We start from the raw sequence: 72089 nt of genomic DNA, 5'->3' as shown, positions 1-72089 counted from the left end.
TACATAATTTAATTAATATCATATATTAATAAGATAAACTTTTTCTCTTAAATTTTTTTAAATAATATAAATATATATTTACCTTCTTATCAATTCTACTAGTATCTGTGTTGCACGTTAATAACGGCACGTGATAATTTAAACATTTATTTATATGAAGGAACAATAAAATTTAGTTAATGAGAGAATTTTTATGTTTAATAATACAACAATCATCTAAATGACGAAAAATATTATTACATTAGCATAATAAATGAATTTAAAATAAAAGAACTTACACAAATGATCAGTGTTGTCATGTTAGTTAGAAAATTATGTATTATAGTTTACAAGTATTTAATGTGATGGTATCTTAACAAATACTTCTTTGTGGAAAAAAAATTCCGTGTATGTTTCCTCATAATGCTATGGTTGCTCTGCCTTAACCAGAACTCTAGTCGTCGATCTTGTATATCCCTCTTGAAAGGGCAACATACAATTGTTCGTGCAAGAAAATATATTGTGATATATATAGTCCAATATTTAGGATATTTGTCCTTGTGCTTTATGTATTATAATTGTAAAACATAAACATACCAAAAATTATTTTCACGCAAATTTAAAAGAATATTCCTTAGTTTCGAAAGACGAAAGTTGAATTTAGGGATAAGAATATACTTAAAAGCACATTACCAGTATCTTAATATTTGCATGTTTACACTATTGTCAAAACTCTATATACTATCTGTGTACTATTACATAAGCTATTCGGTGTATCTAAGTTTTTCAGTAGCATGATGTGCATATTTTTCTTCAAAGTTAACCTATATATATAATAGAAGATCAATTTGAACTTTGTCTATTATATATACTATAACACTAACATATGTAAGAAATAATAAATGTGACGACCCAGCCAGTCGTCTCATGAGTTACCGCTCCATTTCCCCATTTCAGCTTCTTTACGCTTCGTTATCCGTGTTTTATGTGATTGAGTTGATTAGTTCGAGTTCGGAGAGGATTTGGTAAGAAATGAGACACTTAGTCTCTTTTAAGAAGGCTTAAGTTGGAAAAATCAACCGGATGTTGACTTATGCGTTAGAAGGCTTGGGAATGAGTTCCGATGGTTCAGTTAGCTTCGGGAGGTGATTTGTGACTTAGGAGCGTGATCGGAATGGGTTTTGGAGTTGTAGAGAAGATTTAGGCTTGAACTGGCGAAATTGATATTTTGGCAAATTCCGGTTGATAGGCGAGATTTTGATATAGGGGTCGGAATGGAATTCCGAGAGTTGCGGTAGCTTCATTGTGTCATTTGGGATGTGTGTGCAAAATTTCAGGTCATTCGGACGAGATTTGATAGACCTTTTGATCGAAAGCATAATTTAAGAGTTCTTGAAGTTCTTAGGCCTGAATCCTATGTTAAATTGGTGATTTGATGTTGTTGTGAGCATTCCGAAGTTTTGAGCAAGTTTGAACGATGTCATGAGATGTGTTGGTACAATTGGTTTGAAGTTTCGGGAGTTCCGGGTAGGTTCCGGGATGTTTTAGTGCAAAAATCATAGATGTAGCAGGCCTACAGGGGTTGCAGGCCCCAGAACTCACCCATGCGGTCCGCACAAAAATGAGTGTGCCCGCGGTGAGTTCCGTGCGGACCGCACAAAGTCGGGCGCAACCGCGGTAGGTGTCATGCGGACTGCACAAAGTGGTGTGCGGCCGCGGTGGGGAATGATCCGCTGGTCCTACTTCGGAGGCTCATATCTTTTTATCCACAAGGAATTTTGAGTTGATTCAAAAATGAAAGTTGTAGCCCTTCATATATAGTTTCCAGAAAGATAAAGATATTGTAATATGGACATCTGTAGCAAAGGTTATGGCCAAAATACTAAAGCCTGTCACTGCAGAGGGAGGCCTGTGCGGCCGCGCGTTGCCTTTGCGCGGACCGCACTGACTTGCGCGGACCGCGTGCGTTTTGGTGCGGCCCGTGTGAGCTGAAACCTGAGGGGTACCTATAAATACGAGGTTTTGGGTTTTATTTAATATTTTTACCTAGAGATCTCGGATTTTGGTGATGTTTCGAAGGGTTTTCAAGAAATTCATCGGGGTAAGTGATTTTAACTCAGATTTGGCTAGAATACATGAACCTATCACTGAATTCATCATTTAATTCGTGATTTGAGATGAAATTTGGGAAGAAAATTGTGGAACCTTTCAAAAATATAAAATGATGATTTGAAGGACCAAATGGTATCGGAATTGGATAATTTTGGTATGGTTAGACTCGTGAGGGTATGAGGATTCTGAAAATGTAAATTTTACCCGATTCCGAGACGTGGGGCTAATTTAGAGATTTTTTATATTTTTCGAATGTTTTCGCTTGGGCTTTGTTACCTTAGCATATTGTGACGTATTCGTTCTGATTTTGGATAGATTCGACGCGCATGGAGGCCAATTCGAGGGGCAAAGGTGTTGCGAGCTAGAGAAATAGCCAGTTCGAGGTGAGTAATGGTTGTAAATAATGTCATGAGGGTTTGAACCCCCGGATTGTACATCGTAGTGCTATATTGAGGCTAGATACGCGCTGGATAAGGAGCGTGGGGTTTTTCACTACTGGGGATTTTGACTTGGTCCATCCGGATTGATGATTTTACCGAATATTTGACTGAAATTCATTTGTTACCATCATGATTTGGGCTGATTGCCATATTTGGGCTTCGTGCCAACTATTTGAACCCTTCGGGGATTTTTATCACTATTTCCTTACTGCTTGACTTATTATTTGAACTCAGTCCTGTTGATATCTACTGTTTTACAAACTCAGTCACTTTTACTCAGATTTGAAACTTAAATGATATTTCTACATCATGTTTTGGGCTGAGAACTACTGTTTTACTATTGCCCAAGGGGCTTATGATGATTTCTGGACTGAGTGAGGCCGAGGGCCATATGTGAGGATATGCTGAGTGATATGAGGCCGAGGGCCTGAGATACTATTTATGTCATGTGAGGATATGTTGAGTGATGATGCCACAAGGTGGCTTGATATAGCTCTTGGGCCGTAAAGGGCCCCTCCGGAGTCTGCACACCCACAGTGAGCGCGGGTACCCATGTAATTTGAAACAGTGGTAACAATGACAATGTATGATGCAATTTGGTCAGGTAACAATGGTGACCATTATGTTGAGTGATTGTGAGGTATCCCGAGAGGCTGATACTGTACTGAGAGTGAGCCCGAGGGGCTGTAACTATGCTGAGCGATTGATACTATTCCCGAGGGGCGAATTTCTACTTGTTAATTACCTGTGAAATTACCTGTTTTACTTGTTTTAAAAAGGAATATCATTTGATTTCTTCACTGATTTACTGCTTTAAGTGATTTTACTGCTTGATATGGAATTGCTTTGTGCCTTTACGTGTTTTCATACTTTCAGCCATTATTTGTAGTTATTACTCACTGAGTCGGAGTACTCACATTACTCCTTGCACCGTGTGTGCAGATTCAGGTATAGCAGAGTCCTCACCTAAGCGCTGATTCCTTCCAGGCTAGGCAGTGATTTGGAGTTACGAGGTAGCTGTTGACGTCTGCAGCCCCTTGTCTCTCTTACCCTCTATCATTTATGTTTCCTTCAGACTGTTGTATCGGATCCCGTACTTTGTAGACCTATAGCATATTCTGTAGTAGCTCATGACTTGTGACACCCCGGTTTGGGCTGTGTCGGGATGGTTCCTGCTGTTATTATCGTTAAATTCCGAAATTTATGAGCATTATATTATAGTTTACTATTGGTTATGATGAATAACTGTTTAAAAGAGGTGTTCCGTTTTGGACTGGCTGGCCTTGTCTTCATGAGAGGCGCCATATGAAAAACATTTTCTTGACAATAATTATTGGTATAATTTTCTGATGAGTCAAAATATGAAAAACATTTTTACAATCAACATTTTATTTAATTGATCAATATATTCATTTTGCTATCTAAGATATCTTTAATTTATATCATGTGACTTGCACAAATTGCGTTTTAATCCAATGATGGAAATATTTCTCTTATTAAATGCACTACCATTATCATTGGGATTGATAACAAAGTGTTCAGGAAGAATCAAGTCATCATTTATAAATAAAAAAGATCATCTTATATTGGATGCTCTTCTTCGTTCCAACACGAATCAAGAAGACACTAAATATTGGATCTGATCTTACTTTATATTTCTTATTAGTTGAATCTTTTTTATTTGAGGCCAGAAATATAACTTTGTCATTACCCATTATCCCCTCCGTTGGGGTATCGTAATGGCACATAGTCTTAAGGACTAGGTAAGCCTAACATTTACGGAAAAATACAACAACAACAACAACAACAACAGTTTACCCTTCTAATAATTTCTGAGATGAATTCTTTATACAATAAATATATTCCCAAAACATGGTCGTACAAGTCATAAGCTCTATAGAATTTTTCTATAACTTCTAAATACAACTGTTCGGAAATAAATAAAATAGTGTATGAACAAAATGGGACGGTGACTCCGAAACCCGCAAATGCTGGAGCAAGTTTTACCTTAAGTCTCCACAACAGCAATACGCGTTGCTAACTAACGATCAACTGGCTGCACAATACCTGGAATCTTGTGACGACCCGGCCAGTCGTCTCATGAGTTACCGCTCCGTTTTCCCTATTTCTGCTTCGTTATGCTTTGTTTATCCGTATTATGTAGTATCGGGTTGGTTGGATCGTGTTTGGAAAGAATTTGGTAAGGTTTGAGACACTTAGTCTCTTTAGAGTGAGTTTAAATTTGAAACGTCAACCGGATATTGACTTATGTGTTAGAGAACTCGGATGGTTCGGTTAGCTTCGGGAGGTGATTTGTGACTTAGGAGTGTGATTGGAATGAGTTTTGGAAGTTCGGAGTAGATTTAGGCTTGAATTGGCGAAGTTGATATTTTGGCGATCTCCGGTTGATAGGCGAGATTTTGATATAGGGGTCGGAATGGAATTCCGAGAGTTGCAATAGTTCCGTTGTATCATTTGAGATGTGTATGCAAAATTTCATATCATTCGGACGTGGTTTGGTTGGGTTTTTGATCAAAAGCGTAATTCGAAAGATTTTAGAAAATTTGGCTTGAATCCGATGTGTTTTGGTTGATTTGATGTTGTTTGAGGTGTTTTGAAGATTGGTAAAAGTTTGAATAAGGTATTAGGATATGTTTGTGCTTTTGGTTGAGGTCCTAGGGGCCTCAGAGTGATTTCGAATGGTTGACGAAAAGGTTTGAAACCTTGTTGCAGCTGCTGAACCTTGCTGCTTATGGTATTTCCGCACCTGCGGATTGGGGACCGTAGATGCGATGCCGCACGTGTGGGAGATAGACCGCATAAGCAGAAAAAGCTCTAGAGGAGCAGGAACTGTAGAAGCGGGTAATGGGACCGCATCTGCGAAACCGGAGATGCGGATAAGGGATTACAGAAGCGAGAATGCCTGGAAAGGCAGCGACCGCAGATGCGGTGGATGGACCGCACCTGCGAAGGCGCATATGTGGAAGATTGATCACAGAAGCAGTTTGGTCCATTAAGTGATTTCCGCAGAAGCGGAAGAAGAACCGCATATGCGGTACCGCAGAAACGGGTATTGTGCCACAAATGCGAAAATGACTGGGCAGAAGGTATAAGTTGTAGCCTTCACAAATTTTGAGCTATTTCACCATTTTTACCTCGGCTTGGGAGTTTTTTGGGCGATTTGAAAGAGGGATTTCAAGGGAACTTCATTGAGGTAAGGAATTTGGACTTAAAACTCGCTCCTATATTATTATTTCATGGATTAGAGCTAGAAATTTTGGGAATTAAGGGTGAAAATTGGGGAAACTAGGGCTTGGGAACTTAGGCCTTTAATTGAGAATTTGAAGGACCATTTGGGGTCAGATTTCTAAACTTTTGATATGTATGAACTCGTGGGAAGATAAGAAATCTATTGAGGTAAAAATTATTGAATTCCGAGACGCGGGCCAGGGGTCGGGTTTTGGTAATTTCAGGATTTGTGCCATTTATTGATTGTTTTCGCTTAGGTTTCGTTCCCTTGGCATATGTTGACGTCCTCATTCTGATTTTGGATAGATTCGACGTGAGTGGAGGCCGATTCAAGGGGCAAAGGCATCGCGAGCTAGAGATTTGACCAGTTTGAGGTGAGTAATGATTGTAAATAATGTTTTGAGGGTTTGAAACCTCGGATTGCACGTCGTCGTGCTATATTGAGGTGAGGCACACGCTTGATGACGAGTGTAGGGTCGTGCACTATTGGGGATTGTGACTTGGTCCATCCCGATTGATGATTTTACCGCATATTGACTGAAAATTATTTGCTATCATCATTATTTGGGCCGAATGCCATATTTGGACTTCGTGCAACTATTTGAACCCTTCGGGGATTTTTACTGATATTTTCTCATTGTTTTGACTCTATACTTGAACTCAGTCATGTTATTTTCCACTATTTTCATACTCAGCCTTGTTTACTCAGTTTTAATACTTAAATGATATTTTACATAAAGTTTGGGCTGAGAAACACTGTTTTACTATTGCTTGAGGGGCTAATGAGATTTTTGACTGAGTAAGGCCGAGGGCCTATGTTGTGAGGAAACATTTGATACTGATTATGAGGCCGAGGGCCAAAAATATGTACGCCACGAGGTAGCTTGGTTGATATGAGGTGAAGGGCCTAGTGATGATGCCACGAGGTGGCTTGATATTGTGCTTGGGCCGTAAGGGGCCCCTCCAGGAGTCTGTACGCCCCCAGTGAGCGCGGGTACCCATTGTGATGTGAGATTGAGCCCGAGGGGCAGATTTGTTGATACTATGCCTGAGGGGCAAACCTTTATGTAGTTACTTTTCATAATTGACTGTCAATTACCTGCTTAATCATTAAAAAAGGCTTTTCATGAAACTACATTTGAGATAAAGAATTTTACCTATCTTTCACTGATTTACTCATTTTACTTGGTTTTAGTGCTTCATTATAGAATGCTTTGTGCCTTACGTGATTTATTGCTTTCAGTCTTTATTTACATTTGTTACTCACTGAGTTGGAGTACTCACTTTACTCCCTGCACCCCTGTGTGCAGATTCAGGCGTTGCTGATCCTGCCAGTGCGAGTTGAGAGCTCCCGGTGGACACTCGGAGTTCACGAGGTGGCTGCTTGACGTCTGCAGATCCGTGTTTCTTCCTCTTTGTCATTCTATCTCTATATTAGACAGTTGTGTTGGGTTGTTCTTCCGCGTATTTATGATATTATCTGCTACTTTGGATTATTTATTCATGTTTCGACTATTTCTAAATACTTAACTGTTTATAAATTAGAAAATGGGAAGTATCGTATAGCCTTGTCTTCACGAGAGGCGCCATCAAAACCGGGTCCGGATTTAGGGTCGTGACAAATCTGCACAAAAATACGCAGAAGTGTAGTATGAGCACACCACGGCAGTACCCAGTAAGTATCAAGACTAACCTCGGTGAAGTAGTGACGAGAACTAGTCAAGACACCCACTGGTCTAAAAACTGAACAAGTATAAATAAAAGACAATAGAATATGATATTTACATAAGGGCTTCACAATATGGCTAACAACACAGTAAATTCAATAAGGAAAAGAATAACAAGTATCAGCGGGAAAACCGTAAAGATAACACAATAGAGTAAATGTAACACAAACTAAATCCGAAAATAACATATACAACAAGGACAAGTAATGACTCAGCAAATTCAACTACTTCTACATCAAGTTCTTAGTCGGCTCCACGAGGTACCGAACCTCGGACAAATCACAACTCACAAGTCTCAATATCTGAACCCTAATATTTGCATCTTGTGCTCTCATTTCGGCAAATAACTGCACGGATGACTCTCATGCCAATTGGAGTCATTCCCACATATAAGGCAAGTTCAACAAGGGTATCTATATTGTTGATACCTAATTTTTCCCTCCTCTCTCTCTCTTTCCCTCATATTTTAAATATATATATATTTTAAAATGCACTATATATACTTTTAAAATAGTGCATATGCATCATCATTTGATTTATAAGCATACACAAGTATTTTCATAATTTTCCATGATTCTTAAAGACTTTAAACAAATTTATTCCTATATATTAGTATATATAAACATCCAATAATCATCCTTCATATTATTTTTACGATGATTCAATTATCTAAATTTATTATTTATACCAACATAATGTTTAAACATTTTTTAATACATTTTTATAATTATATTTGCATTTTTAAGGCTAAGTTGCACATCTTTGCAATAATAGCCCATATTAACGTATAATTATTTATTTATGCAGAAAATAATTTCTTATATTAAAATGTTAAGTAATTATTTTAAATTATTTTATTGCACAAATTATATTTTTATTATTTATTAATTACTTTTATAAATTATTTATTTATTAAATATTGGGTATTTAAAAACTAGCCTAAATTCCTACCCAAATTCGGACCTAAAACTACCCAATACACCAGCCCAATACCCTTGGCCCAAAACCCATTAGCCCAGTCCCCAAATCTATTTTAATACCCGACCCAGGATCCCTTAAATCAGGATCGTTGATCTCTAAGATCAACGGTCCACGCTACACTTGCCCCTTTAAACCTAACCACACCCCTAACCCTAATCATTCTACACCCCCCGCCGCCCCAGAACTCTCTCATCTCTTATGAACCCTACCTGCCGTTCCTATCAAGCCCTCCCAAATCCGACCCCAAATCGGAATCCACCGTGGATTCCCTTACCTTATTTTACCTCTCCTCACAACTGGTTCGACTATGGTGTTACCTAGTTTGCTTGCCTAAACATGACAAGCAAATCTCCTAGAAATCGAATAAAATCTGGTTCAGTTCTTTGACCTTTTCCATCTGTGTTCATTCTTGTTCTTTTATGGTATGAATCTCGATGAATCTCTGTGTATCTTTGAGATTTTTTACTTACCCTAAAGCTAGGGTTTCCAGATTTTCTTTGATTCGAACCAAAGTTGGTTCAAGTCTTTTATTTCAAGTATTATTTTGTCTATATTCGCCTTATTTATGTGTAGATATGTTTATTTTACCGATTTTTACTTACCCTAATATAGGGTTTCAGATCAGTTTTAAATCAAACCAAATCTGACTCGATTCTTTGATTTTGAATAAATTTCTATCTATTCATCCTATTCTATGCAGCATGTGATTTTTAGCCTTTTCTTATTCCGTCAATTTGTGTATTATGCCTAAAATTAGGGTTCTGGAATTTTCCCTTTTCCTTACTGATTTTGATTGCTTTCCTTTCTAGTGTTTGACTGATGATTTTTCCATGTTTATGTGTTAATCCCTATCACTATATAAATTATTTTCCCATTCCCTTTATACAGACATGGAAAATCATTATAACCTTACTAGATCTAAAACTTTATTCTGTTGTTTCATTCTGTATTATGGTCTTGGCCAGCTGAAAGCCAAGGCCATTAAGTTCTGGGTTTTGCTTCTCATTGACGATTCAGAATACTGTTGGTTTTGTTCCTTTCTTGCATTTCTCGCTTAACTAATGAGTCACTTAACTTCTGCACTTTCATCCTTACATATCCCTGATTTGTACATGTTATTATTGCTGAATCCATGATCCAATATGCATATGAGTACGACCTTACTTGAACAGGATCTGTTCTATAGGCTCGTACCACTGTATCCTTGAGTTCTAAGGAGACAGGAAATCAAGTCTGGTTGATGAGACATGGCCACTACACCAGAGCGTGATTAACAGCTCCCACGGCCCTCGGGTCATGGTGTTGTAGATGATCGTTCTCAGCCCCTATAATAATAGGTATTGGGATGGTCTAATGGTTGTCTGACAGACTCTTTCAACCTTTAAAAAAATGCATACGAGTGATGTTTAGGCATTATCTTTGTTAGTTGTGTATCTCTTGGTCTCTTTAACACTTGTTTGCTCCCAATGCTGCATGTCCTGAAGTTATTTTAACTCTTTTAGGGCCTATTCAGTTAGTGTATTGACTCTTGAATGCCTATGAACATGTTTATTTACCCACCCTCTGAATCCCTGCATATTCTATGTTGAGACTTGCATTGTTAATCATTATGGCCCTCAACATGCTTATTTGATCCCATACCCCATTAGTATTTGCTTGTGATTTAAAATAGTTATCTCAGCATGTTTTGAATTATTACTTTAAGGTGTTAGGCTAAACCTTTGGCATAAATGAATCATATTCTGTTAATTAGACCTCCATAACAATGCTTAAATGCTTATTTGCTATTTGTGTACCTTTCATGCTATCTAGAATCTCTGTAAAATGCCCTAGCATATGTATCTGTGATCTTGCCCTATTGCTAACATGACGCACTCTCTTTTCTGTGATTATGTGGTTTAGCACAATGTTGCCTACATACTTAGCATAATTCCCAATCATGTTTCAACCTATCTAGTGATAATAACCAAAGTCAATCCTGCAAACATGTTCTTATCAACCTCTCTTTAGCATGGACTGTTTTTGTGTTAAGTGTTAAACATGTTTTACTAAGTTTACATTAATCTGGTTTTAAGTTCTATGATTTGTTCAACTATTTGACTAATATGTTCAATTTGGTTGTGTTTGTCCCTGTCCCTTAACTTTAGTCTTTTCTCTTTCACCACTCGCTTAAGTTCTTTGAATCATGTTCTTAGCCGGCTGAAAGCCAAGGCTATTTAGGTTCTATTCTTTGACCTCTCTAGTGTGAGCACTGCTCGTGGTCTATTTAAGGCCCTTGTGAACTCTGACACATTAGGACTTGGTCCCTAGTCCCTCCTTTGAATTATCTCTGTCAACCTCCCTAGTGTGAGTACTGTACTGGGTTCTTGAAGCCCTCGGGAACTCTAACACACTGGGGTCTTGATTCTATATGCTCAATTCTATTTTTAAGGCTACCGAGGGAATTATCCAATTCTCGATTGCTTTATGTCTATGAGTATGTAACGTTGGTGCTATGGTGAATTGTGAGAATGAAGGTCTGGCCTGTCCAGGTGTATTTGGGCCTGTTGTAGGCTCCCTATAGCTATATCTACTATGTAATTTACAACATTCATTCTGCATTTGTAATAATTATTGTAATAATATTTTGGGGGTGTTAGTGAAATTGGAAAAGAGATTTTTGTATACTCGCAACAAATTGGGTAGAAATCTTGCCTATAGGTTCAACAATGTGCTAGTGCATATTCAGTTATCGTATGTTAGAAACCATGCCTATAGGTATCCTATTATGTTCAGTCATTATATGTTAGCAATCCTGCATATAGGTTCAATACTTGGTTTAATTATGTTCTGCTTGTTAGAAACCATGCCTATAGGGAATTATATATTCAATGTGCGTGTAGTATTCTGTTTACATGCTGCCTTATTCACAAATTATAGAAATCATGTCTATAGGATCTAAAACCGGATCCAAATTGTAGAAAGCATGCATGTAGGTTTGAATCAGTTTAATTATCATCTTGCCCCTTTATTCAGGAATTGTTATACATTGTGTTATTGGCATCACTAGAAAAACCTGCCTATAGGATCAAATAAGTGATTTTGAATGTGCTTCTCTGACTACCATTATTTATTATCACGCAAAACACCTAGACATCATGCCTATAGGATTAATTCCCTTATATTTAAAATCAGTAGGCAAATTATGTAGGTTTTGGAGAGTATATTAAGAGAAAATAGTTTTTGCGTATGACTGTCTGCCCATTAATTCAGTATCACATAGACATCTTGCCTATAGGATTCTGCAATTAATAAAAATATGTCAATGTTAACCAGTTTGGCGTGCATTTGTTATCTAATTGCAGAGGTCAACTTGAGGCGTTACTTGATTATAAATGAAAGTCCAATGTGTTTTGTATGTCGCCAAGCTTTGACATTCTGAGCAGCCTAAGTTAAAGTATAGAACCACCTTAAGATAAAGGTCCAAATGCCTTTTGGACCATAGGCATGGGACAGGTAGTGCACGCATAGAATACGACTTAGAATTGACTAGTGCGCTTCAGGTAAACAACTTAAAGATAGTAATTGGGTAGCAGGAGATAATAGTATGTGCCCGCTAAATAATATGAGTAACGCCCCATCTCGAGGGAGTTACGAAGTATTATTTATGTTGCATGGGGTGATCCTTCAGGCTTAAAAACTTAGGACCCCCTCCCATATTGTCTTTCAATCGATTATTCAGGTTTAGCAATTCCTTGTTTCGTAGCTTCGACCACATAGACTAAATTCATATAATTCAGCTCGGCCGAGACTCACAGTTGTGGACCTCGAAGAGTGCCTAACACCTTATCTCCGAGGTAATTTCGAGCCCTTACCCGATCTTTGGTGATGCAAACTGGTTAGACAAAGTTATTTGCAAATAGGTGCCCTAATGCACCTTAATCCGTTAGGTGGCGACTCTCTCTTTTAAAACACCTTCCTTAAAAAAGTTGTCACGTGTCGAAACCTGATTTCGCGAGGAAAAGGGGCGCGACATATACTCAACAATAGCAAGGAGAAACCCTTAATCTGATAAGAGTGCTTAGCTACGTGTACGCTTGTGCAGGTGTCCTAACATAATTCAACCGGCTAATAGGCATAAGGAAAAGGAAGGGCAATACATACAATGTTTTTCTCACAAATTTTCACACGAATAAGCTCACACTGTAAGTTTATCATTACATAACATCAACAACAAGGAATTCCCCCGGGCCAACACAAGTATCACAAATTACCCCTGACACAGCCCACCTTGTCCCACCACGTGTGTAATAGTAAAGTGAATGTCCGTTGTCTCGCCACACGCGCACAATAATATTCCCACCTTGTCTCGCCATATGCACAACCCACATATACATACCCCGCCTTGTCACGCTGCATGTGCATTATTAGAAGAAAACATGGTGTAGACATGTGATTTTTGACCCTCCCCAAGATTTTTATATTTTAGCATGTAAATATTTAATTTAGGCCTAATATCGCTATTTCAACTAATTTTGACTCTTTTACTTTATTTTATTACAAGAAAATAAAAATTACAAAAAAATAGTTTCATTAATGTTTTGTAGTCATTTTTAATCTTGAAAAATACCAAAAATAGGTTTGTTTTAAATGGTTAGTGTTATTTTAATAGTTATCTTCTTAAGTAAGATGTAGTCATTTCTTGGTCGAGTTTTGAAAGAAGTAGCCAAACAATTGTAAAGTGAATCCGTGTAATTGTCGCAACTCAATTAATCGGAAAGCTCTAACTTAGGTTCCATTCTTCAATCCTCTACTCATTTTATTCTAGTTTAATGTTAATTATTGATTTGGTGATTTATTTATGTGATTTGTCTAGTTGGTGATTATGTTTGAAGTTGTTCATGTAGTTATCTGCTCGCATGCTACTCGAAATATTTGCAATTGAGCACGATTTTTATCAAAATAAAGTTGTGGGTTGCAGAAGTTCAAAAATTCTACATATTTAGCATGATGAGAATTTTCCATTGCTGTTGCTTTTTTGTAAAAGTTCTAATTATGTATTAAGTTCAATGTTGGTCGTTTGCTTCTTCATATCTTGTTTGGCAGAAGTTTGATCCAAAAATCCATGACTTGGCTTTCGCACTTGATTCCAAATTTAGGAAAATAATTCATAAATGTGCGTAGGTTGCTTAAGACGCGATTAATTAAATAAATTATCATATTTACGGGTACGATTCCCGTGACGTAGTTGTGACGCTTAATTCCTAAAATCCGGGTGTATATTTCATGTGACCCGATTCTCATTTTTAATAAGGTTAAATAGAATGTGTCGTGAACCACGGGTGCATTTCATGTAGCGGGGCTTACGATGTGTTTTAAATAACCTTGAAATTTTCTGAAATATTAAAAGTGGCTAAAAAGTTGAAAATGCACAATTTATTTAAAACGTGTAAAAGATCAGATAATTAGGCCAATAATAATAGTCGAACGATCGTGCTAAAACCACGAAACCCGGGAATGCCTAACACCGTTTCCCGGGTTAACAGGATTCCTTACCCGGATTTCTGTGTTCGCAGACCATAAATAAGAGTCAAACTTCCTCGATTCGGGATTTTTAACCGGTGACTTGGGACACCATAAATTATTCCAAGTGGCGACTCTGAATTTAATATAAATAATCTTGTTTCGATTGTCACTTAAATTGGAAAAAACTCCTTACACCCTTGCGGGGTAGAAAAAGGTAGTGTGACAACTCTGGCGACTCTACTGGGGATAAGAACCTAGAATCTTTGGTTCAGGGTTCAAGAATTCGAGCTTAGAATAATTGTTATACTTGGCTTTATTTATTATCTAGTTTTATTTACATGCTTGGGCCTCATGTGCTAAATGTTACTTTTTACCGCTTTGATATTGAACTGTATATAAATTGTTGTGAAACCCTCCTCTCTCTGAGTCTTCTAAATCATTTGGGAAGTGTGCACTTTGTGTGACTTCTTTTCTATTAGAGTCATATACAAATTTTAGAACGAGGTTCGGACAAGTTGCAAAGCCAGTGAAGCTTCTGTATTCCCGGTACGCTGCCCCCCCTCGGCTCGAGCTGTCCGCTCGGGTAAGCCAGGTCTAGAACAAATAAGCCCTGATTTTTAAATCGAGAATAACATAGCCTCATGCCGGATCCCTAGTTGGAACGTTTGTTGCATCACGTGCATTTGACTTAGGGGATTCAACACAGCGGTTGAGTCCATTTAGGACAGGTATACCCAAAATAACAGACCATCCTGATGCATTCTATCTGCTTATATGTTGCAATCTTCAAGGGTAAAAGGGTCATTTGGCGGACCAATGATAATTGAGGGCAAAAGAAAAAAAAGAAAAAGAGGGTGAAGTGTGAAAATAAAGCAAGTAGGGCCCAATTATGTTTTCTTTCACATTTTTGTTAAGAAAAGAAAAAAAAAATGAAAAATTAAAAAAAAGGATTTTGCACTTTTTCATCATTTTCTGAAAATCAAAAAATCCAAAAAAAAAAGGAAAGGAAAATCCAAAAAGAGTTTACATGTGTCATCATTATTCAAAAAAAGAGACAAAAATATGTTTTTCCTAAATTAGTTATTTTTTTAATTCTTGCCCGTATCCAATCTGCCCGAACTACGCGAACCTGATTCTCGTGTCTCGGGGCATGATACGTAGGCAACCCACAGTCCGATCTTCCTAGTGAGTTTATGTTCTTGGCTTCTCGGGGTCTTAGCCAATCTTGCATTTTAGCCACTTTTAGCCACATAGGTTAATTTTAGAAAAATAGCCACAACCATGTCTTGCATGTGTCTAGTAGGGAATGTTCTTGTCTCACATAGTGTTGGTTTCAGTTTTCTCATACATGTGTGGATCTACTTACTAGATTTTGAGCATGTCAGAGCCCCAGGACCATCCAGTCAGGATCGCTCATTTAGGAGTTGATTAGGGAGATTTATTTTTTATATTTATTTTTTATTTTTGATTCTGTTTTTCTTTTTATGTCGTCTTTTACCTTCTAGTTTTGTACAGTAATGTCAAGTCTTTTGTTATTGTATTTCCTATTTTGTATTTGAAAAAAGATGTGTCATAAATCTAACATCCAAAAAAAAAGAGAGATTTTGCATTTTTATATTTCTGTTAGATGTTTTCTTTAGAATACTAACTCTAGAAGTTCAAAAAATCTTTTGAGGTTTTCCTTAGGAAATTAATATCTAGAACTCAAAATAAAAAAGTGATGTTATATTTTCTTTTAGTAAATTAAGGCTAAAAAAATTTTTAAAAAAAAAGAAATTTTCTTTTAGTACCTTTTTAAAAGTTTTCTTTTAAAATATTAATTCCAAAAATTCAAATTTTTTTTTTTTGAGGTTCTCCTTTGGGAAATTGATGAAAAAATGACTTAAAAAAAATTTTCTTTTATTTTTACTAGAACTCTAGGACATTGTACATAGAAGAAAAGGAAAAACATACTTTATCTTTTATTTATATTTAAAGTTTCTTACTTAGGTAATCAAAAACTGAAATCTAAAAATATTTTTTATCTTATTTATTTCTCGTTTTGAAATCCTTCTTCAGGGATATTAAATGAAAATTAAAAATATTTTCTTTGGTTTTTTCTTTAGATTTCCTTCCTAACAAAACAATCAAAAATATTTTTTCTTTTCTAAGGTTTTTCCTTAATAATTTTCCATAGAGTATTTGTTTTAAAAAGAAAGAAAATAAATACATGCCCGTTAAGCTTGAGTTTAGAATAGGCTATAGAACATTAAGTTAAGGAAATTCAAAAAAAAGAATTTGCTTCTTTTATTTCCCTTTTCTCGTTAGAGTAATCATTAAGGTACAAAAAAGAAAAAGAAAAAAGGGAACGTTAGTTTATTTAGTCTATTCTCGATTTTTCAGAACTACGCAAAGATCTGATTCATGTGGCATCATGATACGCAGACAACCTACATAGGGTTCAATCAAATTATTTTTCTTTTTATTAAAAAAAAAGAAAAAAAGAAAAAAGGAAAAAGAGAGGTGAAATTAGGGGATGTTAGAAATGAGAAGAAAGAAAAGAGCGATAAACAAAAGAAAAGAGGAGAGAAGAAATAAAAAACCAAGTAGTGCTAGAAAAGAAAAGAAAAGAAAAGAGAAGATTCAAATGAACAAAATTGGGATGATGCCACGTGACCTTGTGACCCTCGAAGTCATTCTAGAACCGTTAATTGTTGCTAGGTGCATTGTACGCAATGTGATATTTTTAGCTATTAAATGCCCTAATGCTAACGTGATGACCTCATTTTATTCCTTTTTGTTATCTCCATTGAGAAGAAGGGTGGTTGGTTTGTGGTTTTTAAGTAATCCATCCATACAACACAAGGTCAAAGAGCAAGGTATCCATGGCTAGCAATGTCACGACCCTAAATCTGAACCCGGTCGTGATGGCGCCTCTCGTGAAGGCAAGGCTAACCAACTATTTCCAATTCGATGTTAAATAGTTAAACAACAAGAAAACAGTCTAAAACATGATTTAATAATACTAAGTAGCATATAATATCATAAATGTGCGGAAGGACAACCCAACACGGGGTGTCACTAGTCACGAGCATCTATGAATCCTACTACAAATCCGATAAGTCTATAAACTATTACAGTTGTCTGATCAGAAATAGAAATGATAAAGAGGGAGAAACACGGGTCTGCGGACGTCAAACAACTACCTTGTGAACTCCGAGTGTCCGCCGGGAGCTCTCAACTCGCACTGACAAGATTAGCAACGCCTGAATCTGCACACAGGGGTGCAAGGAGTAAAGTGAGTACTCCAACTCAGTGAGTAACAAATGTAAATAAAGGCTGAAAGCAAGAAATCACGTAAGGCACAAAGCATTCTATAATGAAGCAGTAAAACCATTTAAAATCAGTAAATTAGTGAAAGATAGGTAAAATCCTTTAACTCAAATGTAGTTTCACGAAAAGCCTTTTTCAATAAGTAAGCAGGTAATTGACAATCAATTATGAAAAGTAAACACATTAAGGCTCGCCCCTCGGGCACAGTATCAACAAATTCGCCCCTCGAGCAATATCTCAGAACACTACCAGCCCCTCGGGCAATCACATAGAACAATACCAGTCCCTCGGGCTCAATCTCACATCACAATGGGTACCCGCGCTCACTGGGGATGTACAGACTCCTGGAGGGGCCCCTTACGGCCCAAGCGCAATATCAAGCCACCTCGTGGCTTCATCACTAGGCCCTCGGCCTCATATCAATAAATCTACCTCATGGCGAACATATATCAGGCCCTCCGCCTCACAATTAGTATCAAATGTTTCCTCACAACATAAGCCCTCGGCCTTACCCGGTCAAAAATCCTTACATGTCACTCGGGCAGTAGTAAAACATGTTTCTTAGCCCAGAATATCATTTTAAAGATCATGTAAGTGTTAAAATGGAGTAAACATGGCTGAATACGAAAAATAGTAAAATATAACAGACTGAGTTCAAGTATAAAGTTAAACAGTGAGAAAATACCAGTAAAAATCCCCGAAGGGTTCAAATAATTGGCACAAGGCCCAAATATGGCATTCAACCCAAATCATGAAAATAACAAATAGATTCCAGTCAAATGCGCGGTAATATAGTCATTCAGGACGGACTAAATCACAATCCCCAACAGTGCACGACCCCACGCTCGTCACCAAGTGTGTGCCTCACCTCAATATAGCACTACGATGTGCAATCCGGGATTTCAAACCCTCAGAACATCATTTACAATCATTAATCACCTCGATCGGTCAAATCTCTAGCTCACGACGCCTTTGCCCCTCGAATCGGCCTCCACTCACGTCAAATATATCCAAAATTAGAACGAGGACGTCAAAATATGCTAAGGGAACAAAGCCCAAGTGAAAATAATCAAAATACGACACAAATCCCGAAACTACCAAAATTCGACCCTAGGCCCGCATCTCGGAATTCAATAATTTTTACATCAATAGATTCCTTATATCCCCACGATTTCATACATATCAAAAGTTCTAAAATCCGACCTCAAATAGTCCACCAAATCCTCAATCAAAGGCCTAAGTTCCCAAGCCCTAGTTTCCCCAATTTTCACCCTTAATTTCCATAATTTCTAGCTCTAATCCGTGAAATAATAGCATAGGAACGAGTTTTAAGTCCAAATTCCTTACCTCAATGAAGTTCCCTTGAAATCCTCACTCAAATCGTCCAAAAAACTCCAAAGCCGAGATAAAAATGGTGAAAATCGCGAATGCCACAATTTATACCTTCTGCCCAATTATTTTCGCATCTGCAGCCCTTTAACCGCTTCTGCGATACCGCATTTGCAGTTCATCATCCGCTTCTGCGGAAATCACTTATCCGGCTAAATATTGCATCTGCGATCGTACTTCTGCATCCGCGACATCGCAGATGCGGTCACCCTAGCCGCTTTTGCGATTGCTACTCATCAGACCATTTTCGCTTATGCGATCAATTCCTCCGCTTATGCGGCACCGCACCTGCAGTCCCCAATCCGCAGGTGCGGAAATACCAGAAGCAGAACTTCACCAACTGCAACAAAGTCCAAACTTATTCGCTAACCATCCGAAATCACCCCGAGGCCCCCGAGACCTCAACCAAAAGCACAACCATATCCTAATACCTTATTCAAACTTGTAAAAATCAAAAACACCTCAAACAACATCACATCAACCAAAACACATCGGATTCAAGCCAAATCTTTCTAAAATATTCCAAATTTTGTTTTTGATAAAAAACCCAACCAAACCACATCTGAATGACTTGAAATTTTATACACACATCCCAAATGACACAATGGAACTACTGTAACTCTCGAAAATTTATTCCGACCCCTATATCAAAATCTCGCCTATCAACCGGAAAATCGCCAAAATATCAACTTCGCCAATTTAAGCCTAAATCTACCACGAACCTCCAAAATTCATTCCGATCATGCTACTAAGTCACAAATCACCTCCCGAAGCTAACCGAACCATCAGAACTCACATCCGAGCCCTCTAACATATAAGTCAACATCCGATTGACTTTTCCAATTTAAACTCACTCTAAAGAGACTAAGTGTCTCAAACCTTACCAAATCCTTTCCGAATTCGATCCGACCAACCCGATAATTCATAATACGGATAAACAAAGCATAAAGAAGCAGAAATAGGGAAAATATAGCGGTAACTCATGAGAAGATTGGCCGGGTCGTCACAAGCAAAGACTTGGGCATAAGGGTTATTGATCCGTCTAAGGTAATTGTTGAATCAGAATCTGAGTTAAAAGAAGAGGTCTTAAGGTTGAAAGGACAGATGGCCGAAATATACCAAGCCTGGATTAGTGGGTGTCCTGCGCCATCAGTTCCCACTAACTACACTGAAAGCCTTGTCACCATTCCGCCACTGTCACAAGTCCAAGATATCTCCCCTCATTGTGAACTCTTGGGATGTGTCTGAACTCCACTGATCGAAATTGCTTGCTCAGATCGTGCAAACATTGTCGATATGGTATGAGCTTCAAGTCCCATGTTTCCCATTCAACCTGAATCTGATGCACCAGGAGGTTCGAGTCCCCCAAGACTAAGACGTCCTGGACATCCATGTCTGCCACTAATCGCAAACCCAAAATGCATGCCTCATACTCAGCCATGTTGTTGGTACAATAGAAACGCAATTGAGCTATAACAGGATAATGATGTCCTGTTTCAGAAATAAGCACTGCTCCTATTCCAACTCCCTTCGCATTTGTGGCTCCATCAAAGAAAAGCTTCCAACCTGGTTCCTCAAGTAAGTCCAACTCATCTATATTCATTATTTCCTCGTCAGGAAAATACGTCCTCAATGGCTCGTATTCTCCATCAATAGGATTCTCAGCCAAGTGATCGGCCAATGCTTGGGCTTTCATGGTCGTCCTTGTCACATAGACAATGTCAAACTCTAAGTAATATCTGCCATTTTGCCAATCTTCCTGTGGGCATAGGCTTCTGGAAAATATACTTTAATGAATCCAGGCGTGAAATAAGGTAAGTATTATGTGACGACAGATAATGCTTAAACTTCTGTGCTACCCAAGTTAGAGCACAATATGTCTTCTCAAGTTGAGTGTACTTATTCTCATAGACTGTAAACCTCTTGCTGAAATAATAGATGGCTTGCTCTTTTCTTCCTGTGATGTCGTGTTGACCCAACACGCAACCAAACGAATGCTCTAGGACCGTTAGATAAAGGATTAATGGCCTCCCCGACTCAGGTGGAACCAACACAGGTGGATTGGATAAATATCCTTTGATCTGGTCAAATGCCTCCTGACATTCTGCCGTCCATTCTATCACGGCATCATTCCTCAGCAATTGAAAGATGGGTTCACAAGTCGTTGTGAGCTGAGCGATGAATCTGCTGATATAGTTCAACCTTCCCAATAGACTCATTACTTCTGTTTTGTTCCTCGGTGGCGGCAATTCCTGGATGGATTTGATCTTTGACGGATCCAACTCAATGACTCGCCGACTGACGATGAATCCTAACAGCTTTCCAGATGGAACACCAAATGCACATTTGGCTGGGTTGAGCTTAATGTCGTACCTTCGAAGTCTTTGGAAAAACTTCCTAAGGTCTGCTACGTGGTCTTCCTGACGCTTGGATTTGATGATCACATCATCTACGTACACTTCGATCTCTTTGTGTATCATATCATGGAACACAGTAGTCATTGCTCTCATGTACGTTGCCCCAGCGTTCTTCAAATCGAATGGCATTACCCGATAGCAATAAGTCCCCCATGGCGTAATGAAAGCTGTTTTCTCTGCATCTTCTTCATCCATCAGAATCTGATGATAGCCGATGCATTGGCCACTTTAGCATCAATGTTGCACCACCCAGACAAAATTCATGTTGACCCGTTGCACATCCAGGTTCGTGATCAGCATGCCTATTGCAACATGATAGAGGAAGAAGTGGATGGCGAGCCATGGTTTTATGACGTCAAAGAGTACCTCAGGATGGGGATATACCCGGAGCAGGCCACCGGAGATAAAAAAAAGTCATTCAGCGATTATCAAATGGTTTCTTCCTTAGTGGGGGAGTGTTGTACAAAAGAACCCCAGATTGAGATTGCTGAGATGTATAGATGCCAGTCAAGCCATGACAGTTATGACACAGGTACATGCTGGAGTTTGTGGGCCACATATGAGCGGATATGTATTGGCGAAGAAGATTCTTCGAGCAGGATATTATTGGCTCACTATGGAGCATGATTGTATCAGTTTCGTACGAAAATGCCATCAGTGTCAGATACACGGCGATCTGATCATTCTCCACCAACGGAATTGCACACAATGTCAGCACCATGGCCATTTGTGGCGTGGGGCATGGATGTCATTGGGCCTATTGAGCCGGCAGCATCGAACGGTCACAGGTTTATTCTGGTGGCCATTGACTATTTTACTAAGTGGGTTGAAGCCAAAACTTTCAAGTCAGTAACCAAGAAGGCAGTGGTGAATTTTGTCCATTCCCATATCATCTGTAGATTTGGGATCCCGAAAGTGATAATCAAAGACAATGGTGTTAATCTTAACAGCAATTTGATGAGAGAAGTATGTGAACAGTTTAAGATTACACACCGTAATTCCACACCTTATCGTCCCAAGGCAAATGGAGCTGTTGAAGCGGCCAACAAGAACATCAAGAAGATACTGAGAAAGATGGTAGAAGGATCCAGGCAATGGCATGAAAAATTACCATTTGCATTGTTGGGTTATCGCACTATCATTCGGACCTCAGTAGGTGCAACCCCTTATTTGTTGGTATATGGAACTGAAGCAGTAATACCGGCGGAAGTGGAAATTCCATCCCTTCGGATTATCACCGAGGCTGAGATTGATGATGATGAGTGGGTTAAAACCCGTTTAGAACAGTTGAGCTTGATTGATGAAAAGAGATTGGTAGCTGTGTGTCATGGCCAGTTATATCAAAGGAGAATGGCAAGAGCCTACAACAAGAGGGTGCGCCCCAGAAAATTTGAAGTGGGGCAACAAGTGTTGAAACGAATCCTGCCACACCAAGCAGAAGCAAAAGGCAAGTTCGCCCCGAATTGGCAAGGACCATTCATTGTAACCAGAGTGTTGTCCAATGGCGCTATATGTTTAACAGATATCGAAGGGAAATGCGTCGACATGGATATCAATTCCGACGCAGTTTAAAGATATTATGTATGATCTCTTTTGATTGTAATTGTCATTTGTTTGTGGTTGGCATTTATCGGAGAATGAAATGACGGAGGCAATTCTTTCTTCTATCCAAACACCTTAACCTTTGCTTACCCTTTTGAGCCTTATTTATTCTTTCATATCCCTCTTTTGGAGTCAGTAATTAAAATAAAAGATAAAAAAGAGAGAAAAACAATAATAAAGACAAAAGAAAAATTACAAGAAAAACAAAGGATGTGGGAACTACGTTTGACCTGATTCCTCAAAGAAGGATACGTAGGCGCCTCACGGCTCGGTCATAGTGTAACCAAAAATAAAAATCCCCAAGCAAGAAGAACTGGGGCAGAAGTGGTGAAAAAAAAAGAGTTTGATTCCAAGAGTTATACTGTTTTGCCCCTCCAAATTATTTTAAAACTTTTTGATACCCCTTTTCCTTTTAGCCATAATAATAAAAAAAAAACCCATATTGTTGTCCAAAAAGACCTCCCGATCAGTATCCGAGAAGTGCAAAGTTCATGCACATGGAAGTCGGGAACAACACTCTGATCCCCAGCAGAGAAGAGGATCATAAACTAGAAATGAATTGATAGCCGAAAGAATCCCCCAACAAAGAGCGTCGTATCGACACGCTCCAATCCCCAGCTGAAAAATAAAACAAAATGAGAGAGTCTTATTGGTGAAAACTTTCACAGGCACCATGGGGCGACGAGAGTTGAGAGAAATGAGAGAGTCTTATTAGTGAAAACTCCTCGAAGGGCACTATGAGGCGACAAGGTGAGGTTGGCGGAAAAGGTCCACCTTTGGAAAAAGTTGAGTATTTATTTATCCCCAGCGAGATGAGCCCATCCGAAAGATTGATTGATACAAATAGATTGAGTTGATCGATCCGGAATGTACGACATGATCGTTGGGATTAGTTATATCATTCAGGTAAGTTCTTTTCTTTTCTTTTTCCCCAGCGTTTGTTCAGAAAGACTTCTTCTCTATCTTTAAAATTATCACTCTTTCATTTCTTAGTTTAAAAGATTTCATTTCCCCAGTAGTTTATTTTTGAAAAGGATTTTCAGAGTTTACTACCAATTACCAAAATGGTGCAAGGCGAAATGCGAAAAGGACAAGCCAAAGATAAGACGACAAAACGAAAGGAAGTTTGTCGCAAGACCAAATGATGAATGGGTCTAGATCCTAAGAGGCCCAAATTTCCAAGGGAAGTTATGGATAAAATTCCAAGATGATCCTCAGCAGATTTTCGAGATACAGGGACAACTCCGACAGATTTTCGACCAAGCTCCACAATGGTCGGACGACACGGAGCGGGGAAGGAAGAGGAATGACAACCATCCCCAGCAGAAATATCAGCCCCAGCAATCAATATTCTCCCTAGCAAGTTTTATAGCAATGAAAGGAAAAGAAAAAGGAAAAACCATCCTCAGCAGAAGTGGCACGACCACTCGCCCCCATTTTAAACTAATAAATTTTTCTTTGATTTGAAACAGGGAAAAGAAATATTATTGACCGCAGGAAGACAGGGTCACAGAGAAGATCATCAAACTGGGGCAGAAAATTTTCTCTCATTACGAAAATTTTCTTAAAATCAGATAGTCATTTAGGAAAGAGAAAATATAACACAAGTGTTGAAGGAAGAAAAAATCCCCAGCAGTATGCGAGAAGGGAGATACAAGTTTTAAGAGAAAAGCAATCTTGGAAGAAGCAAGATAATCAGTATCATCCCCACCATTGTTAAAAGGAGAAAGATAATTCCCCAGCAGTGTTATTCCCGGCAGGTTTCAGGGAGGTGAAAGCACCAGCTTTAAAGGAAATAGTCTTTAAGGAAGGAAAATGACACATTGATGAAATAAAATATCGGTGTTATCCCCAGCAATTTTCAGAGGAATAAAACACCAATTTTGAAGGAAGCAGTTGAAGAAGTCAGGAGCCCGCCTGGAGAATGGAGGTGTTAAATTTTGAGGAAGTTGAAAAAGTCAGGAGCCCGCCTGGAGAATGGAGGTGTTAAAATTTTGAGAAAGTTGAAGAAGTCAGGAGCCCGCCTGGAGAATGGAGGTGATAAAATTTTGAGAAGTTATTGAAGTCAGGAGCCCGCCTGGAGAATGGAGGTGATAAAATGTAAGAAGTTGAAGAAGTCAGGAGCCCGCTTGGAGAATAGAGGTGATAGAATTTAAGAAGTTGTTGAAGTCAGGAGCCCGCCTGGAGAACGGAGGTTGATATATTTTAAGTTGACGAAGTCAGGAGCCCGCCTGGAGAACGGAGGTTGATATATTTTAAGTTGAAGAAGTTAGGAGTCTGCTTGTAGAACGGAGGTTGTTAAATTTTAAGTTGAAGAAGTCAGGAGCCCGCTTGGAGAATGAAGGTGTTATTTTTAAGAAGTTATTGAAGTCAGGAGCCCGCCTGGAGAACGAAGGTTGTTATATTTTTAAAGTTGTTGAAGTCAGGAGCCCGCCTGGAGAATGGAGGTGTTATTTTTAAGGATTGAAGAAGTCAGGAGCCTGCCTGGAGAATGGAGGTGTTATTTTTAAGGATTGAAGAAGTCAGGAGCCCGCCTGGAGAATGGAGGTGTTATTTTTAAGGATTGAAGAAGTCAGGAGCCCGCCTGGAGAATGGAGGTGTTATTTTTAAGGATTTGTTGAAGTCAGGAGCCCGCCTGGAGAATGGAGGTGTTACATTTAAGTTGTTGTTGAAGTCAGGAGCCCGCCTGGAGAACGGAGGTTGTTATATTGTTGAAGTCAGGATCCCGCCTGGAGAATTGAGGTTGTGTCATCTTTCAAAAGTTAAGATTGAAGTCAGGAGCCCGCCTGCAGAACAGAGGAATACATATCAAGATCAAGAAGAAGGCAGTAATGAGGAGGGTTACAACAAAAATCCTCAGCATAACAAGCTTTAATGCAGAAAGCAGCGTCCCCAGCAGACAGAACGGAATAATAAAACTTATACTCAAAAAGGAAAAAGGCCAGTGTCATCCCCAGCAGTTTTCGAAAGAAAGGCACCAGAGGAAACACAAGCCGACAAGAAAGCAAGGAAACCAGAGCAAGGGGAGGACAGATAAGATCTTGTAATCCGTAGTCTAACCTAACTTCTTGATTTTTCTTTTAAGCATGGTGTAATAAGGAGGTCAGCAAACAGTAAAAGTAGCATGAAACAGCAGTAACATTGCAATCCCATGGTAGTCTCAGCTACCAAAACTTTCCGAACTACATTGACCTGATTCCTATTCAGCCCAGGATATGTAGGAAACCTCTGAAGCAAAGGTTCGGTCAAATCTTTCAAAAAATGCTTCACCCGGAGTACTCGAACGGGCAAAAATCGCTCGTATCCGCTCACTTTATCTTTGCACGAAAATCCTTCGTGTTTTCGGACAAAGAGGGGCAGCTGTGAGCACGTGATTTTTGCCCTATATGAGAATCACTCCCAAAAAAAATCCAAAATAAAATAATTTTTCTTTGCGTGCAATTTTGAGAATTTTTGTGACATTTTGGATAATTATTTGTATTTGTTTGCGCATGTCTATTTGTTTAAATTAATAAAAATATTAAAATATGTCGCATTTCCGTTTTAGTATTTAAGATTGTTTTACAAAAAATGAAAAATAATAAAATAAATGTACGTTGCATGTTTAGCATTTAAACGTCTAAATTGTGCGATTTTTGTCGTTAATTGCTATTTAAATGTGAGATAATTATTTTTAGATTTAATTAGTTTTTTTTATAAGATAATTTAGTTTGTAATTTAATTTAGAATTTTAGTTTTATTTATTAGGAAGTAAAAGAAAGAGAGCAAAAAATACAAAGAAAATCGGATTGGACTTTTCTTCAATTTTAAGTCATAGGCCCAAAGAGACCCAATCTTCCCAAACGACCCGGTCCATTTCAAACCGGGTCGACCCAGTCCATAACCCCAAAGACCAACACCCCTATTTCCCTATCTTTCATTTAACAAAACCCTAAAGTATTCACTGTTGAAAAAAAAAACCACCCGCCCCCTCTCTTGCTCTCCTTCTTCAAGCTTTCAAAACTATACTCCCATGGCTGCCCTTCCCCCTCGCCCAACGACCACCCCCTCCAGCCCTTCCCCCTCACCCCGTCACACTCACACACACACACGTCAACGCATCAACAAATACACAGTGGAAAACACACACAGAGCAGCCGTTCATGGCTGCTGCTTCTTCTTCGTCCTTCATCCAAACGACCCTACTGTCATCGCGCTGTTGCTGCTCCGTCCAGCTAGTCGCACACAGTCCGTCGCGTCGTCGACCACCTTCGATGGTTCTTCGTCTCCGAGCAGCCATGAATGAGCTCGAGCTAGTGGAAGATAGTGGGTTTTAATTTTTTTTAATGCTGAAAGATGTTAATAAAAGGAAGGACTTGATCAGATTTTGAAAAAAAGAGGGGAGACAGAAAGAGAGAGAAAAAAAAAGAGCTGAATATTTAAGAGAGAGAAAAATTCCGAAAAATATTAAAACTTTCAAGAAAAAAAAAAGAAAAGAAAAAAATACAAATAAAAAAGGAGCTGGAAATTAGAAGAGAGAGTAGTACACACCTGATAAATATTCTGATATACGGGTTTAGAAATTAAGGGTTAAACATTAATTAGCCTTTCAAATCTGAAAATTCCCTTGGTTTTGTCCGTTGTTTGTTGTCGGTGTTTCTGGATTTTATTTTTGATTTTCAAATATGTCACTGGGATTTCTGTTGACTGGATTGCTATGTTACGTACTACGTGGCTGACTTTCTTCTTCTTATATTGACAATACCAGGTACACAACTATAATTTTGGCCTTTTGTAAGCTGAAATGAAGAATGGAATTTTAAATTTTTAATTTAGTTTTTTTTATTAATTGCATTTAAGTTATTTCATGTATTATTATTCTGTAAATCGCCGTCGTTTTTCATAATTAGGCATATTGTAGCGATGTATTAAATAATGCTTTCCTTTAACCTGATTATTAGGTAATATATATTTAAGCATGTTCATTACTGATTAAATTGTCAAATAATTAAAATAGAAGAAAATAACGTAAAAATGGCTTTATGAAATCAGTTTGGCAAAATTTATTAAGTTCCTTATTCATAAGGGTTTTAGTATCACCAACGTTAAGTTAATCGGAATCATGTAGCTAAATTCAGTTAAAACATGAAATAATTTTGCGAATCAAGTATTAGGACATGATTTGAATTAAAACAAGGTTAGTTAAGGTTAAATTATTTAATTTTTAGAAATACGCATTAGTAGTCAAGATTGTTTCTAATTCTCCGTAATTGTAAATAATTAATTTCAATAGCTCAAGTCATCTAACAATGTGAATTTAATCTAGATGGGATAATTAGTTTCTTTTAAAATATTATTTGACAATTTCATATAGTTTTTATAATTATATTTTTAGTGATATTTCATTTCGTTAAATATTTGTCTTAAACTAGTATTTAATACGGTATCTTAAGTATGTAAAAAATTGATTTTTGTATTTATAGACAAGTTTAATAAAAAGAAATGTAGTCATTTTAAGATATTCATAAAATAAGGGAGGATTTCGCTAAAAATAAATAAATATAAACAATACAAAATTTGCAGGGTCCTCCAATCTTATTTATTTTTCTTAAAAAATACTTAGATTCCGGGATGGGCCATTTAGTAAATTTCACAGTCCTACCTAATAGTATAATAACGCATAGTATTTTGGCGCATATTTAATAAGGGTATTTTCTTAAACATGAGTGTGCATTTATGTAACCCAAATCCCAATTTCGGCAGAGTAAAAAATGCGTCAACAAATCACGTGTACACTGGTTGTGATGTGGTTCGAGATGCATTTTCACGACGTTGCAATTCTTGTATAAAATAATAATAGGAATAATGATAAAAGCGGTTTTAAAAGCTAAATTTGCATATAAGTTCTTAATTATTTAAAAAATCAGATAAATAAGCCAAATATAATAGTTGAGCGACCATGCTAGAACCACGGAACTCGGGAATGCCTAATACCTTCTCCCGGGTTAACAGAATTCCTTATCCGGATTTCTGGTTCACAGACTGTAATACAGAGTCATTCTTTTCCTCGATTCGGGATTAAAATTGGTGACTTGGGACACCCTAAATCTCCCAAGTGGCGACTCTGATATAAATAAATAAATCCCGTTTCGATTGTCCTTTAATTGGAAAAAACTCTTTCGCCACTCGCAGGGACGGAAAAAGGAGGTGTGACAATAGGCAATTGAACAAAGTAACAGTTAAGAACAAGTATCATTTGCCTCCCATTGATGATTTATTCGACCAGCTTCAGGGAGCGAGAGTGTTCTCCAGAATTGATCTCCGTTCAGGTTATCACCAGTTGAAGATCAGGGACTCGGATATTCTTAAGACAGCTTTCAGAGACCCGATATGGTCATTATGAGTTCTTGGTGATGTCTTTTAGGCTGACCAATGCCCTAGCAGCGTTCATGCATTTGATGAACAGCGTGTCCCGGCCTTATCTCGACTCATTTTTCATAGTCTTCATTGATGATATTCTGGTGTATTCGGTAGTCAGGAGGAGCACGCGGAGCATTTGAGAGTTGTGTTGTAGAGATTGAGGGAGGAGAAGCTTTATGCAAAATTCTCCAAGTGTGAGTTTTGGCTCAGTTCAGTAGCTTTATTGGGGCACGTGGTGTCCAGCGAGGGTATTCAGGTTGATCCGAAGAAGATAGAGGCGGTTCAGAGTTGGCCCAGACAGTCCTTAGCAACAGAGATTCGCAGCTTTCTTGGTTTGACGGGTTATTATCGCCGGTTTGTTCAGGGATTCTCATCTATCGCATCGCCCTTGACCAAGTTGACTCAGAAGGGTGCTTCACTTGTATGGTCGGATGAGTGTGAGAAGAGCTTTCAGAAGCTCAAGACAGTCTTGACCACATCTCTAGTGTTAGTTTTGCCATTACCTTCAGGTTTATATACAGTGTATTGTGATGCTTTGAGAGTTGGTATTGGGTGTGTATTGATGCAGGAGGGTAGAGTTATTGCTTATGTTTCTCCTCAGTTGAAGCCCCATGAGAAGAACTACCCTGTTCATGATTTGGAGTTGGCTGCCATAGTTCACGCGCTGAAGATTTGGAGGCATTATTTGTATGGTGTGTCTTGTGAGGTGTTTACTGATCATCGTAGCCTCCAACACTTGTTCAAGTAGAAGGATCTCAATTTGAGGCAGCAGAGATTGTTGGAGTTGCTAAATGATTATGATATCACTATATTGTACCATCCGAGGAAGGCAAATGTGGTGGCCGATGCTTTAAGCCGAAAGGCAGTGAGTATGGGGAGTTTGGCATATATTCTAGTTGGGGAGAGACCTCTTGGAGTTGATGTTCAGGCCTTGGCCAATCAGTTCGTGAGGTTAGATATTTCGGAGCCCAGTCGGGTATTGGCTTATGTGGTTTATCGGTCTTCCTTATATGATCGCATTAGAGAGCGCCAATATGATGATCCGCATTTGCTTGTCCTTAAGGACAGAGTTCAGTACGATGATGCCAGAGATGTGACTATTGGTAATGATGGAATGTTGAGGATGCAGGGCCGGATATGTGTGCCCAATATAGATGGGCTTCGGGAGTTGATTCTGGAGGAGGCTCATAGCTCGTGGTATTCCATTCATCCGGGTGCCACGAAGATGTATCAGGATTTGAGGCAGCATTACTGGTGGAAGAGAATGAAGAAAGACATTGTGGAATTTGTAGCTCGATGTCTCAATTGTCAGCAGGTGAAATATGAGCATAAGAGACAGGGTAACTTGCTTCAGCAGATGGATATTCCAGAGTGTAAGTGGGAGCAGATCACCATGGACTTTGTAGTTGGGCTCCCACGGACTTTGAAGAAGTTCAATGCTTTTTGGGTGATTGTGGATAGGCTGACCAACTCCGCGCACTTTATTCATGTGTATACTACCTATTTTTTAAAGTAGTTGACAGAGATCTATATCCGGGAGATTGTTCGTTTGCATGTTGTCCCAGTTTCCATCATTTCAGATAGGGGCACTCAGTTTACATCGCAGTTTTGGAGGTCTGTGCAGCGAGAGTTGGGTACTCAGGTGGAGTTGAGCACATCTTTTCACCCTCAGATGGACGGGCAGTCAGAGGGCACTACTCAGATATTAGAGGACATGTTGCGTGCTTGTGTCATTGATTTCGAAGGGTCATGAGATCAGTTTCTACCGCTTGTAAAGTTTATTTATAACAACAGCTACCAGTCAAGTATTCAAATGGCTTCATATGAGGCTTTGTGTGGGAGGCAGTGTAGATCTCCAGTTGGTTGGTTTGAGCCAGGTGACGCTAGGCTATTGGGGACAGACTTGGTGCAGGATGCTTTAGAAAAGGTGAAGATAATTCAGGAGAGGCTTCATACAGCGCAGTCGAGACAAAAGAGTTATGCTGACAGGAAGGTTGGGGATGTGTCCTACATGGTTGGTGAGAAGGTTCTTTTGAAGGTTTCACCCATGAAGGGTGTTATGAGGTTTTGGAAGAAGGGTAAATTGAGTCCTCGGTTCATTGGGCCTTTTGAGGTGCTTCAGAGGATTGGGGAGGTGGCTTATGAGCTTGCTTTGCGACCCATCTTGTCGACTATGCATCCGGTATTTCATGTTTCTATGCTCCGAAAGTATATTAGGGATCCGTTTCATGTTCTGGATTTCAGCACGGTTCAGTTGGATGGTGATTTGACTTATGATGTAGAGCCAGCAGTTATTTTGGAGCGTCAGGTTCGAAAGTTGAGATCAAAGGATATAGCTTCAGTGAAAGTGCAGTGGAGAGGTCGGCCCGTGGAGGAGGCTACCGAGTGGGAGATGCGAAACATATATCCTCACATGTTTGAGGCTTTAGTTATGTTTCTTGACTCGTTCGAGGATGAATGTTTGCTAAAGAGGGGGAGGATATGACGAACCGGCCAGTCGTCTCAATGAGTTACCACTCCGTTTTCCCCATTTCTACTTCTTATTGCTTTATCTACCGGTTCTAGGTGTCAACAGGTTAGTTGTCTCAGGTTCGGAAAGGTTTTGAGAAGGTTTGAGACACTTAGTCTCTTTCGAGGAAGCTTAAGTTGGAAAAGTCAACTGGATGTTGACCTATGTGTTAGAGGGATCGGATGTGATTTCTAATGGTTTGGACAGCTTCGGGAGGTGATTTAGGACTTAGGAGCGTGATCGGAATGTATTTTGGAGGTCCGGAGTAGATTTAGGCTTGAATTGGCGAAATTGGAATTTTGACGTTTTCCGGTTGATAGGTGAGATTTTGATTTAGGGATCATAATGGAATTTTGAGAGTTGCAATAGTTCTATTGTGTCATTTGGGATGTGTGTGCAAAATTTCAGGTCATTCAGATGTGGTTTGGTATACTTTTTGATCAAAAGCGTAATTCGGAAGATTTTGGAAACTTAGGCTTGAATCCGATGTGTTTTGGTTGATTTGATATTGTTTGAGGTGTTTTGAAGATTGGTACAAGTTTGGATAGTGGTATGTGACTTGTTTGTACCTTTGGTTGAGGTCCCCGGGGCCTCGGGGTGATTTCGGGTGGTTGTCGTAAAGAATGACAATTTGAGATGGCAGCTGAAGTTGTAAACTGCTGTCATAACCGCATCTGCTGTTGGAGGCCGCAGGTGTGACCCCTGCAGATGCAGAAAGGAGTTGCAGAAGCAGAATGAGGCTAGGAAGGTTGTGACCGCTGAAGCGGTTGGGTAACCGCACCTGCGATGGCGCAGGTGCAGAGTGTGTATCGCAGATGCGGAACTTAGGACTTAAGTAAAAAACCGCATGAACGGTTCATGGACCGCAAAAGCGAAACCGCAGGAGTGGGATTTTGTATGTAGATGCGAAATCCCTGGGCCAGAAGGTATAAAAGCATTCCTTCGCGATTTTTAAGTTGTTCTTCACCATTTCAAGTTGGTTTTGGAGCTTTTTGGGAGATTTTGAATAGGGAATCAAAGGATATCGTCTAGAGGTAAGATTTTTGAGTCTAATAATCGATCCTATGGCATTATTTCACGGATTAGAGCTATAATTAATGGAAATTAAAGTTAAAATTGGGAAAACTAGGGCTTGGTATTGGAGACCTAGACTTGAGGATTTGAGGGACCGTTTGGGGTCGGATTTTGGGACTTCTGATATGTATGAACTCGTGGGGAGATAAGGAATTTATTGATGTAAATTTTATCGAATTCCGAGATGTGGGCCCGGGGGTCGGGTTTAGGTAATTTCGGAATCTGTGTTGTAAATTGATTATTTTCGCATGAGCTTTGTTCCCTTAGCATATTTTGACGTCGTGATTTTGATTTTGGATAGATTCGACGTGAGTGGAGGCCGATTAGAGGGGCAAAGGCGTCACATGCTAGAGTTTGGATTTGATTGAGGTGAGTAATGATTTTAAATATTGTCTTGAGGGTATGAAATCCCGAATTGCACATCGTTGTGCTATATTGAGGTGACGCACACGCTAAATGACGAGCGTGGGGTCGTGCACTGTTGTGACTTAGTCCATCACGAATGATTGTTTTACCGCGTATTTGAGTGAAAACTGTTTGCTATCATCATGTTTTGGGTTGAATGTCATACTTGGGCCTCGTGCCAACTACTTGAACCCTTAGGGAATTTTTACTGATATTTTCTCACTATTTTGACTTTATACTTGAACTCAGTCATGCTATATTCTACTGTTTTCATGACTCAGCCATGTTTACTCTGCTTTAACACTTCAAATGATATTTTAAATGATATTTTGGGCGGAGCATCATGTCTTACTGTTGCCCGAGTGGTTTGTAAGATTCTAACTGAGCAAGGTCGAGGGCATATATTGTGAGGAAACACTGATTATGATTATGAGGCCGAGGGCCTGAGATTTGTACGCCACGAGGTGGCTTGGTGATATGAGGCCGAGAGCCTATGTGATTATGCCATGAGATGGCTTGATATTGCGCTTGGGCCGTAAGGGGCCCTCCAGGAGTCTGCACACCCCCAATGAGCGCTGATACCCATTGTGATGTGAGACATAGCCCGGGGGGCTGGTGTTGTTCTATGATATTGTCCGAGGGGAGAATTTTGTTGACATTATGCCCGAGGGGCGGTTCTTTATCTGTTTATCTTTCCTAGTTGCCTGTCATTTACTTGTTTAATTGTTAAAAAGGTATTTTAAGAAGTTTAAACTGAATTAAAGTGACTTCACATCTTTTTATTGCTTTATCATTTTTACTGACTTTTACTGCTTCTTTATAGCCTGTTGATGTGTCTTAACGTGATTTCTTATTACTCAGTCCGCATTTATTACTATTACTCACTGAGTTGGAGTACTCACTTTACTCCCTGCACCCCGTGTACAGATTCAGGCGCATCAGGCCCTGCTTGCGAGGGTTGAGAGCTGTCCAACAGATTCCGGAGATTTATTAGGTAGCTGCCCGACGATTTGCAGTCAGGCTATGTCTTTTACCGCAAACTATATTATTTACGTTAATTTGGGATTTATTATTATGATTAAGACTTAGTTTTAATACTTAAATTGCTTAAAGATGAATTGCAAATGTGCCGGTTGGCCTTGTCTTCACGAGAGGCGCCATCACGATCGGGTCCGGGTTTAGGATCGTGACATTATCCATCATAGTTTTTAATATTTTAATCCGAATTTAATTTGTTTGTCTTTTTCTTATTTATTTTGAAATAAGAAATAAAAGAAGATCAACTTATGAGTTGTAAACTTGAATTGGTCTCAAAACTCTGCCTCGTTATATTGTGCTAATTTTTTTAGTGCCATTTTTAATAGTCAATTTGATCGTTGGCAACATTGTGGCAAATGGTAAAAAATCAGAGTTGTCTATTGTCTTGCGTTTCTTTTTCAATGAATGATTGAGATTAGGAGTGACAAACGGTCCGGGCGTGTCGGATATGGTTTGGGTCAAAAACGGATAAATTATTCGACCCGACTCATATTTAATACAAATAAAAAAGGGTTAATCGGCGGATAATATGGGTAACCATATTATCCATGAGTTCTTGCATATGATCGCTTTTGGGAGAATTTTTAGTCTTCCTAACTGGAGGAACCCCCAATTTGAGGTTTTACAAATGTAAAAGTTAGATCTATTGGTTATCCATTTTCTAAATGGATAATATGATTTTTATTCATATTTGACCCGTTTTTAAAAAAATCATTATCCAATTTATTTTTTAGCGGATAATATGGATAATTAACTGTTTTTTTAACCATTTTACCACCTCCAGATGAGATCAACATAACGTATACAATGGGTATTAGAGAGATTAAGCATTTTTCGAAGCACGAGATCTTAGATTCTGTACCAGAAGTATATGAGCAGTTATTACCGTTGGTGTTGGTGTTGGTGTCGGTGTCGACGTAAGGTACCCATATGATTGTATCCTTGGTGGTGTTGCAGTATTTATGTGAGACTAGTCTTAGGGTACGCGCTTTGCGCGTGTACCTATATCAATGAGTATATAATTTTAAAAAATTACGTAAATATTATTAAATAATATATTTGAGTTATTGAATAAAAATTTAAAAAATAATTTATTTATTTTTGCACTCGGGATTCGTGCCTTTACAATGATATAGAAAATAGAGATACTTTTTGAAACTCCTTCTTACTCGAATAACATTTTTTCTCTTCATCGATGTTTTCGCATAATATTTAAAAATTATATTTAATTATTAGAAAAATAGTTAATTAAGTACATACATCTTAATTTAATAGTAAGAATATATAGTGTCATCCCCTTAGAATTATAAGTTGAAACATATTTCATATAAAAAATTGTCGTAAACAAATATAAGCAAAAGACAATGTAATACTGTTCTTTCTCCCCAAACAATATTTATGTTAAGACAATGTAATATTATTATTTCTCCCAAACAATATAAGTAAAATAATAGATATTTGTGGTCCGAGCCTTACCTGGACCCCGCACATATAGTGCACCGAGCTTTCTTTAATATTTATATTAAAGTCCTAAATATTAGGACTTCCTACATAATTTAACACAAGAAATATTTTATAACCAAATTAGTTGATTTCAAAGTACTGTATATTACGATAATAACTAAATTAGGATTTTATCTAATGTGAAGTTTAATTTTAAATGGTAAAAAAAAGGCGAACGATATTTCATTAAGGGCCTTCGTGCATTTAATATAGATAAATAGAACGATATGTAAGTTATTATGTATTCTAGAAATTAATAAATTTAGTAGTGTACTTGATTAATCTTCTCTTTTTTTTTTTAACGTTTTAATTTAAAATCCTACAAATGATATGGAGATTAGACGTGGTAAAAAGCTAGTCTTGTTTTTCCTTTTGAAACAAAAGTCTTTATTGTATTAAAATCACGTCTTCCTATTGCAAATAAAATTGTAATACAATCTAATAAGGAAAGATTAACAAATTAATTCTAGTTGATTTTAAAGTTCTAACTTTAGGAAAATTAACATAAATGGTAATTGAATGGTTATTCCTAAATATTAGGAAGGCAACTTAAATTACAATTTTATCTAGTGTAAAGTCGTTTTTTTAAGGATAAAAAAATCGAACGACATTTCGCTAAGGGCCTTCGTGCTTTTAATATAGTATAGATTATGGTCTTCTAACTGAGAGGGCTTATTAGGAGTTATAACGAATACAATTAGCATCAAAATGGTAGATGAATGGTTTTTAATTTTGTCCTAATATTGGCTCTAACAGCTCAATTATCCAGGATGAACCATGATTTTTTGCCGTTATTACTTTTTCTTTCTCCAGTATTTTCATCATAGCTCCTTTTAATTTTATTTTATTTAACCTGTTTTGAAAGCGATTTTCTTAAACCGAGGGTATATCAAAAATAACATTGTACCTTGCATAAGGTAAGGGTGAGATTTTCGTACAGTCTACCCTCCATAAATCCATTTGCGAAATTATAATGAATATGTTGTTATTGTTATTGAACCATGTTCTTCCATTATTTTCCTACAAATAAAAATTTATGATGAATAAAGAACGAAATATCTATAACTAAGATTTTGCTTCAAGTACTAAATTCATCCCTCTCAATACAAACTTACTTTGCTTTAGAGTATATTTGGTATGAAAGAAAATATTTATCTGTAAAATAAATAATTTTTATTTATATTTTGGTGTTAGGTTAATAAGCAGAAGATATTGTCATTAGAGTTTAGATATATTATAGGCAAACACTATGATCTATGACTCGGATCCTGAATCTCGACCTTGATCCTAATCTCGAACCTTGGGCCTCGAACCCAGATCCTAGACTTCGATAACCAACCTCAGACCTTGTACCCCGACCCCTCGACCTTAGACCCCAATCCAAAATCTTGGACTCAGATACCGAACCTCAAATCCCGACTCCAAAACCTTAGACCCTAACCTTCTACCTTTGACCCTCAACTTCGGCCCTAAAACCCGACCCTTGATCTCAGACCCTGACCTCAAACTCGCCTCCCCCCAAACTCCGAACCCCGACCCCTAACCCCAACCCATAACCTCATATTTTGACCCCTAAACTCAATGCCAACCCTTCGATCTCAAACTCCGACCACGAAACCCAACCCTATTTTGTAAGTTGTGTTACAGTCAAATGAACTTTGAATTGATTGGTACATAAAAAAAATACTTTACTATGACAAACCCTATGAATTGCTCATGATCCCTATGATTTTTGTATTAGGCATAATAGCCTAGTAAATCCTTATACTTGTTTGTATTTGTCATCTTGGTCCCTATACTTTACAAAATTTCAACCAGACACCTGAACTCGATCAAAATGTAAATATTAAATACCTCTAACACTACGTGTCGCTCATTCGCCTAACATGAAAGACATATCAAATCCACCTCAACTAAATTAATTCCACTTCATTTTTAATTTTCACTAAATATTTTTTTAATAAGAAAAATCTAAATATATCCCCTTTTTCTCCAAAAAGAAAAAAGAAATCTCACACCATCCTGTCTCTTCGATCAATCTCTCACTCTTCCACACGCTACCACCGGTATCACCATGACCAACCCATCTCTCCTTTTAGTTACAATTTTCTACCACCCTTGTAATCTCTAATGCTACCATTATCTGTGAACCACTCCCAAAACCATCAATATCTCTCCTCTTCTTTGCACATTCATTGTCATTGTATGGGTCAAAATAACATTGCGAGAAGGATCCGCAAATCGTCATCTAAAGACGACCATGAAGTCATAATAGCCGAGGTCGAGGAGGGTCAAGATCGAGGAGTTGAAGAGAGTCACGGTCGAGTTATCGACGAGGATCATAGTCAAAGAATCGATGAGGGTTGTGGTCGAGCATTGACGATAGAGTTGTAACAGCTAGTTTTCAAAATTAAACTAAGAAGGGAATATTACTAGAATATTCCCTACATTTATACTATTAGGGTTTTTTCGGGAAAAGATCCTAGATAAATAGAAGGAAGAAAGATAGAAAAGGCAGGTGATATTCATTTGTAAGAACACATTTTGACAAAAAGATGCTCTCTTTCTCTCTCTCTTACTAAGAAACAAACAACACCTTTTTACTAAGATTCTTGTCTATATTATTTCACACTTTCCACTAGATTCGAGGATAATTCGAATATCCAAATTGTCTGTCATTCATCATTGTGAGGAGGAATAACATCAAGTTCCTCCTTTATTGGGTGACCTTTCCTTTATCTACTTGAATGCTATTTATTATTGTTCGTTGCTATTTAATACTCTATTACTACTCATGTTACTTGGAATGATTGTTATACACCATTATTACATTTCTACCAAATCTGCCCAACACTAATCACGCTTTCGTAACTCGCATCTAGAAATATTATTATTAACTAGGTTTAACCCCTTAATACATAAATTTAATTATCTGATCCAAGAATTATACTTTTTGGTCAAACAATTTGGCGTCGTCTGTAGGGATTTTCTAGTTAAATTTTAAGTTTCCTCTAGATCTATTACTAACGTAAGGGCAAGAGCAAGGTATCTTTTCTTTGTCGTCACGAATCCCAACATGTTAGGTAACAGAGAAGAAAGGATGAGAATAATAAGTGACTCCCAACCAGCCTCATGAACGTTATCAACGAAAGCTGCGAAATAGCAGACAGGGAAGCGACGCCCAATGGCTTCCCTCTGCGAGATGGATCACCTCCCCTTCACTGCAGCATTACAAGAATTTTCTAGTAAAATGCTGCCAACGCATTAAAAATGAGGCTCACATCTGGTGCCGTCAAATCGAGGATAGCTTTAGCAATTGAAATAACAATGAGGATATTTTTGGACCAAAGGTAAACAGAGGATAATTTTAAATTATTTACGAAGCAATAGGAAAATTTTGACCCTTTTCCGTCGAGGCTATCAAGTTCTGTAGTCTTTGTTTTTGCTCCATCGTGTGGTAGTAGGAAGAGCGAATATAGCTGTATTTATAAGCAAACTAAGTGACATAAAACTAAAATGTGGTCTTTTGAAAAGGACAATAGCAAAGTTTAACATATATCACATCAAAGTACAACCAAAATAAGTGCAGATCATTCTCATCATAAAACACTTCAACTACCACCTAGTAGGGCTGGAGCAGAAATATTGTATCAACCTAACAGAAAAGGACATAAATTGTTAAAAACCAATATTATTCTTTGATTTGATGTTAAATCTAGAATAAATTCAATCATGTTTCATTTACTTCAATATTAAAAAATAAGTCGAAATCCAACCGTAATACACAATATATACTCTACATTGTAATATAATGAAGTTTATCTTTCTACCACGGGGCTTAGACTTTTATTTTGAATTTGGTTGTTTTCAATCTTACACTCTAGTTCTTTGGATGCATATATTTCGCAAAGTATATGCAAACGATGAAAGAAAATGTTTAGTAGAACAACAAGTAAAAATAGAAAAGATAATAAAAATAAAAAATCAATAATAACCAATACGAGCCAAAATAGTTCATATATGGTTTAATTTATCTAATATGTTTAACAATTTGGTTAAATTACTTTTATTATTATTATTATTTTGGCAAAATAAGAAATTTCAATTCAAATATCAACAAAAACTGAAAAAGAATAGGTGATTTCATCTTAGTTACGTAAGCTGCAGCGGGCGAGCATTATCTTATATGTATATGTGAGAGATAGTATGTATCTAATGAAATAGTTGATATGCACTTATAATACTGCAGTCTACACTATAAAATTTATGTAGTTGTATATTTTCGAAGTATACACTTTACATTCACATTGATACAAATAGTTGAATCAACATAAAATATCAATTTTTTTGGTAACTAAATACTCCTTTTGTTCACTTTTTCTTGTCACGTTTTACTAATCGAGAGTCAAGCTACATAAACATTGACCAATGTTTTAATATCACCATATCGATATGAGAAAAACTACAAATTATAGTGTTTTTCATATAGTTTTCGAATATCTAAATTATAATTTTAAAATATTAAGAAAATCTAATGTAATTTAGCTTAAAATTAATTAAATTCACTTTAGAAATGCGAAACGTGATAAGTAAAAGTGAACGAAGTATCAATTTATACCCCAAGGTATATAAACTGTAATCTCTCTCTCTTTTTTTTTTTTTTTTTTCCTTTTTAATACTGATCCCTACCTTAAAACCCCGCTCCTCAAAAGGAGTTTCACTTTACATTTCAACCCCCGCATATATTACATTACAGAGAGCGAAGCCAAAGGGAGAAGATTAAGGAGAAACTGTTGAATTCCGATATGAAAAATTAGCCATTCGATCATCCGGAAAACCCTAGATTCCCACTTCTCCATTGATCCAAAGCTCCTCCAAAAATGACGGTTAAAAGTTCTCCTTTTTTCCCCATTTTTGAACCCAAAAGGTACATTTTTTTTTTATTTTCTTTCCACATAAAATAAGCTCACATTTATCCACATTTACGGTTTTATCTGCATCGAGTGTAAATTAGCACGTAACAATAGGTCTAATTTTTAGAAAATGGGAATTTATAATTATTTTCAATGTATATGTGTATTTGAGCTGCACAGGTGTAACTAAGGCCGACATTCAAGAAATGTTTATGCATGGAAAATTTACACTTGGCTATTAGATTATAATATAGGGAAAAAACCAATTTTTAGTTTTTCTGATGAAATGGTTAGCGAGTTAACTCATTTGAATGATTGATGACTCATTTGTTGATCACTTATTGATTCAGAATAAAGAACCTTTTAAAAAAAATCGGTGAAATTGTAGCTATTTGTATATACCTCTTTTAGTTGTGAGTTAAAGGGATAGAGATAGATTCAAGATTTTGGCTGAATTATTAGATTTTGTTTTTTATTGGATAAGAAGTAGAATTGGGTTTCAGGGGCATTTGATTATATAAGTATTCGAATTTGGGGAAGAATTTCTCGAATCCGAGAACTTGGTGGAAAGAGGGAATGTGTTAGTGGGAGGAATGTATTTCATGTCAATTGGTCTATGTGTTTTTGTGATCTGAGTTTGCGTGAGGTGAAAAAAGAGCGACATGGGCTGTAGGGTCGGAGGCTTTGATGAAGTATGTTGTTATCCTTCTTGAGTAAGCGTTCTTTGGATGTTGATGCCAGGTATAAGTGTTTTGGCTATTGATTTGGCCCTTCACTTATTAATTTGGTTAAATTGCTCAATTGAAGTGCATGTTTGTACAATTTAGCAGGATTTGACTGTTTTTGCGTTTTCTTTTGTGCACCACCTTCATGCTGCTTTTCACCCACAAAAGCTATGATTAAACTTTTGGTTTTCTGTACTTGGCGATTAAACTTCTGTTGAGATGTGCATCTGAAAGTAAAATTAGTAGAAATGTAAAGCATAATCTTTTGTTGTTTTGACAGGGATGCGTATGGATTTACTGTGAGACCACAACATCTTCAAAGATACAGAGAGTACGCTACTATATATAGGGTAATTGCTAGGTGTTTGGCTGTGCTGTGCTCTGATAGAAATGCATGAATCATCTGAATCTTTACTGGAGTAATCCTAAGTCCTAACACAGTTTAATATGTATGTTTTTAGGAAGAGGAAGAAGAAAGATCAGAGAAGTGGAAGAGCTTTCTTGATAACCAAGAAGAATCAAATCAGCCACATGCTTCAGAGAAGTTGGACGTCCAGACTGTGGATTTTGAAGTTAGGAACGAGCAGCAAACGGTTCCTGCGCACGTGTCTCAAGAAGAAGGTGATGGTTCAGCAGGAGAGAAGCCAGTCTCAGACATTAAAACGGAAAGTGATCTTAAAGGGGAGTTGTCAGCTTATCTACCAGCAAAATCCTGTCAGGCTTATACGTGGGCCGAAATCAGAGCATCCTTGAGTCGCATTGATCATCTGATGAGCTTTCGTGTGAAGAAGACACCAAATGTGAAAGCTGAAGTGTCAACTGGTATTCACAATCATCTTGCAACTATTAAAGAGCCAGAGGAGTCAGAAGAAGAAAATGGGGAAGAATGTTCTGTCAATGAAGAATTGGGTGATGCTACCAATACCTCTGCAGAAGTAGGTACTGCCGGCAGTGTAGTTTCTCCTGATCTTTCCTTTCCTTGGAAAGAGCTCGAGTTCCTTGTTCGTGGAGGAGTTCCAAGGGATCTTAGGGGAGAGGTATTTCCTGGCATTTCTACCAGTTTAATGGTTTTCTGAAACCTAACATCAAAAACAATCTTGTAGCTAAGGCCAATTGATTGTCCAGGTATGGCAAGCTTTTGTTGGAGTTAAAGCACGTCGGCTGGAGAGATATTACGTGGATTTGCTTGATCCAGAAAGTGAGACTGGTGATGGTCAGGAGCATGATGAATCGTCATTGGCTGAAGAGAATAAGCAACAGAGTAAAGAAAGCGCTCACGTGCCAGAGAAATTGAGAAAGCAGATTGAGAAGGTCATTAGATGCATGGGCCCTGGACTTTATCGTTCAGTCTTTTCAATTCGTAGGTGCTACTTCTTTTTAGGGTCCATTCTGGTTGGTCATTCAACAATGTGTTTGTAACAGATACTTCAGAAATAATCTTTGTCATCTTCAGCCTTTCTTGAGTTTCTCTTTTCCACTTGTCCAAAATCAAGTTCTACCAATTTTTGCTTATTTTGAGCATCCTCCTCACTAATGCATTTCCAGCTGCCAATGGATGTTCATCCTCTTTGACTAGTGTATCATATCCACTTTCATACATTTTATTCTTCTCTTTGCTTTTTCTTTTCTCCCTTGCTCTTTCATTGACATATAACTGGCCGCACATATCTGTATGTACATTATCACTTTCATTTCATGTTTGATTGCATTTTCTTTGCATGCAGCAGATGTTACTCTCCAGGCTAATGCTTCAGATATTTGCAGGATCTTCCTAGAACCTTTCCTGGGCATCCTGCACTAGATGAGAATGGTCGAAATTCCTTAAGGCGTGTACTTATAGCATATGCTCGACACAATCCAGATGTAGGGTATTGCCAGGTGTGACATTTTCACAGAAGTGTTTTCTTTACCATTTCTTTCGTTTCCTCAATGTTGGTTTCAAAAATCCTGCTTTTAGTTATGAGGAAGGAGACTATAAGTTGTGTCGAGTTGACATGCTAGATGAGGATATCTTCCAAGAGTATAAATGCTAATGTAGCACCTTAAAAATTCGTACAGAAATGGAGAGAACCGACGAATGTGGAAACAACAAGTTGTGGAGATAAAACTGTTGATTGAATAGTACTAAATACTAACTATATGGGTATTAATATATGAATATCGTCCCACTATGTGTTTCAATTTATGTGGCCCATTTTCGTTAATAGCAATTAATTTACCTGGCACTTTTTCTTTACTAGCGTAAGTGTTCTACATTAAAAGATTCCAACTATAACAATCTAATCTTAATATGGGATCTCCTTTCTGTTTTTTTACCATCTATGGTATGTGGTCTTGATTTGACCTCTTTTCTAGAAGCAATCTAATTTTGTATGTACTTTAATTTGTTTTGAACACATCTATGACTTGTTTGGTAACAGCCTAGGACTCAATTCTCATCTTATTCAATTCGTTTTGTTCTAATCTTTCTGCCGATGTGTTCGTTTGACATGGAGGGAATACGTGTTAGCTAAGTAAACAAACTATTACACATTCCATATTATGGTTGAAGGTTGAGCTCCTGATAAAAAAGGTCTAAGATTGTGCATTGTGGGACTTGTTTGAGACCGAGGCAGAAGAGAAACGTTTGGCAATGTTCTACAACCCCATCACATGGGGGTGGGATGAATAAATAGAGAATTTTGAGTCTGATATAGGCTCATTTGCATATGGCAACGGTAATTTTAAGCTAGATGAGAGGTGCTTACTCGAAAAGGAGCTGTAGTCTTATGAAAACTACACTTGTGCCTTCGATTTTTCATAAAATAATGAATGAAAGAGAAATCCATGAAATTCCAAAATAAAAAAGGGAAATAAAATAAGAGGAATTGTTGCAATGATTTTTAAGAATTCGGGGGTGCCTTGTCTAAACATGATGTATTTTCCTTAACAGCTCAAGATTAGATGGAAGCAATTACCATTTGGGGTTGTACTTATTCTTTTCATTTTTCCATTGATGTGCATGGAGTTTTATTTTCTGATTGCTCCTCCTGCATTCTAAGCCATATGTCCTTATTTTCTGTTATCTTCTTGCAGGCAATGAATTTTTTTGCTGGTATCTTACTTCTAATGATGCCAGAAGAAAATGCATTTTGGTAAGTTCTCAGTGAAACTTCTTATATCTTCTTTTCGCATGGAATGCTCATTTTATACCCCGGGAGAGAATGTTACTCGAATGCAGATGGAGCTTATATTTTTCTCTTTAATTATTTAATTCCGTAGTATTTTTTTTTTATGTAAGTCCAAAGTTTGTAACAATTACAGTCTTTTGGAAAAGTATTCTATCAAACATTTGTTTAATTATATTCACTAGGAATGGTTCATCTATTATGTGAGTTGGAGAGTAGGGTGAATAACTCCACCAACAAGTTTAGGGAAGTTCAGTTGCTCATTAGTTCTTGAGTATTGTGTTGGTTTTCAACAGATGAATGATCAAGAGCTAGTCAACAATAACTGCGGTGCAAGCTCACAGACTCATAGCACTAAGGAGAACAATTGTTAGCACATACCTATCAAAAACCAATTGTTAGAATATCAAGTAAATATATGTCTAGGTTCATACTCGTCTAGATTCATCGTATTTTAGTAAGGAAAATCTTATAAGATATTCTATAGGATACCTTAGTATATTCTCTTTTACTTAAAGAATATTTGGTTATTATGGATTAATTATCTATTAAATATATATAACCTAAGACTCTTATATAAGGAGCATCTTTTGTACATTGTTAAACAATCGATGAGAAGCTTTTCTAGTTTGGGATGACCATCTCATCTAAAGATTATACTTTTTCAACATGGTATCAGAGCATCTATGATCTTGTTAAGACTCAAATTACTTTCATTACTGGCTAGATGTCCCGCCATTCATCTGATTAGTGTTTTTTGAAGGACTACTAAAAAATAATTATGTGAAAATAGAGCAGTAGTGTTAATTACCAGTAATACCAGTAATATTCTTGCTGTGGGTTGAAAGTTACTTCCTTCTAGTTTGTTATGGTATCTGGTACTTTGCAACCACGTCCTTTGTTTTTGTAAATTGCTACTGAGATTGTTGCTCTCTGATTGTTACTGTTTGATGCTACTTTTTCTTCCCTTTTACTGAAAATTGTTGCTCCCTGATGGTTACTATTTGATGCTACTTTTTCTCCTCTTTGCTTATCGCCTTTCTCCCCCCTCCCCCCTCTTTCCTCCTCTTCTTCTCCCCTATTCTTCCTTTCCACCTTTTCTTGAGCCAAGGGTTTTTTGGAAACAACCTCTCTACTGCTCCAAGTAGGGGTAAGGTCTGCGTACTCACTACCCTCCCCAGACCCCACCCGTGGGATTATACTGGGTATGTTGTTGTTGTTGTTTACAATGGCTAAATTCATTATTCATCTTGCCATGATTTTGACATTTTAAAACTATTCTCTCACATACTTCAAAACAACCCCATTATTTGTCTCAATTTATTGCTAAAAGTTTTTAACCCCATTATTTGTCTCAATTTATTGCTAGAAGTTTTCCACCCTACTTTGGCATTTCTTCAGAAAGTGAGAAAGTGATTTTATGTGTTGTGAATTTCATAAAAATATTTGCATCTTGAATGAAGTACATGATTAAAAAATCAGATCATTTTAAGGTTGTGCAAGTCAAGCATGACCATTAATAGTCAATTTAATTTTTTTTGGGGGAGGGGGGGTGAGGAAGATAGGGATACATGTACCTGGGCTTAACTTAGAAAGATCTTTTTCTTGGTGACAACTAGCTTTAGTGTAGAGCAAATGCCAGTCTCGCTTTGCTAATGTTAATTTTAAGCTTTACCTTTTTTATTTGAATCTTCTCAATTGTGGAGGGTTCTATTTAGCAAACATTTAATTTTTTTGAGACAAGATAAAGAACTAAAAAATAAACAGGTGATACACCTGTTTCCAAACTTCACCCGACACCCTTCAGAAAAGAAAGAGCAAAGCTACAGAGTTTTGTGAACTCCCCCTTCTCGACCTCCCTTTTATGCATTCGTATATGAGTTGTGGCTCTTGGATGGTATTCTACAATTGCTTTGGGCTTTTCTAACTCATTCTTTTAAACCTATTAAAACTTTCATTAATCAGTTTACTACAGCCTTTAGCCTTTAGCTTTTTCATATCATCCATTGCCTTGCATAATCCATAAAGAATGATTTGCATCTGCACAAAATATGCTTGTGACTTGTACAATATTGCTTATTGCACTGCTAAATTCTTTTCCTTGTAGATCTCTCAGATTTTTCTCTCTTTTTTTTACACTTCACTAAAATGACAGAAGATTCAATTCAATATCAGATTCTATAGGGTTGATTATACCATTTCTATTCTTACGCTTTTTATTCATGCATTATAATGTTTACTTGTTTAAGTAGGATTACTCTTTATCAACTTCGTCCCTTGTGGATTTCTTTCAATTGGGCATTGTTAAGTTTGTCAAAACTGCAACTAGAAGACTGCTTATGCAAGGTTGATATTATGGTGGAACATCAGAAGCAACTAGAGCTGTTACGTCTCTACAAGGGACAATCTAGAATATTGGCTTTCTTTCATGTGACTTGTAAATATACATGTATATTTTTTTTACGTACAGTAGTGGTTATTGCCGAAGTATTTTATACATTTCTTGAGGTTGAGTTGTTTATTGGCAATATCTGGAGACCTTCATTCATGCTATTTTAGTAACTGAACTACGTTGTTTATTTTTTATATTTATTTTCATTAATGCAACTAAATACCGTTATGGGCGGGTTGTTTTGAATCTCCAGGGCATTGGTGGGTATTATCGATGAATACTTTGACGGCTGTTACTCGCAAGAAATGATAGAATCCCAGGTTTGCATAACCATAGACCTGATTCTGGCTATGCAGGATGATCATTACTCATACAAATGATCTTTTTTTCCCATTAGGTGGATCAACTGGTGTTTGAGGAGTTAGTGCGTGAAAGGTTTCCGAAACTTGGTCTGTCCATTGCTTTTATCTGTTTTATCTTGGTTGTCTGCTTTCCACATCAAAACACTCCAATTGCTGTTTCTTATTAGATGATCTTTTTTCTGCAGTCAATCATCTGGATTACTTGGGAATGCAAGTGGCATGGATTTCTGGACCTTGGTTTCTTTCAATTTTCGTAAATGTGCTTCCCTGGGAAAGTGGTAAGGTTCTTGTTCTGATGTGGAAATTTCATTAAACTTATAGCTGGTTTTAACAGTTCATGTTCTTGTTGAAAATTATTTGATTAGTTTTTAGTCTTGATGGTTTATTTTGCTTTCAGTTCTTCGAGTTTGGGATGTGCTTCTCTTTGAGGGAAATCGTGTCATGCTCTTTCGAACAGCACTTGCTTTGATGGAGTTGTATGGTAGTACATTTCATTGTGATTAGTCTTCATTACATGCCAAAATTGTTTAGCTGGAGCAACTGAGGCTATCTTAGACAATTATTATGATCATAACAAAATCTTGCAGGTCCTGCTGTAGTTACAACTAAGGACGCTGGGGATGCAATCACTTTATTTCAATCCCTTACTGGCTCAACTTTTGATAGTAGCCAACTTGTGTTGACAGCTTGTATGGGTTTCTTAAATGTCACTGAAGATAGATTGCTAGCACTGAGAGAAAAACATCGGCCAGCTGTTCTTGCAGTTACTGAGGAGAGATCACAGGGAGGGCCTGTTAGGAAAGACCCAAAAGGTCTTGCCTCCAAGCTGTATAGTTTTAAGCATGATCCTGAATCATTTATAAAAGAAACAAAGCCGGAGGAACGGCCAGGTGATAAGAAAATAGGCAATAAAACATCAGACTCAAATTCCAACTCCGCAAGTCTGGATGAATATCTCAACAACCTGAATATAGATTCACATGTGGATTCCCTTCCAGATGTTCAAGAACAGGTTACTTGTTCAGTCCTCCTAGTATATCCAATAAAGAAGTCGCTTTTGGGCTTCTTCACCTTATTTTACTTGGCTTCCAGCCGAGGCTGACATTTTGATTTGTGTACTTCCATTTATACATTCAGTGTTAACACTTTGAGAAAAATAATGTTTGTCAACTTTACATTGTCCCTGATATTAAAAAACCTGTGGTTTTTTGACGTCCAATATCTCGAGAGAATCTCCAAGGATATATTCTTTCGTCTTTTTGGTGTTGACCTATCTCATAGTTCAAGGAACCCCATGGGGATACATTCTTTGTTTATCTTATGTGTATGGGCAAAATGAATGCTGAGAGGGAATTCCTTTGTCATCTGCTAAATACCCAACTGAATCTCCAACTTCTCCTTGAATCGTTGGCAGGGACTTTCATGCCCAACCAATTTCTAATGAAAGTTGAATTTGCTGCATTTTTTTTGGGTCAGTCTTGTTACTGTCTTTGTTTGTAGAACTCCGTGCATACTGCATTGGGGTTTCTATTACATGTGTTTTGTGCATGAAGAAAAATTAGGCAAATAGGTAGATTATTGAAATATATTACCCCCAGGGCTTTGATGCAACGGTAAAGGAAGTAAAATGATGTGTAGTAGGCATGAATTCGAACCTTGCTGAGGACTAAATCCTGACATATAAGTGGGAAGAGGGTAGAGGTCCAGGGCAGTACTCCTCCGAGTTCCGTGGCAATTGTTAGTGTTCTGTGATTAAGAAAATTACTTGTCTGTTATAGTAACTAAAGTAATTAACCACTATCTCTTTTTAAAGTGCAATTATTAACAGCTCTTGTGCAGGTTGTTTGGTTGAAGGTTGAGCTCTGTAGGATGCTGGAAGAGAAGAGAGCAGCTACCCTGAGGTTTGCCTTTTTTACTTCAAAAGTCCAACTTTTGGTTCATTTTGATGCGGAATCTCCTGTAGTACTTTTTGTTCTGTGATTAAATCATGAATATTGTGTCCACAAATTTCGATATTGACAATGCTAAACTATGAAAAAGGAAGGTTTTAACCTAAACATATAAAAATGGTAATTTTCTTTTCCAGAGCTGAAGAGTTGGAGACGGCGCTTGTGGAGATGGTCAAAGAAGATAACCGACGACAATTAAGTGCAAGAGTATATGTTCTTACATATGTTTAATTTTAGTACTCATGTTTCTGGTTGATTGTAAGTTATATGCACTTTAAACATGGATGGAAATTTCACTTGGAAACAGACTTTTCTAGTAAATTTTTATTTTCTCTATTCATAAAATCTTAGCTTATTCTGGACTTCCCAAAACAAAGAAAATTCTGTTGTCAACATATTATTCTGATGCTTTGTCGACAATCTGCAGGTTGAGCAATTGGAGCAGGAAGTGGCTGAACTGCGACAAGCCCTTGATGATAAGAAAGAGCAAGAGCAAGCAATGCTTCAGGTAGTTAAACGAAGTATATCCTGTAAATCTGCTCTTAAAGCTATATTTACATGCTTAAGATATAACCTGTAGGTTTTGATGCGGGTTGAGCAAGAACAGAAGGTCACGGAAGACGCTAGGATTGCTGCCGAGCAGGATGTGGCTGCTCAAAAGTATGCAGTACATGTTCTTCAGGTTTGATATCCATTACCAATGAACAATTTAACTTGTTTATGTGAAGCAACTATTACAATTCTTTGATGCGTAAGCACATTTACCAAGGTGATTGCTCAAAACTCCAACTAGCCAATTGCAGCTTGGGAAGGTATCCAGTGGTTCAATGGCTAATTCTCTTATTTGATAAGTAGTAAGACTTCATTAATATAATTGGCCCAGCACCAAGACAGTACTTGTGAGTCCATCACTACTAATCGTTCTTGTGTCATTTAATGCATTGAGTTTTTGAGAAGAAGTAATGAAATAGCTAAGTTTTTGCAATTAAAAGCGCTCTTGTGAAGCCAACAGTAGTGGCATTTACCTTACAGTTTCAGCATAATATATTCATAACGCGATACTTAAATTTCCTGAACAACCTTTCCATGCAGGAAAAGTACGAAAAGGCTATGGCTTCTGTTGCTCAGATGGAGAAGAGAGTTGTCATGGCTGAATCAATGCTTGAAGCTACCTTGCAGTATGAATCTGGTCAAGTCAAAGCTCTATCTTCCCCACGGTGTGTGAGAGTTCTGAGTTATTCCCTAAATTTTACATCTTCTCTTTTTCTTATGAATGGTCCTTGTGCAACCAAGGTAGGTGTAGAACATGGCAATTTTCCTTTTCTGACGTCTGGTGAACTATGCGAACATTAATAGCTTTCGTGTTCCTTTCCAGATGCACCAAAATAATCAATTGGGTAACATTTGTAAAAATTTCTTAGTCCTCCCAACACGACTCTCTCCCCAAGCCGCCAAAAATCCCTTGACTGTCCATGGCGTTGCCCATGATACCCCTCCACTGTCAACGAAACTCCAACAGCTAAGAGCGCTTTCAGAAGATGGACCAGGGATGTACAAAAGTAGTCATCTGATTTTCGGGGAGACTTGAAAGAGATTTCTTTAAATCCAATCTGCCCCTTCTAGGAAAATATTGTTTTGTTCAAGCAGCTAACTTCGATTCACCTCAATAGTTCCATGACTCCACTTTCTGATAAGGGGTTGTTAGTTGGCAACGAACGTGCGGAAGAACCACTCTGATTCACCAACACTTGCTCAATTTAACTTTTATACAGGACACAGCTTGAAAGAGGAGAATAACCTATTTAATGTAACAAATATGCTCTTAGTCTGACTTAGAAAGAAGCAGGGAACCATCACCAAACATGAAACAACAGAGGTTGAATGTGGATTGGGTAAATGACTATTAGCCAGCTGCACAACTCTATTGCAAATAAAAAATAATAATTGATGAAGTAAGCATATAAGACAATTCTTAAATCTAGATACGTACATTATGAAAGCACACATAGGATTATGAGGTGGTCAATGAAGGGTGGAAAGCATCACAAAATAGAAGTTCAATGGCTGTGGTTGTGGCTGTGTAGGAAGATGTTACTGGAAAAGGAATGAGGTAGTTTGGTAGTTTTAAACACACCTGGGATGCAAAAATAGATTCATTTGACAAGCTGCTATCTAATTTCTGTTACTAGGAAAAGTTCCTGCACAAAAATGATTAAGCAATCATCTAATTTTTTTAAACTGAAAAGACCAAGCCCAAGTGTCAGCAGACAGTGTATGGTGACGCCTGTTGCCCCAGGTGTTGGAAAATAAAATAATTATATTTACTTATGATTTGTTTCCCTCAGCCGATCCCTTATTTTTTGGCGATATGATACTTTTAGCACTTGGTATTTGGTGAAAGAAAAAGTTAAAACTACTTGCACGAGCATTTTACTTAGTCTTAAAGTATCTCAGCATCCTTACTCTCTCCTGTGTCTATCATAACAAGTCTAAGCTTTAGTTGTTAAGCTGTTAAGAGTTTGAGATCCGTTCTTTCAATAATATTCATAAAGTTGAACAACGTCTTGGTAATGTGTTGGTTGGTATTCTGTCTTTGACAGAGATTTTGAAGAGTAGATTAATTTAAGAACCTTTCATAGTTACTGAAAGAATCACTGTATAAGCCACGAGATTATTGTGTCATAAAATATGGTGATTGTACATGTTAAGGAGTTTCTCATCCAAAATCACTTTAAGTGTTTTGTTTCTAGTTATTTTGGTGTATACAGTCAGACCTCTCTATAACAGCATCCCTATATAACAACATTTCACTATAAAAGCCAAGCTTTTTCCGGAACCAATTTTTATGTTATGTTATAATATATATTCTCTATAACAGCACTTCGCTGTAACATCCAAAAAATATTTGGAACAAACGAGGTTGTTATAGAGAGGTTTGACCGTATATGAATTAAAGTTACCATGTATTTGTCAGGTCAGTAAGACCAGATTCTCCGCAAGGTGTACCAGCAAAAAGGACAGGTCTACTATCATTCGGCCTTGGTTGGCGTGATAGGAACAAGGTATTGCTGATATTCCCCTCACTTATAGGGTAATATCTGTTATTAGTACAAATGATAAATAAGAGCATCTGTTCTTGGCAATGATAAATATAAGCAGAATAGTTTTACAGGAGGCTTAACTAGTGAAGATGCATTAATTAGTGGTGTGAAATTATATTGCTTGAGTGATATCTTTAGTCAAAAGCTTACCATTATGGTTGGGGGTTAGACCCCTAAGCATAAATTATATCCAATATGAACGTACATGAAGAAGGGGGACATAATGCCTAACCTTCACAAAACAAGTATGGGGGACTAGACATGCCTAATCCTGTACAAAAGTTGACAACATTACCAATGAATTGAAAGTGTCATAAAGATGTAACTTTATATTTTGCATGCGAGGATCCATCTCTTTTACATCATGATTGTTTAAGTGGTTATTATGGCCCTTCTTCCTAAAGGGTCAGCCTTAACTTTCTGTATCAACTTAGACCTAAGAACGAAAGATTAAGAAAAAACAGACCTAAGAATGATCAATGATGAATTATTTGACAGGGGAAGCCGAACAATCTTCCATCACCAAATGAAACTAAACCTGCAGACGAAGGACCAGAAATGAGCAGTACGAAGACTGAAGCTAACGGACAGCAGGAATAGGGAACATGCTGCTAAGTGAAGGTGTATACCGAAAGTTTGATCATTAAGAGGTGGTGACTGCACCCCCAATTGGTAGCATGTGCAGGTCCTTTAGACGTCTTGTTGAAGTATAATTCGTACCTCCCAACTCAATTTTGTATTAACAGTTATTTGATTCTTTTGTACAGTTATGTAAAGAAATTTGACATCTTTTTGTAGCCGTTATGAAATGTGAGCTTTCATTTTGCTCAATTGTGAATCGCTCTGTCCCCTTCAAAAAGATCAGAAGAAAATACTTCATTTGGCTAAATGAGCAAATAGAAAAGGACAGGAGTGAGGTTTGCAACATGCCATTCTTTTTCTATTCTACACGCAAAGTATACATCATTTGACCTTTTATTCTTCATCAACCTATGGTAATCGTAAAAATAGCACGAGCTAGCCAGTTTTCGGATTGGTCATTCAAAAATAGCCGGCGTTTGTAAAATCGTTAAAAAATAGTCACTATTTTGCTGCAACACGGAAAGTTCTAGCATAATATACTGGAGATTGGTGCACCTGTGTATGAACTTCCATCATATTATGTTGGAACTCTTAACACGCGGAAATTTTCAATATAATATACTGGAAATTGGAGAACTGGTGCTCCAATCTCCAGTATATTATGTTGGACCGGTATATTATACTGGAACTCCAGAATGAGTATTTTTTCGGATTTTGAACAATGTTTTTGTTCAAATTTTTTTTACATGAAATGTGGCTAAATTTCGATTACTATTGAAACTGTTGTTATTTTTGAATGATCACTTGTAAATTGGGATATTTTTGAATTTCTCCCGGTAATCCTCATCTTTTGTTTAAATTTGGACTGACTATGTTTTTGCCACTCACATGGGCACGGTTAGAGATCAACAAACAGTAACCAGGCGAAAAATGCTTATCAAGTATAATCTTAAGAGTCGTTTGGTACAATGGAGGGATAAATAAGGATATCTCTGTAGATATGTGATTTTTGACCCTCCCCAAGATTTTTCATATTTTAGCACGTAAATATTTAATTTAGGCCTAATATAGCTATTTCAACTCATTTTTACTCTTTTACTTTATTTTATTACAAGAAAACAAAATTACAAAAAAATAGGTTTATTAATGTTTTATAGTCATTTTAAATCATGAAAAATACCAAAATATTGCGCATGACATTTAGGCTTTATTGTTACATTTTTAGGATTAATCGATAGTTACTTGTTTTATAAAAACTGAAAATAACAAAAATGCTTCATTTTTACACTTTTTCCTTTTATTGATTTTTTCTCTTTTAATTTAGGATTAAGTAGCTCTTATAATTTTTATAATTAGCTAATTAGTTTAATTTCACATTTTTTAGATAATATAGGATTTTAATTTTAGGATTTTTAATTAAAGAAAAAGAAAAGGGAAAAGATAAGAAAAAGAAATTGAAGAAAAGATTTAATCGGATATTGGGCTAGTTCTTGAACCTAAATTAGGCCCAAATTTTCCTCACCTACCCAAAAACCCATACCCTTCCAATTAAAATCTAGACCTAGACCTATATAGATAAGATTAGGCTACACATAAAAGAAGGAGATTTTTCTAAACCCTGAACAAGAAGAAACGATCAGATCCCTTCTTCAAAAACTGGAGCGCCGTTTTACTCCTCTCTCTCATCAGAAGAGACCCCTCCCCTTCGAAGAAACATAGCAGCATCATCAAAAAATGACCTAGACAATCATAAAAGAATTCTCCATTTTTAAAGAGAACAATGGCGTTTGTTGGAGTTGGAGCTCCCTTCTTCTTCCTCCAATTTTTCTCCAAATCTCACACCAAAATTGACAATCCGCCGTTTTCCAAAAAATGACCCCCTGCTCATCTTCGTCAAAGACCTAAAAAAAAACCTTACTAATCCGGCTGTTTCCTCTCAAAAGACCATCACCAGATTTTGGTCTCCTTCTTGACAAGATATAAAAACGAAGAAAGGAACCATAGAAAAACTAGGAGAAGTTCAGTCGTAGACCATAGAGAGCACACGACCTTTCCCCATGAACTTTCAGCTCCTTTCTCCTTCAAAAACTTAACCATGTAAAACCCAGCAAGAAACTCCATCAAAGAGCTCTGAAAATAGCCTAAAAGACCAGCCCAAAAACGTCCCGAAAATCAGCTCTAAAAGCAGCTGAAACTAGCTGCAAACAATCCCAAAAAAAATCGATCCAAATTCAGCCATAATACAGCTGAAACATGCCGAAAATCTGTCCAAACATCACCTCTTAAAGGTAGGCGTTCAGTTCGGTAGGATCCCCAGTCAAATCGAGGTCGAGTTTGAGTTTCCTGTTTGAAGATTCCGATCGTAGGTCCATTCTCGTCATAGCAGCTGTTATTCGAGTTCTTAAAAGGTCCTTTGATGTAATGAAGATAGTTTATTTGTTGAAGGTTAATGTTTCTCCCTTTTCTTTATATTATCTTTACATCTGTTGGGATTTTCCATGTTTAAAATGAAATTTGATGTTTAGACTTTCCAAGGACGTGTTCATTTGTTTTTGATTCATACATTTGTCTATTTATTTTTCTTTTCTCCTCTTTCAACATTTAGACTAGATTCCAGTATAAATTATTTATATGCTAGTTTGGTTTTGAAGCATTTTGGCCCGTTGTTGATAGTTTTGTGCTAGCATATTTCTTTTCAATTTGTGCTGTGATAGTTTAGCTCTCTGTTAGTGTGATTTTGATCCTTAGTTATAAAATAGAATTAGTTGTTTCTCTAATAATGGTAGATAGATGTTTAATTTCAGTTAATTTTCTTATTCTGTATTTTTGTATCACTGTAATCAGGATATTTTATTGTTCGGATCTAGTATATTTCTATTTGAACATATCTTTAGGTTAGTATTATTATTTGATCGTTTGAGTTGGTCATGAGTAAGTAATAGATCACGTTAGCTAGCCATTTCATAGCTGAATTACATCACTTTTCCTGCAATAATTTTTCACAACTTTTGCCTTGCAATAATCTCGAAGTAGTTTACAAAAATAACTTATGAACATCCCTAGTTTGTTTTAATCAAGTAAAGCCCTTTGGAATAATTTGAGGTGTGCCATGCCAAATAAAATCTCAAAACTCATGGCCCTCATTTAATTAATTTTAATACTTTAGAAATCGAGGTGTGCCATTTAGTTGAATTTTCCATGGCCCTCACAAACTTGAAAGTACATAGTTGCTTTAGGCGCGTAATTTAAATTAATTTTCGTAAACTCGGGTGTACATTTCATGTGACCCAACTCCAATTCTCAACAACATTAAATAAAACGTGTCGCGAATCGCGGGTCCATTTCATGTGGCGTGGTTCAAGGCATGTTTTAAATAACATTGAATCTTCCTGAAAATAATTAGAAGCGGTTAATAAGTTAAAATGTACCATGGGTTAAAACATGTATTAAAATCAGATAATATGCCAATTAAAACAGTTGAGCGACCGTGCTAGAACCACGGAACTCGGGAATGCCTAACACCTTCTCCCGGGTTAACAGAATTCCTTACCCAGATTTCTGGTTCGCGGACTGTAATACAGAGTCAATGTTTTCCTTGATTCGGGATTTGAACCGTGACTTGGGACGCCATAAATTTCCCAAGTGGCGACTCTGAATCTTTTAATAAATAAATCCCGTTTCAATTGTCCTTTAATTGGAAAAACTCACTTATACCCTTCCAGGGTGTAGGAAAAAGGAGGTGTGACAGCTCTGGCGACTCTGCTAGGGATAAAAACCCAGAACTTCTGGTTCAGGGTTCAGAATTCGAGCTTAGAATAGCTGTTATGATTGGCTGTTATTTGTTATCTGATTTTTTACATGTTTGAGCCTAATGTGCTAAATGCCGCTTTTTAGCGCTTTGATTTTGCTTGAACTATATATAAATTGTTACGAAATCCTTCTTCTCTCTGAGTTTTCTAAATCATCTGGGAAGTGTGCACTTCGTGTGACTTCTTTTCTATTAGAGTCATATCCCAATTTTAGAACGAGGTTCGGATAAGTTGTAAAGTCGGTGAAGCTTCTGTATTTCCGGTACGCTGCCCCCCTCAGCTCGAGCTGTCCGCTCGGGTAAGCCAGGTCTAGAACAATACACCTAGGTTTTAAATCTAGAATAACATAGCCTCATGCCGGATCCCTAGTAGGAACGCTTGTTTGCATCACGTGCATTTGACTTTGGGGACTCAACACAGGGGTTGGGTCCGTTTAGGACTAGTGCACCCAAATTAAAAGACCATCCTGATGCATCTTACGTGCTACTTGCGTATCTGTCTGTTTCGGCTTGCATATTGACTGACTTCTAGAATAAGGAAAGAAAATGAAAAAAAGAGAAAAAGGAAAAAAAAATCAAAAAAAAAAGAAGAAAAAAGAAAAGAGAGTGAGATGTAGTATTTGAAATATCCTGAAACTCTGCCGAAATTTTGAAAAATAGAAAAAGAGGTCATTTCAAAATAAGTCATGTTTTTCTTGTTCCGTCAAAACGGGCGAACTACGCGGGTCTGATTCTCACCAGATGTGAGATACGTAGGAAAACCTAATCGGTTCCGGCCCATAATTTTCAAAAAATCCAAAAATATTTTCCTTTACTTCCTTTTTTAGAAAAGTCTTTCTTTGAGACCCAATTTTTTTTAAAAAAAAAATCCAAAAATATTTTCTTTTAATCTCTTCTAAAAAATAAAAAAAATTAATATCTTCATCCTTCTTTATAAGTTTTTCTTTCGAAAATTGAAAAGAAAATTCAAGATTTAAAAATATATTTTTTAGAAGTCTTTCTTTCATAATTTTAACATAAAATTCCAAAAATATTTTCCTTCTTCTTTAGAAGTTTTTCTTTCGAAATTCCAAAAAAAAAAAGCAACGAAATCAAAAAATATTTTCTTTCTTCTTTATAAGTCTTTCTTTCGAAAATTAAAAAAAAAAAAGATAAAAAAGGGAAATTCAAAATGCAAAAAAAAAGAGTTAGTTTATTTACTTTATTCCTGATGTTCCCGAACTACGCAAAATCTGATTCATGTTCCCACATGATACGTAGGCAACCCACATCAGGTTCGATCAAATGACTTTGAAAAAAAAAGAAAGAAAAGAAGAATAAAAAAAAGAGTGGAAGAAAGATAATAATAAGGACCGACTGAGTCCATTCTAACATGTTTCTGTTTTGAATTGTGAAGAAAATTGAGGTGGTCGGTTTGTGGTAAGCTGACAGCACAAGATCCAAGGAAAAATGATAACTGACATCGAAGCTGTTACAAGTGCTCAAGAGACTCAGGGTCATAGGGTTCAACAAGAGTCTATTGTGTTTGAGAAAAATAGAATACTGAAACAACAAATGACCGAAATGTGTCAAGCACGGTCCAGTGGTCAAGGACAGCCTCGTCATAAGTCACAATTTGCTACACAACAAGAGCAGTACCACTCTCCCGAGTACCACTCGTACTCGTTCGATCTTCCTGCAAACATTGAGAAGCCTGCCCGAAAGATGGTACAGGAAGAAATGACCCAAAGAGTGAAAAGCTTAGAACAACGGTTGAAAACATACAAGGGTTGGCAGGTCAAAAGAGTGTTGCCTTCAAAGATCTATGTATGTTCCCCGATGTTCACTTGTCGCCTGGTTTCAAGACTCCCAAATTTGAAAAGTATGATGGACATGGAGATCCTATAGCCCACCTGAAAAGGTATTGCAATCAACTGAGAGGTGCGGGAAGAAATGAAGAATTGTTGATAGCTTATTTTGGGGAAAACCTTACGGGAGTAGCCTCCGAATGGTTTATGGATCAAGACACGTCTCGCTGGTATGTCTGGGTTAACATGGCACATACCTTTGTCAAACAGTTCCAATACAACATTGACATTGCCCCAGACCGCAATTTCCTTTCAAACTTGAAGAAGAAACCAACTGAAAGTTTCAGGGAATATGCCATTAAATGGAGAGAGCAAGCGGCCAGAGTTAAGTCACCCATGGATGAGCACGAGTTAATCACTGTATTCCTTCAGGCTCAAGAGCCAGATTATTTTCAAAACATGATTTCCGCAGTGGGTAAATCCTTTTCAGAAGCAATCAAAATGGGGGAAATGGATGAGAATGGTCTTAAGACAGGTAAAATTATAAGCCAAGCAATTCTCAAAGCCGCAACTTAGGCTGTCCCGATTGAATCCGATAATTTTAGTGACACGAATGAGAAGCACGAAGAAATCATGATGACATCAGGATCGAGAAGAGGTCCTAGGAGAGCATCTCGAAGGTATGAGCAACCTCATCAAGTTTCCCATGATTCCCTTGAATAAAATTATCCACTTCAGAACCCTCAATACTTTGTTGCTGCACCTCATTATGTTGCCCGGCCACCAAGACACCCCAGAAGGAGAGCACCAGCACCGCACAATCTCCACCAGCCTCCACAAAATTTTCAAATGCCCTATAAACCACATCCAAGCCAGGGGTATAGAAGGGAATAAAGGCTGAAAGATAATTTTACACCAATAGGAGAGTCCTATGCAAGCTTGTTTGAGAAATTAAAGCAGTATGACATGATTGCACCTATTCCTCCAAATCATGTGGACCCCTGTGCAAGAAGCTTTGACCCTTCTAAAAGGTGTAAATACCATTCCAATGCCCAGGGGCACAATGTTGAAAGCTGTCGGGATTTGAAAAGAGAAATAGAAAGGATGATCCAGGAAAACTAATTGTGATCCAAGACAGTGACACACAGAATATCGCGCAGAATTCTTTACCTGCACATCATGATGCACACTTTGTGGGGATGATGCCTGGTGACATGGAGTATGAGAATCCTCTTGGGAACTTGCTAACTGAAGTTAATAATGTTGAAATTGGAGAAGGCTCTGCTGATTCTGATGACCAAATTTGTGGCTAAATGTCAAGCCTAGCGATTGAAAAGTCATTCCCTCATCACTAGGAAGGAATCTTGGTAGCTTGTTTTAATGTTTTTTCTATTATTTGGGTTAATTCAGGGTTGTGATCCAGATTTTATTTGTTTTATTGAGTCAAACCCTTCTATCCCTCCATTCTGTTTGTGTAAGTCTTGTCTGTCTGTTCTATTGTTATTTTCATTATTCGGGTTATTTTAGGGTTGTAACTCGTATTTTGGGTTGCTTGTTTAGTTGTAAAACCCTTTCATCCTTTACTCAATAAAATACAGTCTCCTTTTGTGTCATTCTGTTCCTAGTTCTTTTGTCGCTAGTTCTAATGACATGACATGCATGCGGAAATTTTGGCCAGATCTTAGGAACCGATTTAATCTTGAATTGGATAAGTGAGAAAGAGACATTTTTGGAAGATGAATAAAGACATGAAACATTTGGAAAATAAGCATGAGCCAAGTTTACATGGAACCAAAGCAATCATGCTCATGGAAGTTAAGGGTCTCTACCTTTTGAATCATTTGAGAAGATCGGGCTTAAGGATAATCGGATGGGCTGAAGTCTGTTTAGCACTAAGAGATAGAAAATGTTTTCAATAGAAGGTGTATTCTAGACAACTTGAAATGGATCAGTTAGTGGCAAAATGCATCTTCTACATCAAGACAAAATCCAAGAAAAGTCACCCAAAGTGACAAGGTTCATTCACAACGAGGAAAGTATTGTTCATACAGCTTTACACTGAAAAAGACCTAAGAAGTCAGTCATGTTCATTAATGATGTGATCGCGAAAAATACTATAATTGGCGTTCTCGAGGCTGGGAGGCCCTTTTTCTGCTATCCAAACACTTTATATCCTTTATTACCCCTTTTGAACCTGTATTATTTTCTTTGACCACCCTCTTTTGGAATCAAGTTTAGAGTCAAGAGTCAAAAAAATGAAAAATGAAAAAGAAAAAAAATCCATGTCCCAAGAGTACAAACTAGGGCAATTCTTAGAAAGTTCAGAAAAAAAAGTATTATCAAAGGTCCATGCCCTCAAAAAATAGAAGTTGGGGCAAAAAAAAAGAGAGAAAAAAAGAAAGAAAAAAGAAAACAAAAAAGAGGTACAGAAAGAAGGATGAAAAAATTATATTTAGGTCAGATGTTTGAACTACGTTCGACCTGATTCCTTAAAAAATAAGGATACGTAGGCAGCCTCACGGTTCGGTCCAACCAAATAAGAATTTAGAAGAAAAAAAAAAGAAAAAAAATAGAAAAATCCAAAAATCTCCAAAATCTGAAACCGGGGCAGAGATTTTATTGCACTTTTGAAAGAGTCGATTCCAAGAGTTGTAAGCCCACAACACCTCGTTTTGAGTCTACTTTGAGCCTTCATGTCGTCCTTTCTTCCTACCCATATCCCAAAGCCTTCCAAATAAAGACCTCCTGATCAACCTTCAAGAATTCCAAGAGATGCATGCAATGAGCAACGGTTGTCACGCGACATAGAACACTGTCAAGTTGCTCACACAAGAAAACAAAGAAAAAGATAAAAGAAATGAGAGAGTCTTACTAGTGAAAACCTTCACGGGCACAGTAAGGCGACAATAAGTAGAGATGAATAAATGAGAGAGGCTTGTTGGTGAAAACCCCTCGGGGCACCATTAGTCGAAAGTGAGTCATGAGGCTGATGCAAGGAATTGGCACGAACAAGCCCGGCTTCAAAGGTCATAAGAATGGCAAAAGGGAAAATTGGATTAGTTTGATAGATCAGGTCGTTGAGTCCAAAATGCATGTCATGACCATTAAGGCTAGTTATTGAAAAAAAAAGAAAAAAAAAGAAAGAAAAGAAGAAGAAGAAGAAGAAGAAGAAGAAGAAGAAGAAAAGAAAAAAAACTCTTCCTTCTGTCCTTCCGACAGGGGCATTTCTTGTTAATACTTGTTTCTTTGCATCATTGTGTCCTTCACTCTGAGTCAGTCCTTGTCAAAACAAGCAAGAAAAGATTTCAAAATCTGCTACCAGCTTTTCAATTGCACAAAGTAAATTTGGCCATCACACTCGGTTGTTACTGTTAACATGCCTTGAGAATTCATGCAAAGGCTCCCCCAAAAGACTCTTGTCAGCCTACTTGGCACATGCAAAGACACCTCGTGATTCTCTCTGGCGGACAAATTGCTCAAAAGCAGAAAGTCATTTCAAGATATCAGAAAAGGTCACCTAAGAAAAGATCCTCAGTTGGGATAAGGCTGATTGAGCTACAAATACAAATGGTACTGGGTGTGAAACAATCACGGTTAATGCAGAGCAAAAGTCTCTTAAAACTGACTCGAGCAAAAGCCAAGCTGCCCAAGACTCAAGGCCACAAACTGACTACCATTTTCAAAATTGACAAATTTTTCTTTGCGTGAAACAGGAACAAAGCAGTGCAAGGAAAGTGGTTCAAAAAAAAAAGAGAAGAAAAAGAAAAGAAGAGAAGAGACTACAAAGAGAAGTTTCTCAAATCTTTGCCTTTATTTGTTTTGCTATGGTGCATAAAATATTGTCATTGATCTTCACATTTTTTTCCTCCTAGGACAAAGAGACCTAGTCTGATGAATTTTCTCCTAGGATCAAAATCATAGTCTGATGAATTTTTCCCCAAAGATAGAAGACCTAGTCTTATGAACTTTCTCCTAGGATCAAAATCTTAGTCTGATGAATTTTTCTCCTAAGATAGAAGCCCTAGTCTGATGAACTTTCTCCTAGGATAGAAATCTTAGTCTGATGAATCCTTCTCCTAAGATACCAGAAAGGGACCTAGTTTGATGAATTTTCTCCTATATCAAAATCTTAGTCTGATGAATTTTTCTCCTAAGATAGAAAACCTAGTATGATGAACTTTTTCCTAGGATAGAAATCTTAGTCTAATGAATCTTTCTCCTAAGATAACAAAAAAAAAAAGAAACCTAGTCTGATGAATTTTCTCCTAGGATCAAAATCTTAGTCTGATGAATCTTTCTCCTAAGATACCGAAAAAGAAACATAGTCTGATGAACTTTTCTCCTAGGATCGAAATCTTAGTCTGATGAATTTTTCTCCTAAGATAGAAAACCTAATCCGATGAATTTTCTCTTAGGATAATAATTTAAAAAGGGAAGTCTGAATTCGAAAAAAGAAGAAGAGAAGCCTGGATTTGAAAAAAAAGGGTCAATTTTTAGTTTTCTTGAAATCAGGGGTCCCGCCTGGAGAATAGGGTTAGTCTTTACTTTAGTCAAGCTTAGTTTATAGTTTTTCACAAGTTCAATCACGCATAGGAGACGCACGTCCTAGTCGAGTCATTAATTTTACTCTCATCATTGCATCCTCCATCAGCAGCGTAGGTGATTTATAGTTTTGCTAACAACTCACAAATTTTCCTAGTGCAAACTGGGGCAGAAAAATTTCATTTGTTTTGTCTGTTTTGTTGTAGAATCAAGCGCCCACCTGGAGAACAAGGGAAAACAGTTCAAGTTTCGAGGAAAAGCAGTGTAAGTTTCAAAGGAAGACAGTTCAAGTTTCAGCAATCAGGCGCCCACCTGGAGAACAAGGGAAAACAATTTGAGTTTCAAGAGAAAGCAGTTCAAGTCTCAAAGGAAAACAGTTCAAGTCAGAAGTAGCAGAATCTCGCGGCAAGAAGGCGAGTCAACAAACGAGATGATCTATTGAAGTAATATCAGTCCAGAATTAAAAAAACAAAAAAAATAAAAATAAGAAAAGAAAAAAGAAAGGGAAAAAAAGGGAGTGAATCCAAAATGCAGAAGCTGAAACAAGAGGCGGATTGCTCAAGACATGACTAAGGTTACAAGCACTGCATGTCCGATCTTGATCCAAAAAGCTAAAGAAGAACGAGCTAGCACCTGCAGCTAACAAGCGCCGAGGTTCAAATCTAAAGTCTGCATGAAGAACCAATCAAAACTCAAGATCAAGCTTCAGAAGATTTATAGATAGGAATCTTGTAACTCGTAGTTGACAGGCTTAGTTAGTCTTTTTCATTTCTTTTAATTTTGATGTAATAACAGGACCGCGGACCGGAACCTCGGCGGAACGGCACCTCGACTGGCTCTCCACGTCGGCATACTCCATCATCTCACTCACTTCTGAACTACACGTGTGCTGATTTCTTTATAGCCAAGGATATGTAGGTAGCTCAGATACCAGAGCTCGATCACATTCCCCTCTCTCTTAGTTTTAGTCTCTCCAAATAAGGGTCGGGTCAAAAAACCTGTCTAGTCGTTCTTTGTCTGAAAATACTTCGTATTTCCAGTCAAAGAGGGGCAGTTGTAGACATGTGATTTTTGACTCTCCCCAAGATTTTTCATATTTTAGCATGTAAATATTAAATTTAGGCCTGATATAGCTATTTCAACTCATTTCTATTTCCACTCATTTTTACTCTTTTACTTTATTTTATTACAAGAAAACGAAAATTACAAAAAAGTAGGTTCATTAATGTTTTGTAGTCATTTTAAATCATGAAAAATACCAAAATATCATGCATGACATTTAGGCTTTATTGTTACATTTTTAGGATTAATCGATAGTTACTTGTTTTATAAAAACTGAAAATAACAAAAATGCTTCATTTTTACACTTTTTCCTTTTATTGATTTTTTTTCTTTTAATTTAGGATTAAGTAGCTCGTATAATTTTTATAATTAGCTAATTAGTTTAATTTCACATTTTTTAGATAATATAGGATTTTAATTTTAGGATTTTTAATTAAAGAAAAAGAAAAAGAAAAAGATAATAAAAAAAATTGAAGAAAAGATTTAATCGGATATTGGGCTAATTCTTGAACCTAAATTAGGCCCAAATTTTCCTCACCTACCCAAAAACCTACACCCTTCCAATTAAAATCTAGACCTAGACCTATATAGATAAGATTAGGCTATTCATAAAAGAAAGAGATTTTTCTAGACCCTGAACAAGAAGAAACGATCAGATCCCTTCTTCAAAAACTAGAGCGCCTTTTTACTCCTCTCTCTCATCAGAAGAGACCCCCCCCTTCGAAGAAACATAGCAGCATCATCAAAAAATGACCTAGACAATCATAAAAGAATTCTCCATTTTTAAAGGGAACAACGGCGTTTGTTGAAGTTGGAGCTCCCTTCTTCTTCCTCCACTTTTTCTCCAAATCTCACACCAAAAATAGGAGATCCGCCGTTTTTCAAAAAATGACCCTCTGCTCATCTTCTTCAAAGACCTAAAAAAAACCTTACTAATCCGGTTGTTTCCTCTCAAAAGACCATCACCAGATTTTGGTCTCCTTCTTGACAAGATATAAAAACGAAGAAAGGAACCATAGAAAAACTAGGAGAAGTTCAGTCGTAGACCATAGAGAGCACACGACCTTTCCCCATGAACTTTCAGCTCCTTTCTCCTTCAAAAACTTAACCATGTAAAACCCAGCAAGAAACTCCATCAAAGAGCTCTGAAAATAGCCTAAAAGACCAGCCCAAAAACGTCCCGAAAATCAGCTCTAAAAGCAGCTGAAACTAGCTGCAAACAGTCCCAAAAAAAATCGATCCAAATTCAGCCATAATACAGCTGAAACAGGCCGAAAATCTGTCCAAACATCACCTCTTAAAGGTAGGCATTCAGTTCGGTAGGATCTCCAGTCAAATCGAGGTCGGGTTTGAGTTTCATGTTTGAAGATTTCGATCGTAGGTCCATTCTCATCGTAGCAGCTGTTATTCGAGTTCTTAAAAGGTCTTTTGATGTAATGAAGATAGTTTATTTGCTGAAGGTTAATGTTTCTCCCTTTTCTTTATATTATCTTTGCATCTATTGGGATTTGCCATGTTTAAAATGAAATTTGATGTTTAGACTTTCCAAGGACGTGTTCATTTGTTTTTGATTCATACATTTGTCTATTTATTTTTCTTTTCTCCTCTTTCAACATTTAGACTAGATTCTAGTATAAATTATTTACATGCTAGTTTGGTTTTGAAGCATCTTGGCCCGTTGTTGATAGTTTTGTGCTAGCATATTTCTTTCCAATTTGTCCTGTGATAGTTTAGCTCTCTATTAGTGTGATTTTGATCCTTAGTTATAAAATAGAATTAGTTGTTTCTCTAATAATGGTAGATAGATGTTTAATTTCAGTTAATTTTCTTATTCTGTATTTTTGTATCAATGTAATCAGGATATTTTATTGTTCGGATCTAGTATATTTCTATTTGAACATATCTTTAGGTTAGTATTATTATTTGATCGTTTGAGTTGGTCATGAGTAAGTAATAGATCACGTTAGCTAGCTATTTCATAGCTGAATTACATCACTTTTCCTGCATTAATTTTTCACAACTTTAGCCTTGCAATAATCTCGAAGTAGTTTACAAAAATAACTTATGAACATCCCTAGTTTGTTTTAGTCAAGTAAAGCCTTGTGGAATAATTTGAGGTGTGCCATGCCAAATAAAATCTCAAAACTCATGGCCCTCATTTAATTAATTTTAATACTTTAGAAATCGAGGTGTGTCATTTAGTTGAATTTTCCATAGCCCTCGCAAACTTGAAAGTACATAGTTGCTTTAGGCGTGTAATTTTAATTAATTTTCGTAAACACGGGAGTGCATTTCATGTGACCCAACTCTAATTCTCAACAACGTTAAATAAAACGTGTCGCGAATCGCGGGTGCATTTTATGTGGCGTGGTTCAAGGCATGTTTTAATTAACGTTGAATCTTCCTGAAAATAATTAAAAGCGGTTAATAAGTTAAAATGTACCATGGGTTAAAACATGTATTAAAATCAGATAATATGCCACTTAAAACAGTTGAGCGACCGTACTAGAACCACGGAATTCGGGAATGCCTAACACCTTCTCCCGGGTTAACAGAATTCCTTACCCGGATTTCTGATTCGCGGACTGTAATACAGAGTCAATCTTTTCCTCGATTCGGGATTTGAACCGGTGACTTGGGACGCCATAAATTTCCCAAGTGGCGACTCTAAATCTTTTAATAAATAAATCCCGTTTCGATTGTCTTTTAATTGGAAAAACTCCCTTATACCCTTTCAGGGTGTAGGAAAAAGGAGATGTGACAATCTCATGGGATTAACTATTTTGTCTTTTATATAGAATAATTAATTCCCCATCTTAGTATAAAACTTATCCCATGATTAACTAAATATCTACAATCAAATATGGGGCAAATATAATTCCAAATTATATTCCGGGATTAATATCCTTATTTCTGGTGGTCTACTGTTCTCCGGACCCCGCACATAGCAGGAGCATAATGCACCGGGGTTGTATCCTTATTTCTTTGTACCAAATGTAAAAAAAAAAAAAAAAAAAAAAAAAAAAAGACAATGCGGATTTGCATTTATATACACAAGAATTACACAAGAAGAAGAATCTTTTGTTTTTTCTTTTTTGGAATAAGTTTTTTTTTTTTTTGTCCCTTAGCTTTGCATGACAAGTCTTTCCTCCCCAAAAACAACTTTAACATGTTTTGAATAAAATAGACTCAATGTTTGAACCTTGTTTACATGACACATGTCTAATACCATGTGTTTAGGTATGACTATACTTTCTTCAGCATCATATATGATTGAAAATGTGCATCCGAAAAGTAGTATAGTTTACTTAACAACCAGATTTGATACGAGAAGAGAAGTTCTTAATCCAATGCAACACCACACTGAAGCAAATCCTCTTCTAAATGAACTTCTTGCTGTGTATTGACTAGAAAGCTCAGGCGTTCAAATAAGTACTTTTGCTAATAGCCTAAAATTAAAATCCAACGGTCAAAAGATCTAGCTCTTCAGCAATTGACTGTAATGGAGTTGGATTTAGAATTCAGCTATTTAATTATATTAGGACATAGTACGAGGTTTTTGATTTCGTTCTATCCTAAGCACGCAAAGTATTTGCATTCATACACATAGGAATTATACGAGAAGATGAATATATTGTTTTTCCTCCCCCTTTAATTTTGCTTTAGTCTTGTTGAGCTTTAAGGTGCTTACTGCAATTGTAACGGCGGCTAAAGAAATATGAACAAAACTTCTCTCTGGCTGAAGTACTATAACTTCACTCCCGAGTTCATTTGAAGGCACTAGTGACCGGGAGAAACTCAAAATTACAAGTGGTAATTGAAAAATAGCGAAATTTAGTCACTTTTTATGTAAAGATAAATTTGAACGAAAATACTGTTCAAATTCCGAAAAATACTCCAGCATAATATATTGGAATTCCAGTATATTATACTGGACTTCCAACATAATATACTGGAGTTCCAGTATAATATACCGGTCTAGCATAATATGTTGGAAGTTCATACACAGGTGCTCCAATCTCCAGTATATTATGCTGGAACTTTCCGCTTGTTGGAGTTCCAGCATAATATGTTGGAAGTTCATACACAGGTGCACCAATCTGCAGTATATTATGCTGGAACTTTCCATGTTGCAGCAAAATAGTAGTAATTTTTCAATGACTTTGCAAACGCTGCTATTTTTCAATTACCAATCCGAAAACTGGCTAACCCATGCTATTTTGCCTAGTGACGAGCTATTACAATAAAAATATCATGGGCTAGTCAGTTTTCGGATTGGTAATAAAAAATAGTCAGTGTTTATAAAGTTATCGAAAAATAACCACTGTTTTATGTGGCAATAAAATCTAGAAAAAATACTCTAGCTGAAACACGGAAAGTTTCAGCACAATATGCTGGATTTTGGAGCTCCTGAGTATAAACTTTCAGTATATTATGTTGGAACTCCAATACATTATAAAATTCCAACATATTATACTCGAATTTCATATGTAAAAATTCAAACCCCAGCATATTATGTTGAATTTTTTTTGAATTTTTAAGAATGTTTTTGTTTAGATTTTATTTTTACCTAAATTGTGGCTAAATTTCGATTACTTTTGACAATGTAATTAATTTTCAATTATAAACTGTAAATCAAATTATTTCTGATTTTTCCGTTCATTACAGACTGTTTGATACTTCTTGTATTGGGAAAAAACTGAGTTTATATTAAAGATGATGTGGCATGACACGTGGTTTAGTTAAATGGTCAAAGCGCAACAATTGACTAAGAGGCACGGATGGAGACAACCACGGGAAGAAGAATTTAAATAGGCACGAGACAAAGTATAGATACGAGTCTCGTACTAATTTAAATTATTTACAATCAACGGATTAGAAGGCATTAAAGACAAAGATATGATGACAGAAAGGAGTCCAAATTCATTATTAAATACTTGATACGTTAGAAAATTGGTATTTAATAGGAATGATTGTATAACGGCTTATTTAATGTCATTTATTACTCATAATTATATCATTAAAGCTGAGGCTTCATTCCTTTACCTAGAATTATCTATAAAAGGAAGAAGGATCATCATTTGTAAGGACACGGAATACTAGTGAGAATTCATTGAAATACAAAACTATCTCCTGTTTTACCATCATTCTTAAAAGTATTTTATTTTTGTCTCTTGATTATCAGTAACCCGAATTTCTTTTTAGCTTTGACCAAAGGCTCAGATTTTTGGTTAAACAAATTGGTTCCGTTACCGGGAATCTGATAATCTTTTCTTTTAAGTTATATCTTATCTATTGTCTTCACCATGTCAAACAACAACACCGACAACAACAGTAATAACACATTGGGAAACCATGAGAATCAAATACATCAAAATCAAGATGACGTGGTTCCCTCTCCTCTAAATTCACCACGTCAATCTCGTGAAGGCACTCCTGTTACTGAATCCCGTGCTGATTAACAAGAGCAATCTGAACATTTTGAAGGAGTTACAACTGAGGCTTTACAAAAGCTAATTGATGCACAGGTCGGCAAAGCTCTTCGGGCACTGGTTAGTCGATTGCCTGCTGCACCACCCACACCAACTCCTAATAATAATACATTGGAGAATCCCCGTTCTGGTCTTGATAATTCTGGAAACGGAGCAACCCCCAGTGAACCACAGGAAGGGGGACCAGGTAATTCAAATAATTCATATTTACAAAATTTAGTACTAACCTTGCAGAAACAGATTAAGGAACAAAATGAGCGTATTGAGCAAATCCCTAGAGTTCTGCCTGTAATAAAAGGAGTAGACATAGACAAATACTCACAACAACCATGGAAGCCAAGTGCTGCTCCCCTTCCAATTCCGAAAAAGTTCAAAATGCCTGACATCCCGAAATATGATGGTACTACAGACCTACGTGACCACGTGACTGCATTTACAACAGGCGTAAAAGGCAACAACTTGACCAAACAAGAAATTGAATCAGTATTGGTCAAGAAATTTGGAGAAACACTCACCAAGGGTGCATTAATCTGGTATTCTCTTTTATCTGAAAATTCTATTAATTTTTTTGCTGAGCTTGCAGATTCTTTTATTAAAGCACATTCGGGAGCACAAAAAGTTGAGAAAAGAATGGAAGATATTTTCAAAATCAAACAAGGGGATTCGGAGCTGCTTAGAAACTTTGTTGACAGATTCCAGCGTGAAAGAATGACTCTACCTCGTGTGCCTGACAATTGGGCTGCAATAGCCTTTCCAAGTAATTTAAATGACAAAAGTTCTGAAGCCACGAGACGACTCAAAGAAAGCCTTCGAGAATTTCCTGAAACCACGTGGAATGATGTTTACAACAGGTATAATACGAAGCTGCAAATTGAAGAAGATACCGTACCTAAGTTTCATCATGAAGAAAAGGGCGGTCCCCGAAGATCAGAAACCGAAAAAAGATCAGGTAAAAACAGGTACGATCCATATATGGGACCTGCAGGAAAGGACCCATGGTCGAAACAAGATAGCCAGCAATATGATCAAAAATCGAGGAACCGGGATTCTGGCTCTTCTTCAAAGTTCAGGAATGATCGGAACAGACAAGAATTGTGAGATGATGACAGAAGCTTAAAGGCACGATTCGGCGGATATAATTTTAATGTATGTACCTCCGAGCTCGTAGCTGTTTTAAGAAGTATGGGAGATAAGGTACGGTGGCCAAAATAGATGCGGTCAAATCCAAATAGACGCAATCCAGATCATTGGTGCGAATTCCACAACGATCACGGGCACAAAACTTCAGAATGTAGATTCCTGCAGAGTGAAGTGGATCATCTATTGAAGCAAGGATACCTCACTGAGTTATTTAGTGAGAAAGGAAAACAAGCTTATATGAAAAACAGGCAAGAGCCACCACAACCTCCTTCACCCAAGAGGACAGTGAATGTCATAAGCGGGGGAGAAGATATTCATGGCATAACCTACACAGCCTCCAACAAGGTTTCTAAGGTAACAATTACACATGGGAAACGGGTGCGGCAGGTCCTTGAAAATGAAAGTATTTCGTTCGATGACGCAGATACCGAAGGAGTGACAGCTCCATATAATGACGCACTGGTAATATCTTTACTTGTACATGATACTAATGTAAAACGAGTTTTGATTGATCCAGGGAGTTTTGTAAATATTATATTACTAAGGGTACTACAAGAAATGCAAGCTGAAGACAAAATGATACCCAAGGCCCACACCTTGTCAGGCTTTGACAATTCAAGTGTAGTAACAAAAGGTGAGGTAATTCTAACAACTTTTGCTATGGGTGTTGTGAAGGAAACTAAATTTCAGGTAGTTGATATGGAAATGGCCTATAATATGATCATGGGGAGACCATGGATACACGATATGGATGCTGTCCCATCAACTCTACATCAGGTTATTAAATTTCCATCACCATGGGGAATTTGCCAAATTCGTGGGGATCAGCAGATGGCTAGAAGTGTCAACGTTGTAATAAGTACGAGCGCCGTAAATAAAGAAAAATAGCAATTACAGGAAACAGTTGAAGGTAAAAAAGATCAAACTTCAACTGAACAAGAAAAGACAGATTTGGACTCAAGGCCTGACACAATTCAGGAACCTAAAGAAAATGAAAGCATCAAAACGACAATTGAAGAGCTTGAGGCAGTGATGTTATTTGATCAATGGCCTGAACGGAAGGTTTATGTCGGGGCCAATTTAAGCTTAAACATGTGAGGTATGATAATCGAATTTTTAAAAGCTAACTTAGACTACTTTGCTTGGTCCCACGCTGATATGACAGGGATACCACCGAATGTGATGACTCATAAACTCAATGAGGACCCTTCTTTCCCACCAATAAAGCAAAAGAAACGAAAGCAAGGTGCTTTCAAGAACAAGGTGATTCAGGATGAAGTCCAAAAATTATTAAAAATCGGATCAATCCGTGAGGTAAAGTATCCTACTTGGTTAGCTAACACGGTGGTCGTACCCAAGAAAAATGGTAAGTGGCGTGTTTGTGTGGATTATACCGATTTAAATAAAGCCTGTCCAAAAGATTCCT

At 37.2% G+C, this 72089-nt stretch overlaps 1 protein-coding gene and 1 non-coding gene across 5 annotated transcripts; both read left to right on the top strand.

The window, feature by feature from the left end:
- Nucleotides 1-9642: 9642 nt before the first annotated feature.
- Nucleotides 9643-9859, top strand: LOC142165655 (small nucleolar RNA U3). The gene has a single exon (XR_012696309.1). It is a non-coding gene; the product is annotated as a small nucleolar RNA U3 (small nucleolar RNA).
- Nucleotides 9860-40341: 30482 nt separating this feature from the next.
- Nucleotides 40342-53081, top strand: LOC107778454 (uncharacterized). 4 transcript variants are annotated; one of them, XM_075222648.1, is made up of 18 exons: nt 40342-40568; nt 41560-41629; nt 41741-42316; nt 42405-42590; nt 43044-43157; nt 44355-44413; nt 47092-47158; nt 47236-47287; nt 47386-47478; nt 47598-47681; nt 47788-48212; nt 49040-49101; nt 49287-49356; nt 49577-49657; nt 49730-49831; nt 50242-50366; nt 52129-52211; nt 52749-53081. In XM_075222648.1, the coding sequence occupies exons 1-17, from the start codon at nt 40522-40524 to the stop codon at nt 52199-52201; spliced, it is 2286 nt and encodes a 761-aa protein (XP_075078749.1). In that variant the 5' UTR covers nt 40342-40521; the 3' UTR covers nt 52202-52211; nt 52749-53081. The 4 variants fall into 4 exon arrangements, 3 of the variants coding, with proteins under 3 accessions (XP_075078749.1, XP_016454195.2, XP_016454196.2); XM_016598709.2 differs by having other exon boundaries at nt 52124-52211; XR_012695385.1 differs by lacking the exons at nt 52129-52211; nt 52749-53081 and adding an exon at nt 49919-50048.
- The last annotated feature ends 19008 nt before the right edge of the window (nt 53082-72089 follow it).

Source organism: Nicotiana tabacum, chromosome 10 (genome assembly GCF_000715075.1).
Source record: "Nicotiana tabacum cultivar K326 chromosome 10, ASM71507v2, whole genome shotgun sequence".
NCBI classification, from domain to species: Eukaryota; Viridiplantae; Streptophyta; class Magnoliopsida; order Solanales; family Solanaceae; genus Nicotiana; species Nicotiana tabacum.
The sequence above is the reverse complement of the archived record's forward strand: the minus strand, read 5'-3'. Positions and strand labels throughout refer to the sequence as shown.

What these genes read in the sequence shown, in the direction of transcription:
- LOC107778454 (XM_016598709.2), top strand. Translation starts at nt 40,522, where the DNA reads ATGACGGTTAAAAGTTCTCCTTTTTTCCCCATTTTTGAACCCAAAAG. An exon ending in TGAGAAAGCAGATTGAGAAG is followed by an intron (nt 42,591 to 43,043) that starts GTCATTAGATGC and finishes AGATATTTGCAG; the next exon opens with GATCTTCCTAGAACCTTTCC. An exon ending in CCAGAAGAAAATGCATTTTG is followed by an intron (nt 44,414 to 47,091) that starts GTAAGTTCTCAG and finishes TTGAATCTCCAG; the next exon opens with GGCATTGGTGGGTATTATCG.